This window comes from Apodemus sylvaticus, chromosome 23 (genome assembly GCF_947179515.1).
Source record: "Apodemus sylvaticus chromosome 23, mApoSyl1.1, whole genome shotgun sequence".
Taxonomy (NCBI): Eukaryota; Metazoa; Chordata; class Mammalia; order Rodentia; family Muridae; genus Apodemus; species Apodemus sylvaticus.
The window spans coordinates 9622930-9695018 of record NC_067494.1 but is presented as its reverse complement, the minus strand read 5'-3'; the positions used below and the strand labels follow the sequence as shown (position 1 = coordinate 9695018).

At 40.6% G+C, this 72089-nt stretch overlaps 2 long non-coding RNA genes across 3 annotated transcripts; both read right to left on the bottom strand.

Annotated features, from left to right (window-relative positions):
- Positions 1-34256: 34256 nt before the first annotated feature.
- LOC127674015 (uncharacterized) lies at positions 34257-47619 on the bottom strand. The gene is made up of 3 exons (XR_007975261.1): positions 47406-47619; positions 46521-46586; positions 34257-34493 (listed from the first exon to the last, which is right to left on the bottom strand). It is a non-coding gene; the product is annotated as an uncharacterized LOC127674015 (long non-coding RNA).
- Positions 47620-49733: 2114 nt separating this feature from the next.
- On the bottom strand, positions 49734-70911 carry LOC127674031 (uncharacterized). 2 transcript variants are annotated; one of them, XR_007975268.1, is made up of 4 exons: positions 65936-70911; positions 53916-54058; positions 49929-50040; positions 49734-49846 (listed from the first exon to the last, which is right to left on the bottom strand). It is a non-coding gene; the product is annotated as an uncharacterized LOC127674031 (long non-coding RNA). The 2 variants fall into 2 exon arrangements; XR_007975267.1 differs by having other exon boundaries at positions 49734-49833.
- Positions 70912-72089: the final 1178 nt, after the last annotated feature.

The following is a 72089-nucleotide window of genomic DNA, read 5'->3' as shown; positions in this document are numbered from 1 at the left end:
AGTGTGCCTGAGGTTATGGCCTCTACCATGATTAACTTGAAAATGAAATCAATTTTATGAACTTAAATCTGGCTTTTTGCTCACTTCAGTTCCAAGTATCTTTCTTAGATTCTGACCTTGAAGACCAAAGCATCCCCATGATGCTTTGGGCGAGGAGAGACAGAAAAGCATTGCTTTCTACTGCTTGCATTTTACTAATCCCTCTCTCGCTCCAAGGGTCTGGAGAAAAGACTGTTCTCTGCTGTGCACTGCATACAAACTATTCCCAGTTGACCACATCCGCTGGCCAAACCTCACTTACCAGTCCCAAGGAATGTACAAACTCAGGTTCCAGAACACTGCCCGACTGATCAGTCTGGCTGTCTAAATTGGGAACTAATTAAATGTTTTTAATGTTGGCAGTCTTCTCTAGAAAAGTCTCTCCTCGTTTAAGCAGAACAGGCAGCCATTCTTAAGCAGACATGCCAATGAAATCCTTTGGGGGCAGGAGGCACCCAGTCAGACAACAAGAAACAATTGCTTTTTACAAGGCCATGGTTCCTTGCTTCCTCTGTGCATATGCACAGACTGATACAGGATATGTGTCTACCCATATGCAAATAGATGTAACCACACGGAAAGAATTAGATTACATTTTCTTTGATGTAAAGTAATCAAAAGTATTTTTTTTCTTCCCTCTATGTAGGATTTCAGTTCAGTCCACCAATACTGATAAAATACTGTATTTCTAGGCTACATGATTTCAAGTGGTATACAAAGCATTCAGCATGCCATTTAGATGTGGGAAGAGGTAGAGGCCTGTGATCCAATTGCCTAAGAGTCTGAGGCTAGAAGGAGGAGGGTAAGTGCCAGCCTGGGCTCTATAGCAAGACTCTATCTAAAACAAACAAACAACAACAAAAAAACAAACACCCTATCTGATGATATGGAAGATCTGGAGTCAGAGAGATTGGCTCCATGATTAAGAGCACTTGCTGCTATTCCAGAGGATCTAGTTCAATCTTCAACATCCATACTGGGCATCTCACAATTCCCTGTAACTCCTGCTCCTGGAACTCCCTGTCCTAACATCCACAGACACCTGTACTCCTGTCCATACACCCACACAGATACACAGGCATAAATATTAAAACTCAGAGAACTATTTAAAGAATCTCCCCTGCATACAGAAATATTCAAAGCAACAAAGCCCCAATGCTCTTCTAAGGAAAGTTTCTGCTTGTACCAAGAGCCCCATGCTGCCTTGGAAGGGAGCCTGACTTAGATTGGGTTTTGTGGAACTGCAACCGAAATCCCATGAGAAGACTAAAAAGGAGGAAATCTCTTCCAAAGGAGATGACTCCACCTGGATTTCTGCAGGTCTTCAAAAGCCCAGGGATGTTTAGCACAAAATCGATGTCACTGATCACCGAATACTGGATTTTCCCTGGTCCCTGTCATTGAAGAGTGGCGACATCCGCATCTTCAAACCTTCTAACGGGGACAGGAGATGAACTGGGCTAAAGGACAGCTGGGCTTAGGTTAGCTTATGCACAGTGAATCAAGAAAGACCTATCAGAAGCAGTGGGGGTGAAGGAAAAGGAAATCATTAAGTTTTGACTTCAGGAAAAGACTCACCCACCCACCAGAGTCACCACCAAGCCCCAAGCATGGTGACAGACCCACACCAAGGGCTTGAAACCAGACTCTGGGCTTGTTTAGAGTCACCAGTGTGGCCTGGGCTCTCTCCTTCTGTGCTGGCATTGACTGCAAGCTATTGTCCCTTTCACTAAAACCAGAATTTGAGACACTGAAGTACCACAGAAGCCAGTGTTTCCTTAGCTTCTCAGGAATGTTTACTGAGGTGTGGTGTTTTGCAAAACCTTTAATAAGTAGTACGCCATGTTCTCCGAACCTTTATTTTTTTCTAAATGTGTGGGGAGGACACTGTTTTCTGCTCCTTTGCCAGCATTCCAGAACATTCCTACTGCTGGGAATTCAATGCCATTCTCTGAAAGTAGACACTGTGACCAGAGCTTTGTACTGTAATAATATACTCCCATTTTCAAAATAAGAGGGACCTGACTTGGTAGGCAATCCCAGATGAAAGGCCATCAAGTGTAAAGCAGAAATCTTTTTCTAACATAAATGGGAAAGACCACCATTCCTGTTTGCCTTCAGTATGTTATGAACCCCCCCCAAAAAAAGGTAAATAAATAAATCTTTCTTTAATATCTTTCATGCCCTTTTGATCCATTCTGGAAGTAATTATCATAATGACAGACCAAAAGTACTGTATGAGAGAGTTGCATCTTGGCTAGATGATGTAAATATCTATTTCCCATATCTGGACATAGGACTCTTTCTAATTTACCACTGTGGGCCAATGTCCACAGAACCTGTCTCTGCTGGCAGAGAGTTTTTCCTGGTTGCCTTTGCCTGGGGAAAACGTGGAGATTTGCATCCAGTTGAGAAGTAAACTCGAGGGACAGGCTCATGAAGGGAAACCATTATTTTTGTCTTTCAGCTTAGAAATGGAGGCTTACCAAGAATGCACCCGGAAGACATTTTCCGCCTAACCAGAGAACAGTTTTAGACTTCACCAAGATGCTTGCCAACCATGAAGGATGTGACCAGTTCCCAACTCCATGAACTGAAGGTGCCCTGTCTTGGGATGGATTTGTTTGGGTTTCTTTTTATTTGTAGTATTATTTCTCTTCAGAGTAGACTGCAATTACTTGATGTGTCATTTCCCAGTGCATGGACCATGCGACTTACTCTACTGCGTTGTTTGGAGCATCGTTGTGCCACAAAATGATTTGAAAACTAAACTGGGCCTTGGTATTTGACAGGAGTGATCTGAAGGAAAGTGACCAATGAACTATAAACTATAGAAATCGCCTCTCAACATGGAGGTCTTAGCCTTAACCTTGAAATAGCAAATGTGAAAGTAAAGGAGTCATCTACAAAGAAAGATCATGGAACTATTTTGTTTTCCCAAAAATTAAGGAGTTACAATAGTGATAGAAAATTTAGAAAAGCGTTTGAGGACACACACAAAAATCATGTATTGACCAGAAAGGCAATTCATTTAAAATGTCTCCAATTTTAAGGAGTGTAAAAATGCACACTTAAAGTATTGTCAAGGCCTTTTTTATGCATTAGTCATTAAAGTACAGTGCCTATGAACTCTGAGATTATTTAAGGTCTACAAAAATTATTTAAATGAGTGTGTGTTTGGGGGCGGGCAGAATAGTGCCTCCAAACTACAGAATAAAGGTTCAAAGTGGAAATCAGTACATGCTTAATTAGAAATGTTAGGAAATAATCTTAGATCAGCTAATCAATAGCAACTCTATTTTCACAATTATATTTGGTACGGGTTAAGGGTGGATTTTTAATTTATAGATTATCCATGTTGTATGGCCAAAACTTAAGACTAGAGGGTCCTGAAAACTGCCCTTAATAAGATCAATAGAATCAATACAGAAATCTGTGCTTTCCTAGAGTCACTGGAAATTAGACAATGGCAAAGTAAGAATCAGGGAGGGCAGTAATAAACAGCAAAGCATTGGGCTTGGGGAAAATAATTATGGCATCTCCTTGGAACAAGCAACGCTGGCTAAAACCAACCCCATTCTTCTGGATTAGGACATGCTATGTAATCATGTCTTTTGGTTCTTTTTTTAATGACAATTTTATTTGATAACAGGCAAGTTTAATTTAGCATAGGTAAATATGGTAATCACATCTCATTCAGGATCTGATTATGTCCCCTACGAGCACTCCCTTGAAGAGTGACATCATTGGTCAGGGTATTGGGTGTTGAGGTAACAGCATGAATTTTAAAGGTAAAGGAAGACCTGGTTCAGAATGAGCCTGGTCAAGGGCTTGCATGAATTAGGTGGAGAAGTTTAGTTGAGGACCAGGCTTGGACTTAGATATAGTTGCCTAATCTCCTCTATTTCTCAGACAACAAATAAAACAATAGAGAAGATAGGACCCTGATCACAGTATAATCTCCATTCTATGGGTGTGATGAATGGAGAAAGCTCAAATGGCTTTCTGAAGACTATTTTCTGTATTTGCCCTCTCTCTCTCTCTCTCTCTCTCTCTCTCTCTCTCTCTCTCTCTCTCTCTCTCTCTCCCCATCTCTTTTCTCTCACTTCTCTCTCTCTCTTGTCTCTCTCTCCCTCTCTGTTTCCTAGTCTTTTTGTGTCTGTTCTCTCTTTCTCTCTCTCCCTCTACCTCCCCTTCTGTCTCACACCAAAACTTAATATTCCCTAATTATTATGTTAATTAACAATGCTTATTTATAATAAGGAGGCAAATGATCATCATCTTATAAGTAAGACCTGTGTGATTGGCGGCGTGTAACACTGTTCAAATTGTCAGGGAACAGATGTTTAGACCTTTATTCATTATTCATGAAACTGCTTCTGAACCTCTTACTCAGAAAGGTTAAAAAAAAAAAAAAAACATCAGGCGAGGAGGGAAGGGCGCTGCACATACAAAGCAGAAGGAAGAACTGAGAAGGAAGTTACTAAATTAACCAAACTAAGATTGACTCTCAATAACTTCTTGTTCAGCTTCTCATGTAACTACCCTAACTTGTAATAAGTTGGAACTGAGTCAAGACTGAAGTCGAGAGGCAATTTCTTTTTTCATTTTTGTTTGTTTGGTGTCTTGGTTGGGTCTTACCCCATGCCCCACAGTTTTCAGAATCAGCTGCCTCATTGGCTGCCATTTTTGTTCCTGCTTTCAGCTTTCTGAGGTAGGTTTGTGCTCTGTAGCCCAGGCTAGACAGCTGTCTGAGATAGGCTTACACTCTGCAGAGCAGGTCGGACAGCTTTCCAAGATAGGTTTGTTTGCACTCTGTAGCCCAGGGTAGCTCTGAGCTTACAACAATCCTCTCACCTCAGCTTCTACCTCACCTGGCTGGAACTTTAGTTTAAATGCACCAGCATTCTCATTCTTAATGAATGAAGCCTTACGTTTTTTACTAAGAAAATACTAAAAAAACATTACTTCCCTTGTGTATTAATTTTTTAAATCTAATTTAAAATAGATGTGCATCTATCTACTGCAGATGTTTAAATGGTACCTAAGGGAAGTTATTATTCTGTCTAACTTTCTCATCCTTTGTCAGTCTTAACTTCCAGAGCAGTGGTTCTCAACATGTGGGTCACAACCACCACAAGTTCATATATCAAATAGCCTGCATATCAGATAGTTACATTACGGATTCATTACAGTAGCAAAGTTACAGTTATGAAGTTGCAACAAAATTATTTGACGGTTGTGGGTCACCACTCTATTAGACAGTCACAGCATTAGGAAGGTTGAGAACCACTGCCTAATGAATACAGTCACTTCTTTGTTCTGAAACTTGTTTTCTGTTGTTATGGTAACAACACCAACTTCCACCATGACAAAGGGTAACATAACAGAGTCACAGCCAGAGCATGGAGGAGTGTTTTCTCACTACTTGATTCTTTTCCTCGGAGCTGAGGGAAGAATCTTTTTCTCAGGATGCTGAAGCGCATTCTATAATAAGCAGTGTTTGTCTCTAGGTAATGCAACTCTCTTGTTGACTTCACAACTGAGAATCTTTCCCAGAAGAATTCTTCATCTGTGAAAGACTTGTGTGAGCCGGGGCATCATTGTCTGAAACCCTGATATGAGGTGCAGACTTGAACATTTTGTGCACAGATGGGGACAAGGTTGCAGCTATGCTAAGGAATCATTGAAAGAATGCAGATGGGGCTGGTGAGATGGCTCAGTGGTTAAGAGCACTGACTGTTTTTCCAAAGGTCCTGAGTTCAAATCCCAGCAACCACATGACGGCTCACAACCATCCATAATAAGATATGATGCCCTCTTCTGGTGTGTCTAAAGACAGCCACAGTGTACTTACATATAATAATAAATAAATCTTAAAAAAAAGAAAGAATGCAAATAATTTACATATGTAGATATGGAAATATATTTTAATGACAGAAACAAGGAAACTACAATCTTGTAAGTGCCTAATTAATATATATGTATACATATATACATATATATCTTACTACTTAATATATATAGCATATGTATATACAAGTGGTTTTATTTTATTATTGTTACTTTGAAACGCTGTATACACTTGCATACGTATGTAATATAAGTGCAAATATACTATAAAATGAATTCCAGAGAATGACTTACATGTGTTTAACATTAGTACAGAAACTTCAATAGACACATAGATATAGATTGCATTTCTGATAAACCCAGAGAAGGCTTTTCTCTTCTAGGATTCATTTAATTTTTAAAAATTATTTACTCACTTATTTATGTTGTATGCACATGCATGTATATGTGAGCAGGTGACTAAGTGGTCTGGCCCTCAAGGCCTCAGGATCTGCCTGTCTCTGCCCTTCAGCGACTATGCTTAGAAAGCCATCTCTGAGTTGGAAGAACATTGTCAAGATTGTCAACAATAAAGTCACCCAGGGAAGCACACCCTGTAGGGCTCAGAGTCGAGTTTAATAGTAGAACAGGCAGGAGACCCTGGGCTCATCACCAGCGCCCCAAACTAAACACACAAACAAGCCCCTTACTCTCAGTGATGATGCAGGGTGCCTGTCCTCAGTTCCTGTGCAAAGCTCCTGCTCTTGAAAAACCGAATGGCTCAAAGCTTAAATCGTCTTAAGTCAGACAAATAGGGAAAGGGCCAAGGTAGAGATGAGTTAGATTCACCATAAATTATTCCTTCATCCCTTCACAGTTAGTGACTTATGGCTTAATTGGTTATTTGTAAACAGTAAGAGTGTCATGGTGTATGAGGTACTGGGTTTCTTACAGGTCACTGTCCCCTGGAACTAACCCCACCTTGAAACACACAGGATCTCTATGTGTGATCCTAGGACTCTTTAGTCATTTATTTCACAGTTACAGAGTGTCACTCGTTTCTTTGAAATCATGAACTTTTGTTTCTGATAAGACGACCGGTATTGGATCTATGGACCATCAATATTAATATCTCACAAGCACACAATGCAAGAGAATGCATGTTCTGCAGAGTTAAACTATACTTTTGTTATATGTACCTACAGATTACATTTAGAAACTGAAGAACTACACTGTATTAAATTTGGAAATCTTATCCTTAGTCTAAGCTGGGATACTCCTGCTAACTCTTGTTATCTTGCCATAATTTTGAGTGGAAGACAATCCAAAATCTATCCAGAGTAGAAAATTAGTTATACACCTGCGTCTATTGAGGAGGAATAGCTACTGAAGAGGAATTTTTATTTTTTTATACTTCACTCTATCCCACAGTCTTAGACACCAATATTAACGGGTGCTGATTGCATATTCATTAAAGATATTGACATCCAAGCTTAGACCACAGTGTTGAAAACCACACAGCACTTTGGATTATAAGAAGTTCTGGGTGTGCACAGTGAAAGTTCAAAAGAACTCTTGGAGACTGAAGATTTGCAATTCGAGAGAGCAGTTACATATGGACACACTCTCTGTCTCTGCCTCTTATTAATTCCCCTGGCTATGACCCAGGCATTTTCAGCAGCCTGAGGGTGACCTATGCCCTATTGTTCTAACAGACGTAGCAAAATTCCAGTGCCACCAAAATGATTTAGTGAGCTAGATATCAACCTAACAACAAAAAATCTGATCAATACTTTGATAAATGTTGGAAAGTTTACACAAAACAAACAAAAACTAAACATTTTTCAGTCATTCTATTGAGTTTCCTGAGCTTATCACCCTACACTTTTTTATCATTAAGTGATCTCACTAACTTTAAATGCCTTTGACTTCCCCAGGATCTTATTTTTCTTTCATAACCCCTTTCTAGGTCAAGTATTTTACACTAGAATTTAACTGTCAAACACACTTTAGATTGGAAGCAGGTATCTTAAAGGGGGGGTAACTAAATTAGAGTACCCCTAAGTCAATTGTGCACTTTGGGAAAAATGAAACAAGCATGTTGACTTTTGTTGTCTATTTGTCTTTACCTTTTGGTCATTATCATAGCTCTGACATGGCATTTTGGAAAACAACCCCTTTTGTTTCAACAGCATTTTACTAAGTTGTCAACATTGCTATGGAAATACTAAAAACTAATTGTTCTCTCTCTGTGTGTCTTTGTCCGTCCGTCCGTCCGTCCGTACATCTGTCTCTCTCTCTCTCTCTCTCTCTCTCTCTCTTTCTCTCTCTCTCTCTCTCTCTCTCTCTGTGTGTGTGTGTGTGTGATGTATATGGTACTTGTACTGTGTGCCTAAGTGTGTGTACACAGAGACCAGAGAAGAGCATTTGATATTCTACTCTCTCTCTCTCCATCTTACTGCTTTAAAACAGGGTCTCTCCAAGAATGGAGCAAAGGCTGCAGCTAGCAAGCGGCAGTATCCTTCTGTTTCTACCCGCTATAGGATTGGGGGGGGGGGGGGATCTATGTGTGCATGATGCACACCCAGCCTTTTTTTCTTTACAGGAGCACTAAGGGTTTGAAGCAATGTGTTCATGTAGATGCAGCAATAATCCATACTTACTGAAGCCACCTCTCCTGCTTCAAGCTAAACATTTTTTTATTTTGGGTTATAATGGCCCTGGTGCATTGAATGTATGTATAGAATGTTTACATTGTTTCTTTTTTAAGATCTAATCCTTAATAGTAGGAAAATGACTCTTACTTTGTCTTCTCAAATGTTGTACATCTCACTTTATCATAATTCTAACTTCAAAGAAACTAATGTCTCTCCTTGGCAAGAGCCTTGCGGCTGACCATTAGTATCTTGCTTCTTCAGTTTTCACAAGGTCATCTTCACAAATCTCACGGCACAGCAAGCTTAGGTTCCACTGGAAGGGGGGGACTGCAGTGAAGAATCACACAAGACATGAGTCCAGTCACCCCAAACTCCTGAGTAAATGTGGCTGGTGTCTTCCTCCCAGGTGTAGCAGCAAGGCTCCCAACATAACCCAGCTTGAGTGAGAACACTGTTTTAATGTGCTGTCTTCTCAGAGCAGCTGTCCATGTTTGCCCTGATGAGAAAAGGCACCCTGGCTGAGTGTGGGAGACACTGGCCTCCTGGGGGCTGAATTCAGAGTCCATGAAGCTTCCTTCTGTTTGCCTTGCCTACTCCGTCTGTCCCTTGGGATTGTTCATTTCTGCTCAAGTAACAGTGCTTTGAGAAAATCAGTTATCAACGGATGCACAGTGGCGAGAGATATAAACAGATTTTATATTGAGGGTGGATTGCGGAAGGTAGTTTGGGGTGGGAAATGATTCAGTGGGTCTAGAACATGACCAGCATTCACCCTGCAAAATAGGAAAGCATTTCAGGAAAACGAAGCAGAAAGAAATCAAGGCCTAATACAAAGTCAGTTGGGAGAATGATCTCGGCCATTCTGTTTGAGATGTAGGGTATCTTGACACGGGGGAAAGTTTAAGATGAGGGTCTGTAACAACAAAGGTGGAGGCTGGCTCAAAATACTTGTAAAGAATCTCTTCTTACTAGAGAAGGCAACTGCCTTATCTTTTGTGGGAAAGCCATCAAAGATTAAACAGAGAAAGGACAAACGAGAACTCCAGCACCATTGTTCCCCACGTTTGGGTTTTAGGACTGCTATGACGGTTGCTATGTACAACTGCCTTAAACAGAACAGTTGAGATATAAAGGAACCGACAATGGCTGTGAGATGGAGCCTGGTCTCAAAACAAAGAATGCTTTTTTCATTGGAGTCTGGGGATGTGTTCATCCCTTCCAGTTACAGTTTCCTGCTGATATAAAAAGAAGCCATGAACATCAGAATGAGGCCCGGGGGCTGTGTCTCAGGATCCAGACTGAGTATATGAGACCAAACAAGCTCCATTGGTCAGAGAGTCTGTTTTCTACAAACCACCACATTCAGGGATCCATTCCCGACATGAAGGGTTTGGTGAGTGTGCAGTTCTGTCCATAGCAGCACATCTTCACGCTTGCATATTAAGAAAGCTTTCTTTCATGATACGTGGGGTAAGCTTACAGTGCACAGCTGGCATTCTCCCTGAGGATAAAACACATTCCTGCTTTCCCCAGCCATTCTCTGCTCACACTCAAAGCGAAAGACTCATCAGATAACACTCACCTGCTAATTCTGTGACTCATGCCTACTAATTCTATCAGGCAAGAGGTAAAAATTAGCCTTTAATTCAAAATGAGATATGCATTTTAAAAGGAGAGAGAGAGAGAGAGAGAGAGAGAGAGAGAGAGAGAGAGAGAGAGAGAGAGAGTGTGTCTTGGGAAGAAAGCACCCCACAGAGATGTCTGTAGAGGTGGTGCAAAACCTTTGACAACCTTGTAGCTTGCAAGTATTTATAAAGGAGGGAATTACTCCAAGATTCTGGGCATTCACAGAGCCTCTGCGTCTGCATCATTTGGGCTCTGATAAGGTCCATCTACTGGCATCAGGAACCTGCAGAGGCTAGCTAGATGTCCCAAGAAAATCATCAGTGTGGGGAAAAAAAAAAAACAAATCATGGCCATTTGGGCTCTGATAAGGTCCATCTACTGGCATCAGGAACCTGCAGAGGCTAGCTAGATGTCCCAAGAAAATCATCAGTGTGGAAAAAAAAAACAAACAAAACACGGCACTGTCAGATTCTAAATCGGAAACTGGATCACATTTAGACACTAAGCCATAAATAAATAGAAATGTATGCAGAATTCTTGGAGAGTGGTATTCATTTCACATATATAAAATATTGTCATGACTTGCAAACCTAAGCTGTTTTTGTTGTACAAATGCTGTTGTCTCATTAAAGTAGGGCTGCTTCTGGGTGAACAGGAAGGCCTCTCTGAAGGTGATATGACCCCTGACAACAGAATTGCACATGGCATTAGTCCTAGGCAAACAGCACCCTACCTCAGAAATGAATATTTATTTTGCAAAAGTAGCTAGGCTTCCCTAACTCATTTGGCCTTTACTCTAGCAAACTGTGGTCTAAAAACATAAGTCACTACTCTATTAAAGTAAGATATAGCAAAGTAAAGGGTTATCTCTAAGAAATAATTTTCATTATCCAGATTGACTGTACTGTTTTCGATGATAAACTCTATGTTTTTATCATAACAGCATTTAGTGACTATGTGTGCACCTAGAGTCCACTATCAGTTCTGATTCTGAGGGACCAGAGAGAGATTGTCTTAGTCAGGTTTTCTATTCCTGCACAAACATCATGACCAAGAAGCAAATTGGTGAGAAAAGGGTTTATTGAGCTTATACTTCCACATAGCTATTCATCATCAAAGGAAGTCAGGACTGGAGCTCAAGCAGGTCAGGAAGCAGGAGCTGATGCAGAGGCCATGGAGGGATGTTCCTTACTGGCTTGCTTCCCCTGGCTTGCTCAGCCTCCTCTCTTATAGAACCCAAGACTACCAGCCCAGAGGTGGTACCACCCACAAGGGGCCCTCCCCCTTGATCACTAATTGAGAAAATGCCCACAGCTGGATCTCATGGAGGCACTTCTGCAACTGAAGCTCCTTTCTCTGTGATAACTCTAGCCTATGTCAAGTTGACACACAAAACCAGCCAGTAAAGAGATGATTTATTCCTGTAGACTTGGTACCTGTGTAAGTAAAATGGGAGGAAGATGACAAGAAGGGAAGGTGAAGGAATTGGAGACAGAACAGTCAGAGTTTTTTCAATGAGAGTCCCAGTGTATGCTCTGAACAAATCCCATGCTCTGAGCTTCATGCTACAGGTGCCTTGAAGGGACAAACATGGTAGAAAAATTCACAGATGTTCTACTGCAAACCCATACCACAGGAGCCTGATAAATCCAGAATTTTTTGCTTCATTTTCTGGGTTTGGTTTGGAGATGGAATCCAGTCAAGAAACCAAAGATGACCTTGACATCTTTGTCCCCTGTGTCTGACTTCTGACTTCGAGTGTGCGTGGCCTTAACTGGCTGGTATACACACTCCTCACAGTGATCCGAGTAGTTCATGTTGAATAGAGCCCATAGCTTAATATTTTCCTTTAGTCATATTGCTGCACATTTGCCTCTTCTGCTTCTCTGCAAAATGTTTCAGTGGAATACGGTTCTCTTAAAAATGAACTCTTAGTTGCATATGCATAACCAAGTTTATATGAATTGTTAAGGGTTGAATCTGGAATGTCCCCACAGGCTTATGTTTTGAATATTTGTTTCCCATTCTGTGGGAATATTTTAGAAGTCTCAGTTTTAGTCATTTTTTTATGCTGTGGTAAAATCATAACTGAGGTATCTTATGGGGGAATGGATTGGTTTGAACTGTGATTCTAGGGAGGTGACTCCATTACCACTGGAGGGGGAGAGGGTAGGGCAGGCGGGAACGGGGACTGGAGCTGCAAGCCGAGAGCTCATGTCTCAGATCTCAAGCAGAAAGCAGAGAGAATAAACTAGGAATGAAGTGTGGCTATAAAACTTCAAATCCCACATCTAGTAGCGAAGTCTCCCCAACAAGGTCATGATACACAAGACTTCCCAAATATTACCACCAATCAGCAGCTAAGCATCCAAATGACAAGAGTACAGGGAACATCTTATCCAAACCACCACACTCTGGAACCCTGAGGAGATAGGTCACTAAAGGCAGAGCCTGGAGACTCATGCCAGCCTCCACAGCTTATGCAGCTCCATGCATTCTGGTCTTCCTGTTGTGAAGTCTCTTCCAGAGACTTAAATTGTTAGGCATTATAACAATAGGTTCACACAAGTAACTAAAGTACATTTTTTCAACATTTCGAGTTTTTAAATATATGTAAGCTTAATTTGGTCTTAATTTGATTCATACAGTGTAGAACTCACCCTTCTAAGAAATTCCACCAAATTCCTTTTAGTATTGTCAGAGTTGTGCAATCGGCAACCCTAACCAATCACAGCATAATATAATTTCCCTGTGATTTTATCTGTACTTGCCTTTTAAGTAATACTAAATCTTTAAAGAAGCCTCTTTAAGTGAAGAATGGAATTTCATGGCCAGAAGCAAACTGTCACCTATACAGTCTAAGAATATGAGTTGTATAAATCCTGAGGCCAGGGTATAGCAGATTCATAATTCTAGGCCCTGAGACCAATACCAAAGATAACGGTCATCCACATGACTCGATGAAAGCCGATTTGTACTAGATCCCTTCATAAGCAACACAGACCCATTTAAGTCTTCCAAGACTTCATTATGAAATACAGATGCAGGAGCAGTGCCTCAGTCAGTATACCACTTGACTCAGAGGAATGAAGACCTGAGTTTCAGACTCTCAGGACCTATGTAAAAAGGCAGAGCTTAAAACCCCAGGCATGGTTATTGAAAAGGGGGGCAGAGACAGGCAAGTCCTGGAGTTCACTAGCCAGCCAGTCTAGCCTATCTGGCAAAGTTCAGACCAACGAAAAACACTGCTTCAAACCAAGGGCAGAAGGAACCCTAGGAATGGTGTGTGAATTTCTGCCTTTACACACTCACACAGCTGCACCGGCAAGTATAACACACACACACACACACACACACACACAGAGAGAGAGAGAGAGAGAGAGAGAGAGAGAGAGAGAGAGAGAGAGCAAGACCTAATGAGCTCAGCATGTGACCAGTGGAGTTATAAAGTCATGTGTTAAAGTTTTTTATTAGCACAATGACAGAAATCAGCCTTATTTCAGGTAATAGAAGCCAGTGCTCATCTTTTAGATTTGTATAGGTCTTTTAAAAGACTTACTTTTCACTTTTAAAATGGAAGTAATAGTATTTGCACCTCTTATAGGGTAGAGGGGAACCTCAAGCTAGTCTATGCCTATTGTGCACTCAATTTCCAGATGATGTAATACATTATGCAATTCATAATGTGAAGCATCATTAGGCAAGTTCATTTACAACCCTATTGTAAAAAATGAGGATGCTCATTTTTAACCCTATTGAACATCCTCCACTTAGTGTTAGGGTTTCTTGCTTGCTTCTGGCAAGATCTTTCTACATAGACCCAGCCAGCTTGGCATTAACTATACATTCTAGATCTGAAACTCATTTAAGTCTCTAAAGTAATATCTAATTCTATGACATTTGGAAGTACATCAAAACACGTCCATGCACATCATTTTGTTTGATCTATTCTAGCATGCAGAAGAACCCCAAGTTTGATGGAGATTTCCCTTCCCCTCTCCTCCCCTTGATTCCCTTCCCCTTCCTTCTCTTGCTAAGCCAAAGACCTGACAAATGAGAATAAAGAAAAAAATCAGAGGCCTCAACTTTATAACAAGATGATATGAATTCAGGGGCTATCAGCTTTCTAATGTAGATCTTTTTCTCATGTGCATGGTGTAGACAGAGCTAGTTATGAGCACTACCCTGTACATCAGTGTACAATCACACAGAGAACTGCTGGGATTTGGTTTCTTTTAAAGGAGAGCTCAACATGTCAGTGGAAATAAAGACTTTTATAGAAAGTAAAAAGTATATTCCGTCTTAGTCAGGGTTTCTATTCCTGCACAAACATCATGACCAAGAAACAAGTTGGGGAGCAAAGGGTTTAATTCAGTTTACAGTTCCAAATTGCTGTTCATCACCAAAGGAAGTCAGGACTGGAACTCAAGCAGGTCAGGAAGCAGGAGCTGATGCAGAAGCTATGGAGAGATGTTTCTTACTGGCTTGCTTCCCCTGGTTTGTTCAGCTTGGTTTCTTATGGAACCCAAGACCACCAGCCCAGGGATGGCACCACCCACAAGGGCCCTCTCCCTTGATTGCTAATTGAGAAAATTCCCCACAGCTGGATCTCATGGAGGCATTTTCTCAACTGAAGTTCCTCTCTGTGCGACAACTCCAGCTTGAGTCACGCTAACACAATTCCATATATTTTATTTCTGATAACAAGTCAAGTTCCAGGTTTGTAAGAACAGGCTACTCTAATTAGGCCAGGTATCGTAGTATCAAATGTTTACAAAATTCAAGAAAAAAGTTCAATGCTAGTAAAAATAATTGGAGCCAACTTTGTGAACAAAAGATTGCTGTAGTCAACATTGTGCCTAAGACAATATTTTTGCCTGTTTTATGCAGCAGCACCATCATCCTTTTAAATTAAGTGAACCTTTTCTTTATTCTATGAAGGGGCCACTAAACTACCTAGCTCTCTCTAGCTTCTGCAGGGAACCCAGATCCAGCAGATGGAAGGACCAAGGTATTGACACCACCGCACCAATACCATACCAACATTTCCCTTGTCATCTTTGCTTTTAATTGACATTCCTCAATGAAAGTTACCCTTGGTCTAGGAGACAGGAAGCCAGAAGAAACTGTTGTGGTGCTAGAATAGGTATCTGTGGTATTAAACAAGGTAATTGCATTCTGTCTGTGATATTAGACAAGGTAATTTGATTCTGTGCCTCACTCTTGCCTTGTCCTAAAGACTTTAAGTTGTGGACTTAGCTCTCTTATGGTTGTTTCGTTGAGACTGTTGCTCTGAAGCCAAGACAGGCTTCCAACTCAAACTGATCCTGTTCTTTAAGCCTTCTGAGCTCTGCAATGACCTGCCTCTGTGTTCTGATCCTAGCCCTCTGAAGAAACACCATGTTAAGCACGAACTCTCTTCCATCCTTTGAGCAAGCAGAGCAGTCTATCTGCACTCACACAAGGCTCGGATGCTACTATGCCTCAGTGATGATTTCTGAAGTCGGAGGCGTGGTCGTGGGCTCAGAGATAGCACTCGAGAGCATCCCGAGTCCCACAGGCACCTTTCCATTAACCCACAGCATGTTTCCAGCGCTGTTTACTCCTGGGGCACTGAACTAACCCTGCCAAGTTCAGCAGCGGCGCAAGAAAGACCATCGTTTTCACTTCACCATGTATGGTTTCCATCCCGCTCCTTCCACCTCTCTGCCACATGCTATTCCTGAGATAGGTTCTCCCACGGTTGCCACGGGGTCACCTCTACCCTGAAAGGGAATGCACGCTTGTTGGGAAGAGGCACGTAGACATGCTACCCAATCGTTCTCTAGCAGCTTCGATTCTGAACACAGCTCTGAAAGGTTGAATATCTCCTCTTGCTGTTATAAATAGGGTCTGATGTCTGCCCCCGGGCAGCTCACTGGGAAAGAATGTGAACAGTCCCAGGAATGAGCTCTCAGGAAGGCTGCTCAGCCTGGTAAAGAACTATTTTTCTTTAATGACAACATCATCTTCCAGATACGGCGAAGACCTTACATTTTTAGCCTGTGAGTTTCTCACCCTTAGTAATGACGTTCCACATGAGGTGGGGGTTTGGGGGTGGGATGGAGGCGGGAAAGGAAGAATAAAAAATGTGCTGAACAACGCCTCTCTTCCTCGGTTGGTCTTTAAAGGAACACTCACTATTTTAATGAGATACACTTTCTCGCTACGTTCTCTAGCAACACATAACATTCATGTAAAGTCTATTTTCACATAAAGGTTATTATTCAAATAAATATCTACCATGTAAAGGATATCCAGGACCTTAACAGCACAAAGCATAATTCTGCTGGAGATGCAGCGCTGAATCCAAAGAATCAAAAAGACTCTCTTCGTTTTCATGAACTTGTTCCTCTTCTCCCATGCAAGGGAGTCAGGGAGGAGGTCTACATGACTATGTAGACATTGTTACTTTGAGTTGCAACAAGACAACTTGGTACATAAATCATGAAGATGACTGCAACTAGAGAATTTGCAGCTTCCCGTAAGCTGTCAATACTTACAGAGGGGATTTTGAGATTTGGATTTCAGAACGCAAACATATTTATCTTTCCTGCTACCAGATCAGAAGGTACAGGATCAAACATTAAGCTTCTTCATTGTGGTATCGAAATATGGTTCTTCAGGGTTCCACCATCTTCAAAGTGGAGACAGCTTGTCAAATTCAATGGCTTATGACTGTGACTTCCATCTTTTGAGTGGCTACAGTCTGTTTACTCAACTGAATTCCTAGTGCTAGAGTTGGAAAGCTGGATGCTGTGTGATTTCTGGATTAATTGGTTTAGTGATTCTAAATTCTTTGAATGATAAAACAAAATCTATGTTTAGAGATGATAATCTCTGGGCAAGGAGAGTGTCATAATAGATACATCGTGCATAATGCAAGTATGAGGACCTGAGTTCAGATTCCCCATCCATCTGTGTGGAAAATCCAGGTGTGATAGCACTAGCTGCTGGCGTGGAAGTGAGAGGAGCAGATGTGGTGTTCACAGCAGTGTAGACAAAACAACAAGCTCCACATTTGGAAAGAGGCCCTATCTAACCACCCCCCCCCAAATGAAGTAGAATGATTGGCTCAGGGAGATATCTGACATCAATTTCTGTCTTCCATATCTAGATGCATAGGTCACACACACACACACACACATACACACACACACACACACACACACACACAGAGAGAGAGAGAGAGAGAGAGAGAGAGAGAGAACACGGTCTATAAAAAAATGTCTATACATACAAAAATGTTGTTAGATGCTGTCTGATTTAAGATTATACTGCGGGGAACATTGAATTATACTCTGGACCATATCGGTAATTAGAACAAGAGTTTTATATAGAGTAATAGAGTAGTAACAACGATTTTTCTAAACTCATGATAAGAAATGAGTGGAAGAGTGGGTGGTGGCGGCTCACGCCTGTAATCCCAGCACTCTGGGAGACAGAGGCAGGCAGATTTTTGAGTTTGAGGACAACCTGGTCTACAGAGTGAGTTCCAGGACAGTCAGGGCTACACAGAGAAACCCTGTCTCGGAAAAAAAAAAACAAATCAGAAGAAGAAGAAGAAGAAGAAGAAGAAGAAGAAGAAGAAGAAGAAGAAGAAGAAGAAGAAGAAGAAGAAGAAGAAGAAGAAGAAGAAGAAGAAGAAGAAGAAGAAGAAGAAGAAGAAGAAGAAGAAGAAGAAGAAGAAGAAGAAGAAGAAGAAGAAGAAGAAGGAACGATTGGAACCGAGGATAGCTCTGGAGTCAGAAGACTTTCCAAGTGTTCTCACCAACCTAATCCTTGGCTGTGTCAATCAAACCATAGCTACTTGCACACAGTTATTTAACGCGCATAGAGTATCTATATATGTTTATTGTAAACTGAATCTTCTAAGCAACTTTTTCTTTTTCATGAGAGCATCCATATTCATGCTTAACTTTACTTATTGAGTTCAGTGGCTGTCCAATGCAGTGGTTAAATGCCTTTTAAGATCTAATTGATCTTGCTCCTGTAAGAAATATATGTGAGTGACTAGCTATGCATCTTTAATCTCGATGTATTCTTCAAAGAATTCAGGGCTGATTTATTTCAACCCTTTAGCATTTTCCCTGATGTTTATTGATCCTGCCTTGGTCACCTTTCTTCTGGTCAGTCAGCTGCTCATCCAGGATATGTCATCAACCACCAAAAACGTAGATAAAATAGAAACATGCTTTGTGTTTCTCAAGGGCTTGTATAAACTGGGCAAATGTTGGTCCATTGCCCTACAGCTCTTCTGTAGACAGATTCTGATAATTATCTAAATATCATGGCATCCATGGTGCCAACCTATCTGCCTAGCAAGTCTAAATGCAAGAGAATTTGAAACCAAACGATCTTGATACATTTTCCTTTGAAAAAGAACAAGACAGCTCAAATTGCAGAGTGTTGAAAAGAGAACCTCAAGTTGGAGTTTCAAGTGGCCCAGAAACACTCCAGATTTAATCTGCCTTTCACCATGCTTTTGAAAAAATATAGAAATATTTTTTTAACATAGGTTTTCTTGTCAAAGGTAGGCAGGGATCATTTAAACCTAAATAATGAGTCTTCTAAAATTCTTAATCAGAGAACTAAATACCCTCCAGATGGTACTCTCCTTGCAGGTGACTGGTGTGATGTGTCCCATCAGAAGGTGCAGTTTGAGGGCACACAGGGTCTCAAGACTACACTGACTTTTCCAGTCATTACATTACTACAAGACATTTCCAGAACAGTATTACAGCTAAGCAGATTGGTCTCAGTTCTAACACCCATGTCACCAAGTTAAGAAGAAATTGTGAAATTCTGATCTCTGCCACAGATACAGACTTTTCAAATCACATAACCACATACAGGGGCGTGTGCCAATAAAATGTGGTCAAAAATTAGAAAATTGTCTTATAATTAGAGTAATTCCGGCAGCTCAACTTACTTCATAGTTGAAAACGATGAGCTTTGATCTTAGCTTCAGTTAAAAACCACCTTTCTGGGTAGTATTTCCTTTTTTTCTATAATTTAAGCCATTAAAAATATCCATGTCAGCAGTTTTACATCCTCTCTTTGCACCTGGCAAATTGCTGCTTCAGACTCACAAGTTACCCTGAGCTGTAGGCTCCCCTCAGCTCTCAGTGCTCTGTCATCTTTTTTGGACAATAGTCTGTGATGAAGAATGTCTTCGGAACACACGTTGATTATGTATTTTGCGTGGCTTTAGTTACCCCGGGGCTGTTAGAATTTGGAAGGTCACGAACTAAAGTCCGACTTTCACATGATGAGAAGGGAAAGCTACAAGAGATGGTTTCAAAAGAAACACCTATGTCCTGGCCAAAATGGACGGTAAGGTCCCTACTGGGAGAGGAAGGTGGAGTCTGGACAGGACTGGATGCCCTATGATAAATACAGTTTTAAGATGCTGATGGATCTTAAAAAAACTCAACATAAGAATTCAAGTTTGGAGATCATGAAATAAGAGGAAATGAGCAATAAAGATTCTGTAAGCGCGAAGCGTGCCCCTCTATTCAGCTAGCACAGGAGTCACTGCGCTGAGTTTCATACGCATGGCATTTTATTTGGTGTTTCAGGTGATTCCAAAACATTGCTGACAAGATCATTTGTCATCGTGGGAGAGTTTATACATCTAGGGCGAAATTCATGAAGACAGAGAAATGAATGAACTACGGTTGTATCGGTGTTTGAGCTACCTCCTCAGGAAAGCCGGAGATAAAGAGTAGGCAGGCAGTTGAGGGTTGTCGGGGAACAGTCTGCGATGGAGGAAAGGGGATGGATGTCTGAAGCATGCAGGTTTGGGGGCAGGGTGGGGTGCTTGCTGTGCAGTACTGAGGTGGATGGGGAGGGATCTGATGGAGAGGACTGTAATGAGAAAAGGCCAGTGTGAGATGACAGATGCTGCAGGTCGACAGAAAGGCCACGTGTTAGGAAGTGTAAGCATAGATAGGCTATGATGGAGTTATACAACGTCCAAACAGTCTAAAGGAGAACAAGCTCATAGTCTACATAATGAAGGCCACATGCTTCCTTCTATCTAATTAAAGCACAAATAAGAAAAAGCCTATTTGAAAATGTTTGTGGGAATCTTAAAAATATCGCTTAAGTTTGAGCCTTAATTCTAAAAAAAACTTTTGTAAAGTGGTACAGGTTCTACCTATCTCTATTAATTGAATAAATGCTGCTGCTAATACTGTATGGATATGACATTATCTAGCATTTCACATAATCTATTGGATGGTTATTTTACAAATGTTTCAGTAGAGATTGCAGTTATTGGCTCAATACAATGTTATTCTGTCCTTGTTTGCCCACGTTCTCTGAGCATTCTCTGCACGCCAGATACTCAACAGAGCACTCAGGAGACCAAGAGAGACTTTCCGTGTCCAGTGGGAGGCAAGCATATGAATGGATGGTGGATCCAGCTCCGGCAGAAATCCGGGCAATGTTCCTTTAATAAGGACGATGGTTTCATTTTTAGCAACTTCTCATCAGAGATCAAGGTGATACAAGACACATCAGTACTCCGGGATACGCAATTCACAAATCCCCCATGATTTGTTCATCCAGATCTCATGGGGTGTGGCTGCATAGGTGGTCTGACCTGTTAAGAGCTTCGGAACTATATGCTAATAAGGAGAAAATAAAGCTTTTCCAGAAGTTCCTAGAACTTAAAAACATCTACTGCAACAACTAATGGATTGCTGGGAGCCTTGGTTTCATCTGTCTGTGTTTGTATGTGTGTCTGTCTGTCTGTCTCTCTCTCTCTCTCTTTCTCCCTCCTCCCCCTTCCACTCCCCATTCATTAGATGAAGTAATTTAAGGAGACACAGAGCCATTTCAAGGGCCTCCCACCTTCCCTCTACCTTACAGCATAGTTACTAAAGGATGACATTTGAATGCGCTGGAATCTTCCATTAGAGATACAATGAAAGGTCTGAATGAAAATGCTTCTCAGACAACCGAGTCAGACTGAAAGTCATTCTCCCCTGACTTATAGTGGAACCATCAACAGCCACAGTAAATCAGCCTAGCATCCTCTGTTTACAGAAAAGGGCAAGGCTAGAAAGCAGGGTCACGATTGTGGAAGCCAAGGGCTGTGAAGAGGAATCCAGATGCTAGCTAGCCATCGCGCAAGAACTCTGTGCACGTAGAAAGGATCTTTTTAGTAAGAGGTACACTGTGGGCAGGCAGATGGAGCTGAACAGACGGGGTCAATCGCGTCATGTGACAGGAGTCAACCTCACTGTTCGTAGTTATATATATCTTATTCAACTTTTTACCAAAGCTGAGTTGTCCCCTCAAAACTCTTTCCGGATGAAGAACAGCATAAAATGGTCGGAAAGTGCAAGAAGAACTGGTTGGATTCAAAGCCTGGCTCATCCTCTTTTAGACACCAGGCTCTTCAGGATGGAGCCTTACCGCCACGTATTTAAGTTCTCATCTGGAGTGAGCTGATACTGTAGCACCTCTTATGTGATGCTTGTCGTAGACAATACAGTCCGAAGAACTCCTTATGCCTAGAAAGTTCCTAGTTTCTATCTGTTAAAATTATTTTGTGTGGGATTGAAAACTTCATACAAAGCCCCTGGCTTGGCCTATCTTAGACAAAATTAGACATGTTCTGGTAAATGAGAGACTTAAGGGGATAATTACTTCTTTACATTGTGCACTGTGATCTATTGAAAAGTATTTTACACTTTTGGCAAGAGCCACATATTATGACATCATTAGCACCTACCCCTGGGAAGATCACTGTCGATGTTTTCTTGTAATCCCAAGAACATTTCTTGACAATATCGAGAGGGAGTATAAGAGTGAAAGTTAACCCGTAAGCCCTACTTGCCCAAGGACATGGCAACTTCCTGGAAAATAACAAGTCATGTGTTTTCACTCCCCTAAACGAGTTTGCTTGAACCAACTACATCACGTGCGTGTGCTTGATCACATGTGGGTGGGAGGTACGGAGGCAGGAAATACATCAGGATGTACGCTTGCCCCTGCTTGGGCCTAATGGGAAATGAAATGTCTTCTTAAGGCCTACAAAATGTAACTCATGGCCACTCCATGGGAACCTGAGGGTTTTTTCCTGGCCAGTATTTAATTAGCGCTTGCTTCTAATTTGGCACAAAGTTGTAGAATTGGTCTTTTGCAAATTCAGGATTAACAGTAGTCTTTTAAACATTTGCATCAAGATGCCTGAATGATAGAGGCAATGGTACTGAACAGGTGTCATAGCATCCTTGTGTCTGTTTGGTGCACGCTTCAGTTTCCAACATAAACTGTATATAGACTGTCTCCATAAAAGATATTTTAACAAAACAGAAGTATCAGGAAGAAGCTTCACACTGCTCAGCCTGCTCAATGAACCACTAACAAGATGACCAGTTCCCAGAGACTGACAATGACCTTGATTGCCCTAATTTGCAAGACCCAGGGCATGAGCAGAAGCCCATTGCTCTGGTCACTGAAACAGTCACACAGCTCTTTTGGGAAGTCAGCCAGGGGCAGAATGGATAAACTCTGGCTCTCTGGCAGTCTTCATGTGCATTAGCAGTCCAAAAAGAATTGTACTTTCCATTTACAGAACTCGGTTTTTAAATTTTATCCTCAAGGTATAAAATGGCTTCTCGGCACGATGCCATTGTGTTGATCTTTAACTATTGTCTCTGAATGCCCACGCAGTTCTTGTTAAACTTATGCCTTTGGATAAGTATCATTTCACAGAATGCAGTTTTTAAAATGTTTATTTCTCCCATACTATCTTAAATGATCATTTGAGGACGTGTTAATATGGTGAGACATGAGGAATACCCAAAAGAAATAAATTCAGTTCAGATGTAACATTCTTATACCAAAATCGTGACATCATTCTCCGAAAAGAAAAACATGTTGTTTACAAGCTTAAGGGTTTGCTAGTATGTTCAAACAATCCTTCTCATGCCTCCCAGTGAGAAGCTTTGAGGATCTGCTGCAATTCATTAGCTGTTGCCCAATTCCTGGTGGAATTGTGCCGGGTATGCAGTATCTTTCTTTGGGCACATAAATATCCCTGGACACTTATCATCGGTCATGCCAAGATACAAAATTGGACTAGCTTAATTACAGAGAAGTTAATTCATGCACATCATGTTGGCAGTGGCACAAGTCTAAAAACAAATAATCTCTCTCTATGGAAACCAAGTACAACAAGGAAATTCTAATTCAATCACATGTGGCGAATGGATTATGAGCCGCAGTATCTTGAAGTGGGCATTCATTTTCCATCACTTGGTATGAATAAGGCATTGAATAACAGGGACATTCTAAAGACATTTGCCTTCAAATTAAGTAAATTGAATTATTCAAGAATGCAAATTTTATTTTTTATAAGTGAAAATTTTATTTTTAGAACCGAAAATTAATTTTATCAGGAAACTGCTTGACCTTCTGGACAAAGGTGTTGGGATGGAGAGTTTCAACTCCTTGTTCATCAGCCATCCCCATCACTCTGTCATTGAAGGAATATAATAGAAAAAGAAATGAGGGTTTTTTTTTAAGAGGTGATAAGGTTAAGAGAATGAGAAATGTTGTAGACTGCAGTAACTCACATTTTTTTAAAAAGCCTTAGGGCTATGTATAACTCTACTAAATATGAATACCATATCAGGAAATCCTGTTAGCGCTGTCACTTATATGTATACACATTAATTTGTGTTTATACACATTGGTAAATACATGCATTTGTGTATACACATATGCATTTACAGAGCATAACCATTGGTCACCCTTCCAAAGCTGTCTGGAGTCAAAGTCACCATCATCTCCTGCCCCTGTGGCCCAAAATGTCCTCTGTGGTCTCACTCAGCCTAAGCACAGAGAGTGCATTGTCTCTACTCGTCAACGTTAGCCAAGTTCAAGTAATTCTTTGGTCTCCTGACTCACGCAGAGGAGCCTCATCTTCGCAACCTTTTCTGGACCCCACTTTGCAGCCTGGTCTTCTCTTGCCCCCTTGCCCTTGCTACTCTCCCTAGGCCACTGACTGTACCCCTGCATGGGTCTTGGTTTACTCCTGGCCTCTGGCTACACCACCTCCTTCTGCCTAAAACATGCCTCACCCTCAAATGTATCCAACACAAGTGGTCTCGTTTCATCATTTCATTTCTCTCCTTACATCCCTCCCAACACATCTGAAGTGAAGCCTCATCTTATATACATCTTACTCCTGTTAACACGTTACTTTTCTATCACATTTATCAGAATGACAGATAGATAGATAGATAGATAAATAGATAGATAGATAGATAGATAGATGCACATACACACACACACACATATATATATATACACATACATTCTTTATTATGTGTAATTTGTTCTTATAGAAGATACTAGTATGGTACTTTAAAAAATGCCATTGTTCATCTGAAATTTAAATTTAACTGGTATTATTCTTACATAATTTTATTTGCTAAATCTGGCAATCCAGATATAAAACAAAACAAAACCACTTGTCAAATGATGGAATACTTTGGAGGCTGAAAAACACAAACAATGATAACTAATTGAGAACATTTAACCTTAGCAAAATTAAATGTTAAGTATGAGCAGATCTGGGATGTAGGAGACAGCTGGGAAAGACTTATGTCTTGAGAGGAACTGATTCCTGTTGCTGGGCACTGTGAGGACATTGGGCACTCCTGCTGAAGGGTAGGGATGAAAGCATAAAACACATCGCTATAAAACAGGGCAGTTAGAACAATACGTTTAGTACAGGTCTTTAAAAGAAATAGACGCTGAAATAATCCACGTGCGCACTAGACATATCGTTGTCCCACTGATGGTGACAATACTGAAAGGTTGTCCTTTAGAGAAAATGAATAACAAAGGTACACCATTCTATTTATCTAAAATATAAAAGCAAACAAGATGAGTCCTGAAAGATAACAGTCAATCAGGTGAGAGACTGTGTGGTGGAGCTAGGAAATGCCTTTTAGGGAACAGGAGGAAGTCTGAGGACTCTGACAATGTTCTTGAGTTAATTCAATCAGAAGTAACATGCACATGCTTAATTTGTGGGGACTTGAGCTGGATGCTTATAATATATAAGCATCAATTTTTCCATGCATATATTGTATTAAATAAATATTTTCCAAATGAAAAGGCATGGCTGGCCAAGAATGGAAATGGGGACGTCTCCAGTGTCCGAGAAGAAAGGGTAATTACAGTCAAGTGGGGGAGAAAGGAGGCTGAATCACAGCTGCCCTAAGGATGTTGGCTGGTTCCAGGGATGGGCAATAGCTAAGCTCTAACTTAAATAGCTGCAAGTTGCTGTGCGTAATGAAGATTCTGGGCTTAAGGAAGAACCTGCCCAGCAGGCTATGGGGGAGATGGCTAGATAATATCACTGCCACCATTTGGAAAAAAGAAGCACAGTGGAAGTCAGTTGTCTTTATTTTAACTTTGGGCACAGACACTCACCAAAGTGCAGGTTTGGGTTCACACTTAAAGCTGCATGTGGAATAAATGGCCACAAGAAGCTCAAGAAGGAGGACCGAAGTGGGGGTGCTTTGGTTTCTCTAAGAAAGGGAACAAAATGCTCACAGAAGCAATTATGGAAACAAAGTGTGGAGCAGAGACTGAAGTAAAGGCCATACAGAGACTGTCCTAGCTGGGGATTCATCCTATAAACAGTCACCAAACCCTGACACTACTATGGACAACAAGAAGTGCATATCGAAAGGAGCCTGTTATGGTTGTCTCTGGAGGGGCCCTGCCAGAACCTTACACATACAGAGGCAGATGCTAGCAGCCAACCTTTGGACTGAGTGTGGTGTCCTCAATGGAGGAGTTAGAGGGTGGTCCGGAGGAGCTGAAGGGTTTTGCAGCTCCATGGGAAGAACAATGATGTCAGCCACCCAGATACCCCAGGACTCCCAGGGACTAAATCATCAACCAAGGGGTACAGCCAAAAGTGTGGCAGAGGAAGGCCTTGTTGGGCATCAGTGGGAGGAAAGATCCTTGGTCAGGTAAAGGCTCATTAGATGCCCCAACAAAGGGAAATCAAGGTGGGAGAGGGAAGGGGAGGGGCATATACTTGGAGGCAGGGGATGGGAGGAGGGGTTGGGGATTTTGAGGGAATGGGGAAACACGGAAAGGTTTTAGCATATGAAATTTAAATGAAGATTATATTCAGTAAAAAAAAAAAAAAGAAAGAAAGTCTGAAATGGGGAATAAAAGGGTTACTAGAAGCATCCCAGGATATCTTTAAAGCAAATACATGTCTATGTAGAGAAATGTACTCCTAGTTCAGGGCTCATCATCATCATCATCATAGGCTGAGTTCTGAGGGTGAGCTCAAAATACAAGTTACACAAAGGATCTCACACTGTACCACCCTTCCATTTGGATAAAGTTGAAATGAAAAGGGAAAAAGAAGTCTACTCTTGGCAACTAAATTCTATTTCTGATTAATAAATCTTTAGCTGGTGTGGATGCTAACTTCTCCTCGCCATTTTAACATGTGCGTTAGTTGCCTTTCTGCTGTGTCAAAAAACACTAAGACCAAGATGACAGCACAGCAGCAGTGTTTCCCATGGTTGCCGGAGCAACCAGTTTAGAAGTCACATCTTAAGTCATAAGTTCAAACACACACACACACACACACACACACACACACAGACACAGAAGAACACTGTACCTGGATACATACACACACGCACACACACACACACACACAGGAGCACTGTACCTGGAATGGTACAAGACTTTGAAACTTCAGAGGTTTCAAAAACCATCAAGGCCACATCTCCTAGACCTCTCTAAATGGTGCCACCAACAGTGTTCAAATGCCTGAGACTATATGGACTCTCTGAATTTAGCATGTCTCAAAACACCATTGTATGATGCTTTGGAAGCTGGTTTATTTTCAGCTCTAAAAATCTGAGTCAAATATAGAGTAAAGATTCATAGCTGAAAGTTTTCAATCATATAGATCCTTTCTAGTAAGATCATAGAGTTTGGGGAAACTTCTTGATACTATAAAATTGTATCAAGGTCTGGGAAGACAAATGGCTAAAAGAAAAGTCTAGTTGATTTAAAAAGGAGCCATTCAATAAAACCTAAAATCACGCAGTCTTAGTTTCTCTATTTTGGTAGCACATATAACTTCTCCACACAAACCTACTAAAGATCTGTGAATGAGTGTGCAATGTCTCCCATTAACACAGATCCCTACTCTGTGCCTTCCCTCTGTCTAATACAAATGACCTTGCTGACATCCGACCTAACAGAAAGTAGGGGAAAAATAGTTCCAGTGAAGTTGCTTAGATGCTAGCAATAAACATTCATAAACTGTTCCCTTTTCAGCCTGAATAACCATAGATACGCACAATGCAACACAAGAGTCTAAAAACGTGCATCACAAAGATAGCAAGACTTATTAAAAGCACAAACAGCTGTGAAGTGAAGGACTCAGCTGCTGGGTCAGGGCTATTTGAACCTGTGAGGTCTTCATGATTTTGTTCTGTTGCTAATGATCTGCGCTTGCTTGCCCAGTGTCTATAACTTTCGCTATCTTAATTACATATACAATGTAACTACAGAAAAAAAAAATCACTCGAAATAAGAAATCATCTTTTATTTTTCCCGGTATGGAAAGGTTTGGTGATAAGGCTTTCAACATTTCAACATTTCTATCTTAAGTCAAAATTACTCTTGAACATTCTTATTTCCTAGTGTTTTCAATTGTTTAAAAAGTTTTACAATACCTTTAAATCTATTCCAAAATATTTTACATAGGAAAACTAAGAAATTTTTTAAAATTGGTATTTAATGAAATGAAAATTTTTTAGGATGACTGAAATTCACTTAAAATCTCAAGTTATTAAAAACTCAAGCTGAAAGTTCATTAGAAAATCAGTTTGGGAACTATAAAACCCAGATCAATTTTCAAATATTATTAGTCATCTGTGAATCACAACATTGTCTGCTTTGGTGCAACACTAAATTGAAGTTGCTAAACTTTCAGATTAGGTGACCTCTACAAGGTTCATATCAAATGACCTCTGACAGTTTTAAATCCATGGCTTTACAATTTAATGTTAATTTCATAAAGTCATGATGATCTATGTCCCCAGGACTGACCACAGCAAGACCCCACAGTTCTGTCCCAAACAAATATATTGCAGAGACAGCAGGCCTCTCAGTATAAAAAATTGCTCTCAATTTAATTTTAAGAAATCACTGTGCTCAGAATCACGTTAAGAAATAAGACATCATCCCCTAGCAATCTCCCAAAACTCTGTTCCTGCTAATGGTTGAATTAACAGCATTGAATTCTCTTTTAAAATACATAATTAAATATATATTTCTAATCATCCCTAAAGTATTTTTAGAATTCTTAAAAGGAGATTCTGTTTCTTCAAATATATATGTCTTCATATATAATATATATGTATTATATTCCTTCTAATCTTCCTTCTCATTTCACTTAGATCTGTGGCTATCTGATAAATTTTCAGATGCAAATAATTTTAAATAGCATTAAGAAATAAAGTCGTTGATCGTAGAAGTCATGAGATAAACCAATCAGCAAGCATATTTACTTGTTACTAACAGTTGCTATCAGTTTTATCACGATGAGGTTTCTAATGATTAACTTTTCAAGTTGTATGGTTCCTATCATCCTTGCACGAACCATAGTGTGAAAACAGTTATTTCGTTTGCGGTGGCTGGAGAGATGGCTTTCTAGTTAAGAGAATTTGTTACTCTCAGGGAGGACCCTAGTGCAGTCTTAGGCACCCACAGGGTGGCTCACGGAGTTCTATAACTCCACTTCCAAAGGAGAAGATGCTCTTCTCTGGCCTTCCTAAGCACCAGGCACATATATGGTGCAAAAATACATAGATAGAGGAACATTTACATATAACATAAAAATGAATATATTTTTAAATATTCAGTTTTTAAAAAAAAATAGTCCAAGGGAGAAGATTGAAAAAATATATGGCAGGTTATGTCATACACTATTCTTTAAGTGTCAAGAATCAACTAGAGGAAGGACAGAGACACATCTAGATGAACCACAAAGAAGACATTGTTATGGTCACTTCAGATCTAATCATCTGACTGGAGAGGTGTCTTTTCCTCAATGACAACTCCTATCAAAGGAGGTCAGGAGCAAAGAAAGAGTGACCAGAGTTGAGTTACCTTCCCAAGTCTGCAGCAAGGCTTCATGGGTAATGAAATAACTCCACTGATCTCATGTTTCACCAAACTTAAGTTCCACGGAGAATAACTAAAAAATGTTCCCTCCCAACTTTATGTGTTTTAGTGTGTAAATAAAATGCCTTTGTGAATGAGGAACTCTGTACCTGAACGTAACATGAAGCACAGGCAAGTACGAGAATGAAATAGACAGGTTCACGTGGACTTTAAACTATGGAGTTGTCGAAATAGCCAAATGGCTGAGCAACCGCTAATGTCACCATAAACTAACATGCCTCTAGTCCAGCGTTGTGCTGGCTACACTTATGTCTATGTCAACCTGACACAAGCTAGAGCTCCCTGAAAGAGGAGAAGCTCCACTGAGAAGATGCCTCCACAGCATCCAGCTGTAAGGCACTTTCAGGATGTAACGCACGCTATTAATTACTGACTGATGGAGGATGGTGGTCCTGGGTTCTGTAAGAAAGCAAACTGAGTAACCTCCCAAGAGAGTAAGCAGCACCCCTCCATGACCTCATCAGCTCCCACCTCCAGGTTTCTGCCCCGTTGGAGTTCTTGTCCTGAGTTCCTTCTGTGATGAACAATGATATGGAAACCTAAGCTAAATAAACCCTTTCCTCCCCAACTTGCTTTTTGGTTATGGTGTTTAGTCACAGCAGTAGAAACCCTAATTAAGGCAGGGGTGATAAATGCTGAACCATGAAGACAACAGTGGATGTTATCTATAATTTGTCTTCATTGCTTTTCTTATTATGAATGTGGAACTAAGAAAAAATCCAAAAACTGAAAACTCTACATATACTGACTCATGTCTGATGTCCCTCTGACTTTGATTTAACATACATACACATACATACATACATACATAAATGTGTGTATATATACTAAATAATATTAGTAATGTCTTTATAAAATAGAAAACATTCAACAAATTACTTCTAAAATATAACTAGAAGATATGGAAAACAATGGTTTACAAAGCCAAAGAGTATTCAACTTAACAATGTTTTAAGCCAATATACTGGAGTTTTTTAATTCATTTTTACATGATCTCTCATGCCTCCCAGGCCTACTTTAGAAGATCTTCCAATTAAAATGTGGTCCAGGCCAGTGTCCCCTCTAGATTCAGGAAAAGCATGTAAGCTTTGATAGTAGCTGTGCCTTCATCAAATGGTTCCATGTCTGTGGTCTGGCCCCTGTCAGAGCCCTTTGTAGAACTTGAGAATGTGTAATAAACTCAGGGCCTCTGCCCACTCTGTTTCCCACGTATAAATAATTCCTCTCATAAACCAGATCCTTCCCTCAAGGCCTAGTCAAGATTTGACACTTCAAGAAGTATTTTCTTGATCTCTGCCCCCAGCTCTCCAACATTAAGCCTGAGGTAATTGTTGTGTCTCAAAGTTCCCAGGCCCTTTGGTTCTTACTTCTGCTTCGATTTCCAACGAATGAAGAATAGAGTTAGTCAGAAAATACTGCACCTCACAAAAGATGCGCAAGAATATGGACCATAGATACAACTCTCACATAGTAATACGCACTATTACTGTGTAATACACACTATTACTGCATAATAGCACTGTGCTCTGGGCTAGCCACAATGTGAAGATTCATGTGATGGGATTTATAAGGAAGCCTGTCACAATAGATAATGAATGAGGTTCTGTCTTGTGTTTTCCTACTAAAATCACTGTGGCATTAAGATTGGATTTTTTTTTCTGAATATGATCAGTTCTATTTAAAAAATGCAACCAGAAATGGTGATGATAATGAGTTCCGCCATCGTTTTTATGCATCTCCTTTATTAAGTCAACCCTTTGCTATCCTCCCACTACAGCCAGAGACTCTCCTTGGGTGGCTCTTGCAGTCTCTACAGTTTCTCCTTCCGAGTCCCTGCTCTTCTCTGAGCCCTCTCATCCCCCATAGCATGACTGTTGCTCATTCAATGAAGTAACTTCTGATCATTCCTCCATCCTGTCACGGCAGCGTAGCACCGATACTTCCAAGACTTAACACGCCCTATGGAGGCTTTAAGTTACAGTCAGAACACCACGTGGTTCTATGCATGTGTGGCAGTTACAACCAAGTGGTCTGACCTAGAGTTTGTATATTTTAGTCACTTTAAAGGAAAGGGAATAAATGTCATAGGTGTGAGTCATGCCTGACTCAGAACAGGAGCATGTCCTGTACAGGGAGACCCGTGGAAGCTCTGTCTTCTTGGGGTGTGAGAGAAAAACTGGAAACAGGAAGAATGGCTCCCAAAGATGTCTTAACACATAAAGAAACAGTTAAGTGGGTGCAGAAAACAGTTGCTTCCCAAATAGGTAAGTTCCAAAAGCTTTAAGATCTGCTTGTAAAATGCAGAATGCGTGGGGAATTCATTTCCAACAGATTTCAGGACAGTTAGGGACAGTCAGGAAAATAATTAATTACCTATTGGAACAGTTTTATATATATATATAACCAGTATTTGAGCTTGTTTTCAAGTGGACGTCATGAGACATGAGATCTTCCTGTTTATATAACCAACATATATTCTGTTCCTGCTTTCCACACAATCCTCCATTAGCTTTGGGCCTTTAGTCTTAACATTCACAGCTTTACACAGCACAGTCCTTTTTCACCAAGCACACCACTCAAGAGTTATGAAAAATGACTCTGCCTCCAGGAAGGTTTATATCTGAGCCCCACCAGATCAGACACCTAGTGATAAGAAATTACTATTGCTTCTAAACGTGATTTGAGAACATGAAAACATGCTCTCAATTAGCCTGCTACCCTGCCTGGTTTATGGCAAAATTATAAACCCTTGACTCCACCTTCCTCCGATGTGTTTTCTGCTTGTTTCTCTGCAGGAGAGTTCCCTGTAACACCAGGATAGCAGAAAAGAACTAATTGTTTTCTGATCAGCGTATAGTATAGTTCTAGCTGCTATTTCTAAAATATATATATATATACATATATATATATGTATATATATATATATATATATATATACCATATTTATCAATGGTATTGATATCAATGGTATATCAATGACATTGCATTTCTTTTAGATAGTGGAAAATCTGCTGTGGTTATTTATTGATAAGTTTTTATTTATATAATTTATTGATACGTTTTCAAGCAGAGCAGGTAAGAAAGGAAATGTACCATCTAGAGCCAACCACAATGTATCTCAGTTCTTTTCACCCTCCTAACAACACAGCTATTGTATTCAATATACAAGAAACCTAATCCCCAAAGGACTCAAGCGTCTTAGATGATGAACACAATATTTAGAGGAAATGAGACTTCGACATGAACCTGCATCATCCTGCAATCCTGCAGTCTTCCCTTTAAATCTTCATTCCTTTCTCCAGGGTGGTCTTGGGCAAGTTCTGCCCAAATTCAATCTAAGCCCATCATTATTTAAAGGTCAAAGCCTGTCTCTGTTCAGGCAGTAAATCCCAGACAAAGCCCATGCGTGGCCAGCCCCAGTTGCTTGTTTAACCTGGAGATTCGCTATCATAACAGCCCCTCTGGAAACTGGCCAGGTCTTTAACCTCCCTGGCACACAGCGCAGTGACTCAGGTCAGACTACAGCCGCTCAAAACAAGCCCTTCTAAACAGGACCTCAAAAATGTCAATGACTAAGGTACTATTGTTCTCAATGACCTTGGTTAGAGGCCAAGACCACTCACATTCACAACATAAAAAGCAATGTAAGATGGGAAAGCTATGCTAATTGACTTCAATGTTTTCAGGATTGAAAAATAACATTTTTTTGAAATTGTTTTGTTTTTGTTTTTTGTTTTAATAGCCTTATCAGCTGATTATGGGATAGTCTGATAAGTGGAAGTACTCCTTCAAATCTTGTTTCTTCCTCTTCTGAAGGACAATAAAAGCTAAGCCTTCAGTGAAGTTGCCCTCTGAAGGCCAACGGGAAGTGTTTGTTTTGTCTTATGTGTAAAACCGGAGTTAGCATCCAAAAGAACGTGATGTCCCCATGGGGAAAAAAAAATGAAAAAGATCATGGCAAACAGCTGGAGAGAGCTGATAGCATGCTGCCCGGTGTGCATTCCTCACAGGCCCCTCACACGGCTCACTTCAGAAGGAGAAAACATTTCCTGCCTCGGTGCATAGCAGAGGAAGACAAGCGGCCGCAATGACCTCAGAAGGCTCTGGCGGTTTTCCAAAGACCTTGAGCAGAATTTTCTCAAAGCTTCCATCAGTTCGATGAGCCTCTTCGGTATGGTGGGGAACACTTCTGCATTCAACAGGATGCATGATGGTTGCTGGAGATATTCCTCCTTACAACCACTGGAAAAATGCTCATCAGGGATGCAGAAAAGGGCAATATAATTTATAAGATGTTTCTCCAAACTTCTTCACTCCTTTTTGGAAGGCAGACAGTAATTTTTTAATGCCCATAAAATGCTATAGAATTTAATATATCCTGTTAATAGTAGTTGACATTACTCAAGCGCTTGCTGTGTCTCTGTCACTAAGCTTGGTAACGGAGTGACTATGAAGCAGGCAAGTCAACCTTCCTTCATGGAGCCGCTGGTCCAGTCCTTATTTTGTGAGCCAGAACTTCCAGGGCAGCTTTAACACGCATCACGACTTAAACCTCCTCCCTCAGTGTTTATAAGTTGCCTGATTTAGATGCATGCAGTAGGCCAACCAGCTATAGATGGTGCACACACAGTAAAAGTCAGAAATACAAGAGAGTATGATAAAAGTTATAAATGTTGGGAAAGTAGGGACTTTTAAAGGATGTGCAAGGCACACACAACCAAGACACAGCTAAATCATGTGTTTTAAATGACAGCGAAAGGAGTATGGAACTCAGAAGTAGAGAGAGCCAGCTTCGAAGCCAGTCAGTGATGGTTCCTGTGAGGCGTGGCTTGCTTGCCGCTCAAGGAAAGGAAAGTATCTCGGAAGACTGGATACGAGAATAGGGATGACAGCCAGGAAGCACACCAGCCATGCTGAGCAGTGTGCATTTATTCCTGCACCCACGAGAGTGTTGTTGTTAGAAGTCTACACAGAGTCCACGTGTGCCATTAACCATTAGGTCATCTTTCGTTTGCTTGACTGCCAAGTTATTTCCTAAAGAAGGGCAAAGAGAAGAGGCCACATGCGTTACAAAATAATGAGAAAGGAGCAAAAGGAAGAGAAAATTAACAGGTACAGAAAATTAACCCTGAAATGCACGCATGATGATACAATTACCCAAACCTACAGGGGACTAGTCTCCTGAAACTTGGGAAAGAGAAAGGGAGCTTTCTAGCAGCAAATGTGGGGCTACCTTTGTCTGTCTACAGCTGATCCTCCCGTGGCATTTTGGTCTAAGTCTCTGGCTCCACAGTGACTTGAATTTATATTTATAGTCCCTATTCTGGTCTCTGGGCTCTACATGGGAAACCCATTCTTTTTCTTTTGCCTCTACTCTACACATACACACACTCATACACATACACACACACACACACACATACACACACACATACACACACTCATACACATACACACACACACACACACAGATTCACATACACATACTCACACACAGATACACATGCAGACACACACACTCACATACACACAAACAGGTGTGTGCCATTAACCATTTGGTTATCTATCATTCGTGTGACTACTAAGTTACTTCCTGAAGAAGGGCAAAGAGAAGAAAGAGGCCACACGTGTTACATACTTTAGATCTACACACTTTGTAGATCCTTAAGCAACAATATGAGAATCTCCTCCAATTATACCATCTCTTAATTCATGAGAAAAGGGTCAATATTTGATCTTCCAAGCTATTGGTTATCATTCTACTTAAATTTGTACTTAATTGCCTTGTTCTATTCCAGGAAAGCCAGTCGCTAGCACCCTTCCTGAGCCCTGATCCGGAGCCCCGACTGATACCAAAGGCACTTAAGGCCTTGTTCCCAGGAAGACGGAAAAGCTCTCGGGTTGTAGAAGGATAATTTGAGCTTTGTACACCACACTCCAATGGGAAAAGGAACTGCAGATTCCAAAACTGACTTTATACATGCTGTCAGCTTCCTTACCTGATAAGGCAAGAAGGATAGTTATTTTTCTGGGAACTGATGGTAATTTAAATCTTTTTTTTCCCAACTGTCCTATAATTACCTCCCAGTTTTCATGAATTCTGAAACATGTTTTTGTTACTTATAACCTATTTTTCCCTCACTATTCATAAACCGGTGAAAACACAGCTCTTACAAACGAGTGAAAAAAAAACCCCAAAGACAGGACCTACTTGTTTGACTCAATATTTTGATTTGATTTAAAAATCAATGATTTATTTTAACTAAACGACAGACATTTCGTTCCTATGTACAAAGAACTCAGAAATTCCACCCTCCCTCCCACATCCCGTTTTGGTCACAAAGATAATGGCTGCATTGACGGGAACTGTTTCCAGCTCCTGTCAAGGGTCACTTCAGAAAGAGCTCAAGAAGAAAAAGAAAAGCCTCACGCTTACTTTTAATTTAAAACATTTGAAAATGAATAATTAGCTGTTGGCCTCAAGGGTCTTTTTTTTTCCTTTTTTTTCCCTTTATTTTTTTTCTTTTTTGCAAAAGGAAACCTTTGGAGGAAGGAGTTTATGCCAGTGTTGCAACAGTTGAGGCAGATACACAAAGACCAAGGATAAGAATCCCAACCTAGTCCAGTCCTCAAGAGCTCTAAGCTACATGGTGGCCTGCGTGCTCTTCCTTTCTCAACTGCATATGTCTGTAAAGCCCCTTACACTGAGATGGTCTGTGCCTATCATTACCGTGCCCGATACACAGATCGATGGGACGATGTCCCAGCAGATAGAGTGACGTCATGGTGGAGTGGCCGTGACAGGTGCTTTGGGACCACCCTTGACTTTGAATTTAGGCTCTGACACACAATGCAGTCTCATCTTTCTGAATCATTTCCTTAGTCTTAACTGCACATTCAGCGTCCCCCATTGTCAGCGCTACATGCAACAAAGACAACAGAGGTATGTATACAACATGTCTGCTAAAGAATGCATCTCCTTGTCCCATCTCACCATTCATCCACGTAACTAACATTTGCCCCTCGTTTGGATTAATTAAATCCAACCAATATTGTCTTCATATATGAGGAACACTTTGCACGACCCAGTAGGTCCACTGAAGTATCTATAAGAAGATACTTCCCTTTCTCACCTTCTTCCCCTAAGAGTCTTGGAGTACAGATTAACCGGCGCATACTCACTCTGACTCTAGGCAGGGACAGCAAGCAGAGCCAGGCACTACGGGTCCAAACACAGCTTCATCTAGAGCAGTGGTTCTCAACCTTCCCAACTCCACAACCCTTTAATATGGCTCCTTGTGTTATAATGACACCCAACCATAAAATTGTTTATGCTGCTACTTCATACCTGCAATGTTGCTACTGTTATGAATCAGAATATGAATATTCAATATGAAGATTATGGGACCCCTGTGAAAGGATCATCTCACACACATACCCACACACAACACACAGATTGAGAATCACTGGTCTAGAGCTTCCCAATAGCATGTTTTCTGCTTTAATCACCAGGGAAGAAGCAACAAAGCTGTGTTCAGTCTTCCAGTTCTCCAGTGAGCTTATGATTAGCAGAAGAGGCCCCGACCCAGTGTGGAGACCTAAACTCACTGTGACGGCTTCCTGAGGCCAATGTCTGTCAAGGACACTCAACAGGAAGTTGATGGTGAGATCAAGGAAAGGAAGTACCTCTGTGTTTAGCCCAACGTTCAAAGCTCCACAGTTTCAAAGCTCACTCTAGGCTCATTCATACACTATTCATAGTCTAGACTCTCCAACAAAAAAAAAAGGAAAATTCTTTTCTATCCTGTGATAGATTTCAGGATAATCCCAGGAAAGATGCAAACTAAAATAAAAGTAAAATATATATATATAAATACTTCAACCTACTTCTCCCCTAAACACAATTCATTAATCTACTATAGGGCTTAGGGTTCCAATGGTTTCAAATACGTGAACCTTCTTGGATTTCCAGCTAATTGCCTTTATGTATGTATGCATGTATGTATGTATGTATATATGTATTTTTCTAATTTTATTCATTTACATTTCAAATGATATCCTCCTTCCTGCTTACTCCTCTACAAACCCCATCCCATCCCCCTCCTCCCCCTCCCCTTTGCCTCTATGAGGGTGCTCCTCCACCCACTCACCCACTCCTGGCTCACCACCCTACCATCCCCCTACACTGGGGCATCAAGCCTCCATAAGACCAAGGGCCTCCCCTCCCACTAATGTCAGATAAGGCCATCCTCAGCTGCATATGTATCTGGAGCCATGGCTCCTTCCATGAATACTCCTTGGTTGGTGATTTAGCCTCTGTGAATTCTTGGTGGTCATTAGTTGATAATGTTCTTTGTATGGGGTTGCAATCCCCTTCAGTTCCTTCATTGCTTCCACTAGCTCCTCCCCGGGGGGTGGGGGGTGGGGGGGTGAGGGTGGGGGTCTGATGGTTGGCTATGAGTATCTGCATCTGTATTGGTCAGGCTCTGGCAGAGCCTTTCCAGGGACAGTTATAGCAGGCTCCTGTCAGCAAGTACTTCTTGGCATCAGCAATACTGTGGGTGTTTAGTGTCTGCAGATGGGATGGATCCCTAGGTAGAGTAATCTCTGGATGGCCTTTCCTTCAGTCTCTGTTCTATTTTTGTCCCTGTCTTTCCTTTGGACAGGAACATTTCACCTTTATTTATTAACTTTCAATTTTTATATGCTTCCAAGAAATTCTTAGGAAAAACCCCTTTATTAACTTTCACTATTCATATGCGTCTAAGAAATTTTTAGGAAGAACCCCTAAAAACACACACACACACACATGCACACACGTACATGCACACAGATACAGACACCCCATACCTAGTGAAATTTCTACAGTAGAACACTATAACCAGGTAAATGGAGCCTGTTTTATGAGACTGTGTCACCAGGTCACAAGATGTCAAGTCTTGGCTCTCTCATATGACATTAGCAAAGACCTGAAATGGAAATCCCGAGATCATCTGTGAAACATGTACATGTGAAAACACTACAAGGTACAAGTTTCATGTGCCTCAGTGAAGAAATTATTCCCCTTGGTTCATAGTTTCCATTTATAACATTTTAAAAGTCTCAGGTTCTCTAAGGTTGTGCTGTAGGTACTAAAAATTTATGTCTACTAGAAAACTGCTTTACTTTTTTTTTAATTCCCCTGCCTTTTACTATTGAAGCAGAGAATTTATATCAAGAGCTGTATCAAATGAATTTAAAAGCCACAGACTCTCCAGGGGCTGGCCTTGAACTCTGGAGCACAGTGAGAATCCTAAGCAAATTAACACACATTAAACCCACTTAAAGGAGAACTAAAATACACTTAGCAGCTCAGAGGTTGTTAAATAAAGCATCCTTTTTTTTTTTACCAATGGAAATTTAGCCCAGGTCACAAGTCATTATTCTAAAGAAGAAGCACCAAAGGTTAAGTCTCCCCTAGAAGTGACAAATATGACCTAAGAGCAAAGTTTCAGATGTTGAAAAAGAAGGAGCATCGATCTGTAGGTACCATGATTTCCTGTGCTGAAACAATTCAGAAGACAATTTATCTGACAGTATCATATTTCCTCTTTAAAAAAAATGCTACTAATGAACCATTAAATAAAAAACAAGTGCCTCAAAGTATTAGAGTTACTTTAGAAATTCTATCTTCATGCACTCTACACAAGAGGGAAGATCTTATTTGTTGGTCTTCTTAAAGGCTGACACAGCTGTCTTCTTCACAAGGAACCACGCAACCTTTTTTTGAAGTATTTAACCAACGTTGTTTAGCTCACTGACTTATGTATAGCAATGGGAGATGAACTGAGCGGATAGCTCTGCCGGAGACAGGATCACTCAGGTACTTGCGGTCCGTGCCCGAGGTGGTCAGATAGGGAGCACACGGCATCCTTCCGAGAAACGTCTACAGCCAACTCTCTGGAAGCAGCAAACATGTTATCTTACATGACAAAGAGGAGAAAGATTGGAGCTGGGGTCATGGATGTGCATTGCCTTCTTTTAAAAATAAGACCACTGAGAATTATTGGAGTGGCCCAGTGTAATCTCAAAGGTCCGTAGATTGTAAAAGGTGATGGAAGCCCTTGGGGATACAATAACAGAAGGATTTCTCTGCCTGCTGCGGTTTAAAAGAGAAGGGGCGGGGTGGGTGGGGATACAGACAGACTGTAGAAGCTAGCAAAGCTTCAGAAAGGATTGTCCTCCCAAAATGAATGTTGACTTTAGTTTTTGAGGATAAAGTGGTATTGTGTTAAGTTATAAACTTGTAGTCTATCATGACCAGACCTAAGTCCTGTGCATTTCAATTTCATAAGTTTTAATAGCTACGTTTATAGGTTTTAGCAATGGGGGCAAGCAAGACATATCAGTAAGCAAAAGCACGTGTCACCATGCTTTATAAACTGAGTTCAATCTCCAAGGCCCCTGCGGTGGAAGGAGAGAATTCATGCTGCAAGTCGTTGTCTGTGACATGTGAACCCCACTGCTCAGGTCATGCTTGGAACATGTGATCTCTATGGGATCTTTTACATGTGAAATATTCAGAGAGGGGAGTGGTTAGGTTATGTCAAAAAAAAATCTCTAGAAAAGCCCTGGTGCAATTGCCAGATGATAGAATCCTGCCTTTCAAGTCCTTTCTCTAGCTTTGCTCCATAGAGGAAACCCCCTGCCTTGCTTTCCGCTTCAAGGCCAATATGGAACTCCATTCCAGTCAGACAGCCCTACACGGGAGTTCTCACGGCGGCACTAGCCAGAGCTTGCGACCTCACACCCTCCATGCTTCAGGCTCCTCTTCATCACCTCCCTTTCACCTCAGCCCTGAGATTTCACAAAGTTCAAATACAGTGATGTGTTAAGACATTATACAATGCTCTGCACAGGAAAGACATCACTTAAAGTGTTAGCTTTGAAAACAAACGGTATGTCCACCAAGAGAAAGTGGTGTTCCATATTTAAAAACAGATTCTTTTTAGATTTCCAAACACCAGGTGCTCACTGGAGACCTTTCCTCCAAAGAGAGTAAATGAGGTATACAAAGAGGTCGAGGGAAAGCGAGGCAGACAGGAAGACTTCCCAAGAGATTCCTGAGACTTCTAGAATCTTCTCATTTAATGTGATAAAAGAGAATAAAAATCCTATCTTAAGTATCCAGTCAAGCAAATGTATAGTTACTTCCTTTCTGAGAAGGAAAATGGGAAAATTTTCTTGTGTGAAAAATAGATTTTTAACTAAATTCTATATTATACTTTGTGTTAAAGTCAGGCAGCATAGTAATCTCCTAAAGTTGGACAAACTACAATCAAAACTAAATACAAAAATGAGAATTGGCAAAAAAGGAAATAATTCATGGATAATTGACTGATGTTATAAGGGCTGATAGTTTTCCCTATCATGGTAGACAAATGTAAATATAGTTACATGATACCAGCATAGCTCATGCTAAGTGAATCACTGCCTTCCCAAAAGGAACAAAAATATACGATAATTAGCTTCCCAGAAACTGGATACAATGTTAGCAAATTTGATAAAAATATTACTTTGTAGGGGCGTTACTTGATATGTCAAATACAGAAGCAATTGCAAACATTGTCTTTGGCTGTCAGCCCATGGGGCTGGATACCATCTACACATCTCGCAAATTAACGAGAAACAGAAATGATTGAGTACATGGGGTGGGCTCCTGGGCTTCCTGGGTACCCAGTCAGACTTTCAATGCTGGAATTCCTTGCTGTACGGATCTCTGACGACTGCTGCAACCAAGTACCACAGACCTTAAAACAACAGAAGTGTATTGTCACAGCTCTGTGTGCTTGGAAGCTCATCCCTACAGCTTGAGCAGAACTATGTTCCCTCTAAAGTCTACCAGGGAGACTGTCCTCGCTTCTTCCAGCTTCTAGAAACACGGGGTGGCAGAAGCCCAGTGTGCCTGCTGGGCACCCTACACGGTGGTCTTCTCCCCCCACTTCCACACCTGCAAATGGCCATCTTCTTAAGGGGACTTCAGTCACATGGGACAAGAAGCCTAGTCTATTGAGTATCACCTCTTGCTGAGGAAGTGCATTTGTGAGGACCTCATTTACACATTCAGCCGTAGTTTCACTAGTCATATGTGGCTCATAGACTTCACAAAGAACAATGAAAATCTACAGTGTCTCTTATTATTCCTCTGTCCTTTCTTTCAAGCCTATATCTTGGTCACCCCTCAGAATGTACACATCACCTGGGATACTAGTTCTTCTCCCCTTTTTTTTTTATTATTATTATTTTACCCACTCTCAGGATATGGCCAACCTAAAGAGTAATGGAGACGCGAAGTGACGCTGACTGAACATGTCTTATCCAAAATGCTTGGGACGGGAAAGGTTTGTGATTTCAGTCATTTCTCAGATTTTGGAATATTTAATTTACATATACATAATGAGGCTATCTTGGAGTTAAGACTCAATAGAAAACACAAGATTCCCTTACTTTCATATGCACCTTATTCATATAGCTTGAGGGTAATTTCAGGTTGATTTCTACAGTACCTACGTTTCCATGGTAACTCGCCATATCCATACAAAGGAAATGTGGAATTTTTTCCAATTGTGGCATCACATCGATATGTAAAATGATTTAGACTTTGAAGCATTTCAGATATTTGTACACACATGCATGTATATGTGCTTGTGTGTGTGCATGTGTATATAAGCATATGTGTGTATGTATATATGCATGTGTGTTATAAATATGTATATGTGTATATGTGTCACACATAGTCAAGAAGAGGATATCAAGTGTCCCAATCTGTAACTGCCTTATTTCTTTGAGACTGGTTCTCTCATTGAACCTGGAGCTGAGCTGGTAACCAGAAATCCTCAGTGACAGTCCAGACTCTGCCCACTGTAGTACTGGGGTTAAAGGTATGCATTAAGTACCCCAGACTTTCCACATGGGTTCTAGGATCTAAATAAGTTCTTTATACTTGCAGTGCAAGAGCTTTTATGAACTGTGCCATCTCTCCAGCCCCAAATTTTGTATTCTTCAGGTTAGGAATATTCAACTCATACTTGCTTATAAGTATTAGGAATTTTGCCAAATTTTGTCGTTATTAAAGTTTCCTTAGGATTTTAATATATCAAAGAGACTATGAAGGCAGTAAACAAAGCTGTTTTTGAGAGGTCTGTGAGGCCTTCCATACACACATCTCGGCACATTGCTGAGGACAAGCCCTTAACTGAGCACAGTGAGGTACTGCGGCATTGGGCTGAGCTCCTTAATAAGTTCCAATAGTTCTATTATCGATCCTTCAGGAATTTCTATAGGATGATGTCAGCTCTCTATATGGACAGTTCGACTTCAGTATTCCAACTTGTGTATGTTGGTATCTCTTGAGTAGTATCTCACTACTCTGTAAGATTCCCAAACTCTAGCCCACGGTAGAAATGACACTTCTACCCTGTTTGAGATTATTTTTTAATGAGCCAAGTTTCAAGTGTTTTTCATTATTGAATTTCAGGCCCATAAATTTGCCAAAAGGCTGCAAAATGATCATCTTTACAAGATGCTATCTTGCTAGCTGCTTGTTGTTTAAAAACAACAACAACAACAAAGAAAAAATCCGTAAATGCCAGTTACTCTGCTGAGAAAGTTCTCTCACAGCCATATTTTCCTGAGAGAATTCATAATAAGAGTGTTGGTCCAGGTCAAGCTGAACTACTTCCAGGTCATTAGCAGCTGTTAACAGCCACTAGCATTGAGCTTTGCACAGTCAATCGTTTAATATGTGTTTGCTGAGTTAAACTTACCTGAAAATAACAAACACTGAAAACCTAGAGTCACATGTCAAGGGACATTCTTTGAATAAATTACCCATAGATATTTATTTTGAAAGGTTGGCTTCCCTTCCCCACCTCTACCCAAGCCATATAATTCATAAAATAATATAAATAATCAGGTACACTAAATAAAATTTAAATTTGGAAGAGACCGACTCTGACACCTGGGACTATTAGTAAATAGAGTTGTCTAAGATCATTCCGGAACTTTAAGAGGCTTCATCAAAGGGAAGGCTGGGAACTCGAGGCCCCCACCCATGACCTCCTCTACAGATAGATCTGCAACCTCAGCAGCCTAGACGGAACATGAAGGTTTCCTCGACAGTTGGTTTTGAATTTGAATATCACAGAATTTCCCCTCATTAGGCCACTTGATATACATTTTTTTTAAGTCTATCAACATCAGAGTAACATTTTGCAGTGGGGCTCTGTGGCTTCCACCAGAGGTCTATATTTTCCTCCTGGGCACATCTGCGGTCGCTCTTGCCAGGTCTCATGGCCCCAGGTATGTTATTTTCCTCTCAGGCATCTTAATTGGACCTTGCTGATGAAGAAAAAAAAAAACGGTCCACAAGGAACATGCAGTACAAAATAATATTTGTCTCTGATGTGGTAGAAATAGAAAATCACACAAACAATTTGGGAATTATAGGTTCGTCGCCACTGGCGTAGAGTTATAGACCGTTTCTCACCCCCACTTATCGACTGCTTCCCCATTGTGCTTGAGCCAAATACTTGGTTTCTTTGCATATTTCTCTGACCTCCACTGCCCAAAACTGAATGCTCAGGAATGCCAGCTGGGAGCGACCCTGGCCAGGTTTGTGGTGAATACCTTTGAGGGCAATAATATATGTTTACATGTAACTCATAATTAATCGCTAAACTTCCTTTTGGAAAATAAAAACACATTTCAGGGTATATTTTACCGTCTGGGGGCAAGAAATGACAGGAAAAGAGAAGAAGCAAGCGAAGTGGTGGGGGGGGAGAATGATTGAAAACATTTGACTTGGCTTGAAATGAAAGTACATATTTCACACATATTTTTAAAGCAACCCCAGAAGACAGCCTGACTTCGAACACACTGAACAGGAAGGCGTTTACTGTTGGAATGCTTGCCGAGCCCTTCCAAGACACACATTCCTAATACCCCTGGGCTATTGAAAAAAGGTTAGGGTGAAAATATTTAATTTATATGTGCAATCTTGCTTCCCGTCTTATCCGCCACACACACACACACACACACACACACACATGCATGCATGTTTGCACACGCAGCCAACTGTGTTTTTCAAACCTTGTGAAAAATGGTAGGAAATGGTTTCGTTCCTGTCCCTACTTTGTTGACCCAGGTGTATGTTTTACTTCAAGTTATAGCTCACCTGGCTTGAAGACCAAAGGGGGAGGAAAAGGTAAAGATGGGTGTTAAACACTCTTGGTTGCTGTGGAAAAGGCGAAAAAAAACTGGGTGGAGGAAAAGCCAAGCGTGGTGTGGCTATCAAGGGCATGAGGGTGTGGAGCAGGGCTGCCTTGACTTCAAAATGTGTGCATTCAGTAGCAGGCATTCAAAACAGGTACAGGGAGGGGTAAAAAGAGCTAGAAAGAATTCTCTAATATCAGATGAGTGGCTGAAAACACCTGAATCCTATAAAATTTCCAAAGAACAGTGCTAGTTCTCTTAAGAGGAATTCTAAAGTATCTTGAAAATGAGAGGGAAATGATTTAAATAATTAAGATTCTAATCCAAGCAAAAATTTTCCCCCAACCCTTAACTATGTTAGAATGCTTTCTAACTTGGCTTGACATGGAAGATACACCCTCCATGGGAAACGAGTTCCAGGTGCACTGCTTTCCATAGTACACCTTGTCTCCTTGTGGATGTGTTTTGATTTCTTGAGAAAAGGAGTCAGTGATCGATAAGAGGACATTTGAAAGACAACTTGAAGCCAAATGGAAATCCAGCAAGTTTGAAGTTCAGGATTTCAAAACTCTTAAATCCAATCTAATTTTGCCAGAAAGCTTACCACACCCTATGGAAATGCACCCCGGGAAAGGCTTTGCAGTTAAGTGGTTTGTTTTTAAAACTTAAGGAGAAAATCGGTAAATACCTCAACTCCAGTATTTCAACACTGAGCCTACAGCTACAAAGCTGTGTTTCAAGCTTTCCTCCCACATCAGAACAACACTCTGAGCAGAAAGCTATCCTTGGGCACTCTCTCTGCCAGCAGGGGCTTTAATGTCTGGGCAACTCTTCTGGATTGAACTTCAAGCGAGACAACAAGCCACTGCGACCCTGCTATGCAATCACTACCATGCTTCAGAATGTGGGCCTCAGCGTCTTTTGTTAAACTAGCTCTCCCTCACATCAATTGTTACATTTCTGTTGGGAAGTCTTCAAGCGCTGTGCAGATGCAGATGGACAGCATGTTGATCCTGGGAAATCTTGCAGGAGTACACATTATTAATTTTTATCCTTGCAACACATTATCACTAGGGACAGGAGATTCCATGGGAAAGTAGATGAATGATACATTTTAAGGTTAAACTAAGGAAATCATCTGTTCTGCAGCACAGTCCAAATTCTACTCTGGCCACCTGCAATCATGACTAAGACTGTTGTCTGCCTCTTTGTCACTGTGCAATGAGTCTGCTGTTCCGACCCTGCATCTCAGCCTAATAAGATGCTGGCACCATATTCTTCCATGTTCAAATACATGTGCACACACCCACACGAATACATATAACACTGATAGACACACATACACCAATACATACATGTATAAAAGAATGTCTAGCCATTCTATCGAACTGCTTTTGCTGAAACAACTTCCTGTAAAAGGCAAGTTCCTCCCGGTGCTCAGTGTATAATTGGCAAGAAGAAAACACATGAGAACAAATAATATCATAAAATTTTTTTCATAATAAATGAGAATTATCCAACTGAAGTTCGACTACTACAGACATCAAATGACTGTCAGACAGTGACAATAGAGACTGAGAATTTGGCAGTGGTGACCAAGCCATGTGGGCTGGCAAGAGAGAAACTGAATGGAGATGGGAATAAAAGAAAGGACACAAATGGAAAGAGAGCACCAAGAGGCAGCACTTGTGTGCCCTTTCCTTGACTGTACGTTTCCCCAAAAAATGGACAACCAACTGTAGAAATAGTCATATTTTTCTCTTGTTGCACTTCATTATCTTGAAGAGAGGAGCAGAAGGCTGCACATACCTGTGTACCTGTGTAAGTCACCAGGCAACTCACAGGAGTTAGTTGATTCTCCTCACCACGTGAGTCCTGTGGGTCAAACCAAGAGCGTCAGGCCCGGTAGCAGGTGTCTTTACCCACTGAACCACCCTGCCAGCCCGTGATTACACTTCGTGTTTGCAGTCTCCGTATGTGTGGAGACTGTGTTTGGAACTAAAGTGTCTGAGAGTTGGTGCAACCTTTTAGGAGATGGGGTCAGGGAGTAGGAAGTGGGGCTACTACAGCCGAGCCTGTGACTGGTCTATCTCCATGACACACTTCCCTCTCTTCCTCTTGCCTGCTCCTCAGCTGACAGGGAGTGAGAGCAGCTTTGTCCCGTCACGTGTTCCCGCCATGATGTTGTGCTTCACCTCAGCTCCAAATGAACAAAACTAAACGATGCCCCGGAATCCAAAAGAGAAGGAACGTGTGTCTCCCACAGATTTAAAAAGATCAGTTCACCTCGTATTTGAGACTGGATTGAGACCACGGCAGGCAGAAGAACCTAGCATGGCTTAATCATGACTATCTCTTCAACTGAAACCTTAGGTCTAAATGAAACCTCAAGGCAAAAATGATGATTTTTGTCAAATATTTTTGTCCCAGCAAGGAACTCTAATGGCAGGGAACTGAACACAGCCCATCCCACACATGTGCGACTCTTAACCAGGTACTCCGGTTCTCAAAAATGAAAGTAAAAAGTACATCTTTTGGAAGTATTGAAGGGGATCGTTTGAATCCAACAAGATGCCTCTTGTATCATTTTGAGCCACTTATGCAATTAAATAAAATAGTTAACAATCCTAAGAAGTAGGCTTTCTCACACAGCACACATAAGGCACATAGAAAATAAAAGGAGGGAGAGCATACTTGTATGCCCATTTCAGCGTTGAGTCTGCTGGCTTAAACAATGTCAAAGTTTCTAGTGTTATTCTTCCACAAGCTACTGCACGGGCTATATCTCGTAGTGTACAGGAAGCCACTTCTGCATGCCCAGCAATTCCTCTCTGTGCCTCTCAAGGTTTGAGGAATACCATATGAGTACATCGCCACAGGAAATGGAACATTTAAATCTCCCGCTTGTGATCTGTTAGGAGAAAAGGTTGACAATGGGGTTGTAAGTCACCTCCCTATCAGAGGGTACAGTCTACGACAAAAACTAGACTATGACATCTCAGCAAGCTTCCCCAGAATAAGCTTTGTTTCCAGTCACGCCTTAACAGCTTGAACTGGAACACAAGGCCAGACGCAAAAGGATGCTGAGGGCGAAAATTTGGGTTCCCAAATGTGCAGGAGAGACTCGCAGAAAAGGGAGGTTAGAAAAGATCTGAGGACATCTCAGCCTTAATTCCTGACACAAAACAGAGTAGTCTGAGTTATGTGAAGAAACACAGGAGTGTACAGTGACAATACTGAAGTGGCAGGTATGGGCGGAAACCAAGCACTCCGGAAACAGTGCATTTTACATGCTTCCAAAATAAAAGGATATTTTTATACACTTAACGAATAGTTGAGAAGAGTTCCTAAGTTTATAAAGAAAAGAAGATGGATGCCTTGGTGTGCTTTGTCTCCCTGTGATAGAGATCATGACCAAAATGATCAAGGGGTTTCTTTCAGCGTCTTCTACATCACAACCCATCGCTGAAGGAAGCCATGGCGGGAACTCAAGGAGCCTTGTTAGTGGTTTACAATAAGTGTTACAATATTCTTCTTAACCTAACTAGCTCCCAAATAATTGACACAGGACTATTATATTTATTTAACAAGCTGCAGGGACACAACAATTGAGCACTATTACCCTGTTTTAATCCTCTAAACAAATCTAGCTACTTCCCAGTCAAAATCCCAGTGATACTTGCATTTTAGTACTGATCTGGCTCTCTGGACTCCAAGTGTTTTCTCATGTGTCTCCTGGAGTCGCTCCATGAAGTGAATCCCTGCTTGCCCTCTCTCCCCTTCCCCTGGCTGGGAGGAAGTCCAGCCCTATTCTCGCTCCTACACAGTCATTGGCTGATCTACACAGTCATTGGCTGATCTACACAGTCATTGGCTGATCGGTTTCTTTATTGACTAATCAGGGAATAATTGGGGAATAATGTTTATGTAACATTAAGACAAGATTCTTAGAATAAGGATTGCAAGATACGGGTGGGAGGGTTGGGGGGGTGGGCACAGAAATCATCATTTGGATAATACAAAGATAATCTATACACAATGCACAATAGCGTTCCTGCAGAGCCGGGATCAGGCACCAGAGATGAGGTGGGGGGGGGGGGGTGCTGCTTCCTGGCTTGCTGCTCTCTTCCTGGTTTGCTCTTCCTGGCTTGCTCAGTTTACTTCATTTTGTTCTGTTGCTTGTTTTTCTGAGTAGTTTTTTTTGTGTGTGTGTGCATTTAGGGGAGGGGATTGTTTGTTGTTTGTTTGTTTGTTTGTTTGAGACAGGATCTCACTATGGAACTTGCTATGTAGGTCAGGCTGACTTCAAATCATACACATTCACCTTTCTCTGTCTCCCAAACTCTGGGATTTAAGGCATGCTACTGGTGCCTACAGCCTGTTCTCTGAGCTTTTTATGCACCTAAGGACCACCTTCCCTGGGTTGGTGCATTGGAACCCTTCCACACTTATCATCAATCAAGGGAGTGACCCACAGGCTGACTTACATGCCGACTTCATTGGGCACATTCTTAGCTGTGTTACCCTTGTCTCAGAAGACTCTAGGTTGAATCCTGTTGGCAAAAAGAAAAGAAAGAAAGAAAGAAAGAAAGAAAGAAAGAAAGAAAGAAAGAAAGAAAGAAAGAAAGAAAGAAAGAAAGAAAGAAAGAAAGAAAGAAAGAAAGAAAGAAAGAAAGAAAGAAAGAAAGAGAAAAAGAGAAAAAGAAAGAAAGAAAAAGAAAATCAGAGTCTTAACAAATAAATGTTTCTAATTTTCACTCATGACTCTTCCCGTGTAACCACTCATTTCTGCAACCCAGATGTCTAGGCATCTAAAGGCTTACCTATAGGGGTTTTCTTCCTTGTGAATTGGTTACCCTAATAAAAAGCAAACATGTAGGCTTAAAGTCAGAGAATCTGCACTTCTCAGTTGGGGGGGGGTGTCGTTTGGGAAGATTTAGTAAATGCCATCCTGCTGGAGGAGACATGTCACTGGGGCTGGGCTTTGAGAGTTTAAATCCTCACACCACTTCCAGTTCCTACCATCTCCTTCATGCTTCAGGTCGAAGAGGTGAACTTCCCACTCTGGCTGCCATGGCTGACACGTGTTGCCCTGCCTCTTTGATGATGATCCCATATCCCTCTGGAATGATAAGCTAAATTAAAGTTTTTTGATAAACTGCAAAAATAAAATAAAATAAAATAAACCTAATAAATGTTTCTATGAAAGTTGCCTACTTTGGTGTGGTGGCATCTGACTGTGATCCCAGAACTTGGGAGGCAGAGAAAAAAGAATTGTGAGTCTGAAGACACTTTGGAGTATATAAGTTAGACTCTATCCTCAATATACCTAGGGAAAAAGAAAAAACATACAGTCTTAGTCTTTGTCTCAAACCATTGTCGCCATGTACATAAATATACTAGAGTTTAGTAAAAACTTAGATGAAAACAGGGTGAAGAGGTGACATCATTTGATTTCTGTCACATAAAAGCTACAGAAAAAAATAGTGCGAAGAAAGAGACCAGCAAACATAGCTTTAAAAAGTAAATACGTAGACCACAAAAGCACCTTTTTTTTTTTTTTTTTTGATTTAAGGAAAATAGCTGCCCGAATCACAGGTTGACATCCCAATATACCAAGAAATTCTACAAAGCAAAAGAAATAAGTGGACAATTTACTAAGGGGAAAATGGATAAAATGTATTTAAAAAGAATTTTTAAATAGGGCTGCTATGAACATAGTAGAGCATGTATCCTTATTACATGGTGGGGAATCCTCTGGGTATATGCCCAGGAGTGGTATAGCAGGATCTTCTGGAAGTGAGGTGCCCAGTTTTCTGAGGAACTGCCAGACTGATTTCCAGAGTGGTTGTACCAATTTGCAACCGAAAGAACCCAGGTATCCCTCAACAGAAGAGTGGATGCAAAAAATGTGGTATATCTACACAATGGAGTACTATTCAGCCATTAGAAACAATGAATTCATGAAATTCTTAGGCAAATGGATGGAGCTAGAGAACATCATACTAAGTGAGGTAACCCAGGCTCAAAAGGTGAATCATGGTATGCACTCACTAATAAGTGGTTATTAACCTAGAAAACTGGAATACCCAAAACATAATCCACACATCAAATGAGATACAAGAAGAAAGGAGGAGTGGTCCCTGGTTCTGGAAAGACTCAGTGAAACAGTATTCAGCAAAACCAGAACGGGGAACTGGGAAGGGGTGGGAGGGAGGACAGGGGAAGAGAAGGGGGCTTACGGGACTTTCGGGGATGGGGGGCTAGAAAAGGGGAAATCATTTGAAATGTAAATAAATTATATCGAATAAAAAAATTAAAAAAAAAGAATTTTTAAAATAGAATTCCAAGAAATGCAAACTGAAGTTAGGATTTCTTGTAATTTTATTATTAAACGTTGAACTACGTATTCCAAGTCCTGTGAGTAGCACTGTGAAGTAGGTAAGCCTGCAGCCTGAAACGGAACGGGGGACTCTCACACCCTTTCTACTTTGTCCTGTAGTTATATACTAAATTCCTTTGACTCTGTAGTTCCACGGCTAAGGACATTATCCTAAGAGCACAGACTGGAAGACAAAAGAGTCAGAGGGCTGAGGGTGTAACTAACTAGCTTACTAACTAGGATGTGCAAAACACTGAGGTCAATTTCCAGTGTCGCATGGATATGAACCAGTTGAGTTTTATTGATCAAAATGACAAACAGCCTACCACTGCATGAGCTATGCATAAGGAAAAGTGGTTACTTTGCAACAGGGAGAGTTCTAAAGGCTTTGATGAATAGACACCAACACGTTTCACCTTCATGACATTCCTATCAACTCTATCTTCAATCTCATTTTAGCAGTGAGGTACAAAGATTAAGCAAAAACAAAAAGTCAGACCAAGACTTAACTGGAGAGCCACAGAGCCCAATTTAAATTCTGGCAGTCAGACTGTGTCCTTTCTCTGAAGCTCTCACACGCCTGACTGGACAGTGGAATGCCAGTAGCGTTAGAATAATCTTAAACACTAATGATGGTGATAATGGGTTTGTGCCTTAATTAGGGAAATATTACTGATATAAAAATGTACACGTGACGTTATTCTGACGTTTCTAACCAGCAAAATACAGATGAATAGAAAGTAAAATCAGTAGGAAAAAATGTACAAGGCCAGCCTGGTCTACTTGGAAGCTAAGCTTTCTTTTCCATATTTTTATGGACTTTATAAAGTTCTAATGAAGATATGTCACTTTTACAATCATAAGAGAATGATGTGTCCTCATTTTTTAAAAGGCAGTTAAAATACTTTGGAGCTATATGTACCAAAGCATAATCTAGGTAGAAAACTCCAGATTTATTTTAATGACTAGAGTCATCTATACCGCTGCCTTGATAAACTTTGCTACGCCCTGGCTTTCTAAATGCTTTCCTTGGTGCTTCTGGTTGATATGCTCACTGAGCAGTGTGAAGGCTGAAGACTTAGGTACCTGCTGAGGTTATCAGGAGTCCTTCCTTGCTCAGATACCCAACGTGTTACCTCCAGCAGGATGTGCAGAGCCCAGCTGAGACAGCCTTCAGGAGCACCATGCTATATTACTGCAACTAAAGTCTTACCAGCCCCATCTATTGAGAGAAAGATTTATGAGAAGAAAATTAGTCTTCTCTTCCTTTTAAGCTTTATTCTTGGCAAAGGAATAAAGCACTCCTTTCTATACCCTGTTTCTTTTAACCAGAACCTATTACCATCCTAAGGAGGCAAACTGGCCCTTCAGATGCTTCCATGGAATTTAGATATAGTTTGAGCCTTGGAACCAGTTGGAAAATGTCGTTGTGTAGATGTGTGTTCCTTTGAAGTCTGAAACCATTAATGGCAGATGAAACATCTGTACTTGTATACACACACCATCTCTCTTTACATAAAACTGAGTGAATTTTTACATACGCTATCCCATTCCATCCAACAAGCATCCCTTGACGCTACAAAAGATTCAAGTCCTTAGGACATGGAGAGAGCTTCAAAACAAAGTTAATTATGACTTGCCTTTAAACAAGGAGAGTCTGAAGTATTAAAGCTGTTCACATATCACAGAGCTTCAAAGGCTACCAGCTGACCACAAGGAACAAGAGCAGTGTATGAGTGTAGGAATGCAGGGATCAGGGTTAGGAGGACTGCTATTTGGGATCAGGCTGGAAGATCTACCATTAAGACACTGGCAAGGTCGCATAATCCTCTCAGCCTACTAGGGGACACTGCATATGTTCTAAATCCAAACTATTCTGTCTTTTCCCAGGATCTCTACATGTATGTTCTTGCTGAAAACAGCACTCTAGCTAGGTGTGGTGGGTCATCCCTGTGACCACCACAGATTCGATAGGTGGATTGCCTGTATCACTGCATGAAGACCAGACCCATTCTATAAAATGAGACCTTATCTCAAGTCTTTGGAGACTCCAGGTGACTTTACCATCTAGAAGGCCCTTAAACCAAAACCAACATAAGAATATTAATTTTAGCTTCACACTGGATTATGAATAAAAAGAAATGACTCTAAAGAAGGCAGGTAGGAAGGTCCAAGAGATAAAAATAACAGAGTTCTCTCACCTTACTCGGAATACAGAGGGCAGGGGTGGGGCTGTACTCTGATCTCATAAAGTTTCTATTTGATGGAGTATAAAGTCCTGTCTACCCCAAGGCCCTCCACAACCTGGCTCTTCACTTCTTTCCCAAATCAAGCTACTACTGACACAATTCCCAGAATGCATTCTGCTAGCCTTTGATCATGGCTCTGGAGGGGCAATTTCCTCCGCTCCAAACAATCATTGAGAACTAACCAGCTGAGCCAGGAGAGTCACTCCCAGCACCTGGTAGCTTCACTGAGCAGCTACTATGAGCTGCCAGGTGTTCTAAGTGCTTACCATGTGACCTTATGAAAGAGAGTCTAAAAACCTTCCTGTTCCCTTCTTATTATCACCATTCTTGTCACTGAAAAAAAAAAATGACAGCAACAACAGAAGTTGAAAATGACCATTTTCTCCAACATCCATTTCACATTAATTTGGGGTGTGGTTTTGTTTGGTCCTCGGTCATATTCATTTCATAATTGTTAGTGGTTACTATTATACTATGTCCTGAAATGTCCTTGAAAGGGCAAAAATATTCTTTGGAATAGACAATAAGATCAGGGAAGAGGAGATGAAATAAACATTCAAATAAAATGCTGACCTGGCCTCCCTAGTCACAGAAATTGGAACAAAGTGTCATGCAGGGTAACCTTCAGGCCATCAACCTTCTAAACATAGCAGAGTGTCGGCGCAGACTCCTCATGAACAGCCCAGCTGATCCAAGTTGGTTTCTTGAGCCTGATCCTAAAGAGTTTAATGGAACATTTCGTAGAAAATAAATAAAATTCTAATAATTTGACAAGTACATTGAGTTTAACCCAACTTAAATGTGTTTTTTAAGTGTGTGTGTGTGTGTGTGTGTGTGTGTGTGTGTGTGTACCGCTGTAGAGGTACCTGGAGGTACCTGTTGAGGTCAAAGGTCAGCACCCTTAAAGCTGGAGTTACAGGAAATTGTGAACTATCTGATGTGGTTTCTGGGAACCAAAGCTGGGTCCTCTGGAAAAGCAGAGAGTTCTCTTAACTGCTGAACCATCATTCTGCTCCTTAAATGTGGTCTTTTCTTTCTTTTTAACCAATAAACTTACACAGCTTTGATTATCATTTTAAAAATATATTCATGGCGTATATAAACAGTAAAGATTTATACATTCATGAAAATAATAGGTTTTGTTGTTGGAAATAGATGCAAATAGAGTTCATATATTAAGTAAGATAAGCCAGACTCAGGAAGACAAATACTGCAAGATTTCTCTCATATGTGGACACCGACTCATAAAGCATTTACATGAATTGTATGAAAGCAAAAAAGAAACTAGTAAGAGGAGGGAGGGAGGAGGAGGAAGAAGAAAAAGGAGGAAGAGGGAGAAGGAGGGAAAAGAAGGAGAGGGGGAAGAGGAGGAGAAGGAAGAGAAGGGAGAAGGGAAGGAGTGGGCAGAAAGGAAGGCTTGGGAGATAAATATAGGCAAGCTACATGATGTGCTTGAAAATAAAAGTTTTTTAGGATGAATAGACACCAGCCGAAGATCTGGTTAAACCGAATTGAAATTTCTTAAGGAAAAAAAAAAAAGAAATTTCTTAAGGAATACCCAAAACAACTGAGCTAATCTGCATTAATTATTTATTATCAATTAATTATTTTATGAATTAATTTACCTTGAAAGTGCCTGTTTAAACACATGTATTGTGCTTAAAGTAGAAAAAAGTTGAAGTCGTGGTCATTGATGTTATCTCAGAACAAGTGGTTGACTGCTATGGTTCTGTGTGAAATAGTATTATGAACCTCTCAGAGATTACAGGGTGTCTTGCTGTTTTCTGACAAGTTGGGCTTGATTCTCATTTGCCAAGGCTAGCCCCCACTCAGGGCTGTAATAGATAATTGTAGCAGGGGCTAACACCTCCTATTCAAGCTACATACAGCCATGCGTTCCACACTAAGACTGTTCTCCAAGCTTTCCTTTGTATCTCAGCCCATTCTGTCCACAAGTTCTCATCTAAGTTCTCACCTATAGGTGGGAACGCATCACAGGCTCCTATAAAATCCTCATGCCTAGAACGTGTCAAGTTTTTATCTCATTCCTACCTTCTCTCCAAAGAAAATGTGGCAAGCCAAGGATTGCATGACCTCTACTACCACCAACAACATCAACAGCAGCAGCAGCAGCAGCAGCAGCAGGGTCACCACCACCAACAACAACAACCACATCATCATCATCAACAACAACAGCAAAACAAAACAAACAAAAAAATGCAGAGAGCTAGTGAATATAAAAACGTTTTTCTGGGTTTTATTGTTATATATTTCCTTTAGGAGTCATGAGTGTCCAAAGAGAAATTCATACAATGAGTTAGCAGAGAAGATGCTCTTCCCGAGAGCTCTCTAAGTCCTATATCTGACAATGATTACTAAAATAATTTTTTGAGATATACTAAGTTTTATGATCAGGTTGAACTTTTCAAATTGTTGTTGGATTTTTTTAGTCTGTTTGTTTGGGGGTTTTGTTTGCTTTGTTTTTGGTGGTTTGTTTGTTTTATTTTGTTTGTTTAAGCCTTCAGAGTCTGCCCTGATCTAGGTAGAAAAAAAACAAACAAACAATGCAAAAGTAGACATTAGCTGGGAAGTGCCTGGCGAAATGTGCTGAGACTATTGTTACCAAGGCCCCAGCCACCTTCTGAAATGTACTGAGAAAGTTTGCACAGCTAGTAGTGGAAAATCCCAGTTGAGAGCATAGTAGGTGTCCCTTAGAGCCAGGCAGACAACATAAGGAACAAGCTCTGTTAGTGTTACCTTCATCTGTTCTCAGGCCAACCTCCCTCCCATGCTTGACTTGCCAAATACTAATCCAAGTGACCTTGGAAAAGTTCATTAATCTCTATTATTAAATGAGCTGTGGGAAATCCTATTCACTTGGTTTGGTTGTTGGAAAGGAACACACAAGAGAATCCAGGAAGAACTTGGAAGTGTGCATCTCCACCGGGATGGAGAGTGTACAAAAAATATTAGCATTGAATTTCTATGCGACTTCCGAATTTCCAAATGTCCATATAAACTACAACCTGTATGCAAAGATGGGGACTCCTGTAAAATCTGTGACTAGAAACTTTTGGAATGTGTATCAAATAGAATGGGTTGTGTTCATTCACAGTTAGAAAGTAGGAAAGAAAGAAAGAAAGAAAGAAAGAAAGAAAGAAAGAAAGAAAGAAAGAAAGAAAGAAAGAAAGAAAGAAAGAAAGAAAGAAAGAAGAAAGAAAGAAAGAAAGAAAGAAAGAAAGAAAGAAAGAAAGAAAGAAAGAAAGAAAGAAAGAAAGAGAGAGAAAGAAAGAGAGAAAGAGAGAGAAAGAGAGAGAGAGAGAAAGAAAAAGAAAGAAAGAATGAAAGAAAGAAAGAAAGAAAAGAAAAGAAAAGAAAAGAAAAGGAAAAAAAAGATCTAGCATTTTTAGCACAAAATACAGTGAGGACAGTAAGGTGGATTCATTTTTAGGGTTACACATGTTAATTCCTTGCAGATATCTTAAGAAAAGAACAACAAATTCTTTTCCTGGATGTCTTAAAGGCAAACTAATCGCTGAGTGAGTGACTCTTCGGAGCTTTGAGCCTTACTATCTGGTTGGAATACGGCTATTGCACCAGTGTCACACTTAATTGGTTTCTTAATACAAAGTCATTGTAGACCTCCTGCTTGAGACTTCAAGAATGAAGTCCTGACTTTACCTCACACCACCATCTGCCTAACAAGATGCCTTTTTCAGGGAAAAAGATGAATAGGTAGCATTTCAATCCAAGAAATGATCATTTCCAGGGCTGCCTGAGGCTAACATTCTATCCTATAGTGGCCTGAGCCAGAGACTATCGCTAGACTGCAGACAGAGACCATTGGATGATGTTAACTTAGGTGCAGGCAAGAATCACTTACATAGCAAGGGACCCTTCTTCCAACTGGTTTGTCCAAAAGGAAGGAATCAGTTCATCTCATTAAAGGAGTAATGAAATAGGCCCCATGGGTTTCTGGGAGCTGCAAGGATCCCTCAGTTGGCCTGTTCTGTGCCATTTCAGAGACCATCACAGGACCATCTTTGTATCATTGTCGTTCAGCCTACAGATCACTTACGCTGAGGTCAAATTACAGAGAATGAAGTTGAGAAGTGGGCATTCTAACTCCGACCCTCCTGGTTGTCCTTGGCATTTTGTATTAAAACTGCCTTGGCCATCTCAGTCTAGCCAAATGTGTTCATTTAGGTTTAGAAAACAACTCTATAACATCTAAACAAAACAAAACAAAACAAAACAAAATCCACAAAATGACAGCTAGGAAGAGCAAGCAACCTTTGGAGACTCTCACATCCAAACTTCTCTTGTGATGGGGAGTAACTCAGTTTCTCCACTAACACCACACAAAGAACAATCAGTTATCAGAAACCATGGTCTTCTTTGAATCTGAGAACATCTCTAAATTTCAAAGCTATATTCTGCAACCATGGGAAAAAAAGCCTTCCTCCACTAGGTCAGGTAAGAAGTGTCAAGAACATGCCAAATTCTCGGCAGGGCATAATACCCTTCTATATTCGCTTCTGAGCTCACAAGCCAACTGTGGCTGGCTGCAAGAGCTAGACACTGTCACCTGAGCTTTCTTCTGTACTTGGAGAGGAGCCAATGAGGAAACCTTTGCCAGCTTCAGGAACAATGCCAATGGCTCCTTGGAACCACATTACCATGCCAGTGATAGAGTGAAGGGGATACAATACAGAAAAGGAAAAGAAAGAAAGAAAATGGCAGTCCCCAGGACGTGACAAATTCTAAGAAACTCAATCCATTGACACTGTCTCTCTGGCCCTGATCAGATGTTTGGAAGTATTGAGGACCTTTGGTCATATATGTCTCAGGAATGAACCTATAAAAGGAGCATTTTGTTTACAGTGCACAGGAAGACCTCAATTAAACTTCTTCCTATTGAGGCCCCACGTACAGAACCCTAAGTCCTCACCCTGTTCCACGCACCAATCTCTTCTTTAAGCTGTGAGGACAGGAACAACAACAAAATGTCTTTCCTGGCATTGTTCCATGTTCCCTCTCCCCAGCCTTCAAGTCTCAAAATGCTGGGGAACTCTGCCCTCAAAAGGTGCTAAGCTGTTTCGTTAGATACTGTTTCTTTATGAGGCAGTGGGTGGCAGAGGGCATGCCCATGATGCACACCTTGGCAACCATGCATCTCTCCCTCTCCCTTTCATGAACGCAAGCCTCTCCCTGCCATCTGGTCGTGCCCACAGGTATAAACATTTTTTTTCTTGAGAACCGGGGGATACGCACTGCATCAATAAACCTCTTGAATGCCATACAAAGCTGTCCCAGATGCTGGGACAACAGCAGTCCATTAGAGCTGACATAACATGCATCTGTCTCTGAAAGACTCAATTTATGTATCTTTGGGCTTTCTCAGACAGATGCATGAATGAGGCTGGTGGTGGGGAGGGGGTGCAGGAGTGAGGGGTGGAGAGTTAGGAGATCGGATCCCCAGAGGACAGCATTGTATGGGAGACCACCGAGCCTGATCCAGGAATAAACTGCTGGCCCGGGGACTGAAGGAGAGCCTGTGTGCTCCTCCTCCGCCTTTCCACACCGAAACCCCAGGTACAGATTCTTCCCCCTTGGTTTGAAAACTGGCACTCACCCGCTCAAAGGTATTTTTATGTTCTTCATAGACAAACATTACAGATGAAATTCTTAACATATTTACAAGAACACGGTCTTTGTACTTCACTGGTGGTGCAAAGGGGAGGATATGACAAGGGCTTTACTGTGTTTTCCTCTAAACAAGGTTGCTATGAACTTGGAAATCAGTCATCTCCGGCTTTAAACTCAGTCTCGCAATATACTTATTATGCTTTTATGGAGATGGTATCATACTTTGTTATAAAATACCTTAAATATGTGTCAGTTTCTTGGGTATAGTATCTTTTACGTATCTATATCACATTTGTTCTTAAACAGAAAGACAGAGAGAAAATGAAGACATTTAGTAGCATTTAAAATTATATAAATCAAGCAAAAAAAAAAATCTCCCATGAGCCAAGATTTCTCACAGGAAGAGAGAGGGGAGAGAAGTCTCAGGTGGAAAGACAGGAGATGGTGTTGGCAGGCATCAGTGTGTCTCAGTGTGACAGACACAGGCAGGGACGGGGTGTGAAAGAACAAAGGTGTGTAGGTGTCAACAGTTTCCTGATTCTAACACTTAAAACAAGACAAGGCTTCTAAAAATCTAGCTGGAAAATGAAAAGCCTAAGGCGATAGCCAGGTAAAGTTGTATAAAATCCTATCTTGGCTAAACCCTTCCTGTAGTCACTTAAACAAACCTGGTTTCCTGATGTAACCTGGGCACGAACTGGGAAAGTTTTAAACACTGAGTCTGCTCTACATAACAAGAAGTAACTTCTTCCCTCTTCTTCAAAGAGAAATCTTTCTATTTGATAAAAGTTTTTATTTACCAGTTATAGCATATTCAGTTTCAAGCTATTCAGTTGACCCTCCGAGTTCCCCCTATGCCTTTTGCCTTTAAAAGTTCAGGATGTCTCCAACAGTAACTGTTACATTCTGTCTTGCAAGCCTGGACTGTGGACAGTGATCTAACCTCTTGGAAAAAACATGGAGTGCATCCAAAAACTGAGAGAGACATTCTCTCGTCCCAGCCGCCAGCTCATGGGTTTCAAAGTCCTGGGACACACATCATGAACAGCCTAGGGCTCTAGCATGTAAGTGGACAGTGCCAACTCAAACACAGAAAGCACTTCTGCAGGTATAAACAGCAGGCCAGGCCCAGAAGGCAGGCAGCGAGGAGGCAGCCAGCCAGCCAGTCAACCAGCCAGCCAGCCAGCCAGCCGGCTTTTGCCTGCGTCATCTCCCGCAGTCCTATCCACATGGAAAAAAGAAAACTACTCAGTTGGACTGCAAACTCGGGCTCAGAGAAAATGAATATAGAAATATCCTTAAAAGGATATCTCCCTTAAAAGGAAGAAAGGTCTTCCTAATGGATAGCCATGTTACTGACGTGTGGCAATGTGTGTGGGGGTATGCTAGGACGTGCACACACACACACACACACACCACACCCCTTGGCAGTGGTGTTTCATCAGTAATCAGCATTTTAATTTCCCTAAAGCAGCACATTTGACCTTATTTTGAGTATGTAAAGAAGAGAGTCACCCACTTCTCCTGTAGAGATGCGGCCATTTTCTGTGAGGAGTCTTAGCGTTCACAGTTTCCTAAGGGTGTGCTAGTCTTTTAAACATACACTTGACTTCCAATGTCTGAACATCTATTGCCGACCTCTACTGTCAACAGGAACACAGCTACTCACATCAGTGGCTCCAGACCATGTGACTGCATAGCAGGGGAACAAAAGACTGTCCCCACCTCTGAGAGAGAGGAGACCTGCGCTTGCCACACTTAAAGATACGGAGTTTTCTCTGCCTGTGGAGTTGTAAAGGCAATCCTTACAGACACAGTACATGGACTCTTTCCCCTTAAGAGTGTGTTAGCTAATGCATCTTACTATAAATATAATTATTTATATTTTATTTTATTTAGCTGAAGTTCATTTAGTAAACTCATTGAAATATTTTTCTTCATTAATTCCTCAACTGTCATCTCATGAGCACCATTAAATGTATCATGATGAAATTGCAAACACAAGTAATCAAGTCCCTATGGTCAAGAAGTATAACTCCTACTTGGAAAAACGGACTTGGAATTTATAAAATTTATACAATGGTAGGCCCCCTAAACAACTCCAATATTATTTTCACTAACTGTGCTAAAATACTTAGAGAAGTGCACATTATGTTCTGAAACCTACCCAGAATGTGTGGGAGCATAATATACAAAAAGAATGGTCCCTGGTACAAAGTTCTCCTAGGGGTGAACTAAAAGAAGGAAGAAATATCTAAACAAACATGTTCTCAAAAGAGACACAAGCTCACAGTACCATAGGATGTTAAACAGACCCAATACTCTACGGACACATGTACTCTGTAGCCAGATCACAAAGGACCAGCGGAGACCTGACCTAATTGGAAAAATCATGTTGGACTATCCAAATCCAGCTTGAACGTTAACTCTGCTGGTAGCTCAGAAGAAATAATCTCTCTCAAGTAATTGATGCTCTAGGTTTTCTGTTAGGAAACTCCAAAGACAGATAACACACTAATATAAGAGATTTGTGGGCTTCTGTGTAAATCCTCTTGCATTGCCAGTAACTTGTCCTGTGCATATCGCCAACGCACCATGTTTCTAAGGGAAGCCACCTTCATAATTTTGAATGACTTAAATTTAGATGAAATCATTTGCTTTTCAAAACAGAAGGCTTAATGTAAAGAGATTCCTCACTAGAGCATTGGAACTAATCAATTTTATATTTATTGATATTTTGTATTTTTTCTTTAAGATAATATCTAGCCTCATGGAGCACAGACTTGATATACCCATGACTGAGTTACCCTGTGAATCAAACCTCCAGAGGCTACCGTACCATCTTAATGAAACTGAAGACATTATGAACTATATATACACTATGCAGTAGAATAATGCTAATGCTGTCAACGCTAATGAAGTTGAATACACTGGGAAACTGTATAGCACACAATCATGGCTGTGTTTTCAGTTAAGAGCAGGAGAGCAGGGTAAGTGCAGCAGTTTCTTGGCTGCTTTCAGTCTGCTGTTGTTTGAGTTCTCTGGGATACTGGGAGTGACCTAGGTTAACTGCGACCGCACCAAGTCGATAAGGCCCCTGACACATTTTACCTGGTTCACTGGTCATCTAATCAACTTTATTTTTGTATGTGTTCTATTTCAGATGCAAAAGTTTCATATTCATAGAGTAACTCCATTCTGCAGTCTACTGCGGAAGCCAGGATTCTCAATTGACTGCTCTAATATCTAGGATTTTTATAACATTGTGTGTGTGTGTGTGTGTGTGTGTGTGTGTGTGTGTATGTCAATTCTTTACCACAAACCTTTATAAACCCAGTATACTATACCTATGTTAAAGCATATATATGAATATATACAACATACATATATTTTCTTTATCCCACATTGTGCTAGGCACACAGCATTTTGTTTCCACAACAAAATACACAAGATAATCAACTCACACAAGGGCAAGGTTTGTTTGGGCTCCCGTTTCTACAGATTCCAGCCCAGGGTTGGTTAATCCAACCACTCTAAGCTTGTGGCAGAAAAACTCTTCTTGGCAGCAACATGTGGCTAAACTTATGGCTTAGATCTGAAAGGGAAAGGCAGAGACGAGGGTCCCACAGTCTTCTTTGAGAGCATGCATGAATAATAAAATATCTTAATAGGTTCTGCTACTTTGAGGTTCCACTACCTCCCAGTAGTGCCATGGACTTGGGGACAAGCTTTAACACATGGACCTTTAAGAGACATTCCAAACCCCAATCACAGATGCCAACAACAACAGAAACTTTATTATGTCAGAGGATGAAATAGGAGAGACTTCCCCCACTGAAGACGGGGAAAAAGACAGATGAACATTATCAGCCGTATTACTCAACATTAGTCAGGAGATTCAGATGAAGGACAGTAACAAAAGAAAAACAAGCCCACATATGAAAAGAAGGAACAGTTATTTCCATATTACTTGTGTACAACAAGTGTGTGAGACTCAATCACTGCATTTCAAAAGCTATTCATGATTAAGATCAATATGTTTGGATATAATTGATTTCTTTTAATATCAGCTTGATGCCATAAAATTGAAATTTTATACTCCCCAAATAAATTAAGTAGTTTAAGCTTATCATGAACAGGACAAAGTCTTTATAAAAGAATGAAATACTAATGATTCATACAAAAAACTGAAAAAATGGAGATATCATATTTTGGGATAAAGTATCATGAATTACCTTCTGTTAATGAATTCAGTGTGTTGCCAACAGAATTATAGGCAATGTCTGTCAAACTTATCCTAAAATCTATAAAGGATTAAAAAATACATTTACAATTTAAATATGTTAAAATACATTTTAAATCTAGAAAATAATTTTAAAAGAAAATAGACTTACATCCCTAGAAATAAAAACAGTACATCATCACAGAAGTAGTTTGGAAAACAACGTAAGTAGAGCCATATATGGTCACATAAAAGTCACAGGATAGATTACATAGTGGGAGCAACATGTAGGGAAGACTCTGATTATTTAGTACTAAAATGGGAGGATTCTGATTACATTTTAGATAGATAGACAGACAGACAGACAGACAGACAGATATATATATAAATTAAGATAAAGAGAAAAAATAAATTATTAGAGTAGCCTTAATATTTTCATACAAAAAAACCTTACAAGTCAGAAATTTTAAGGAAATTTAAACAGAATAAAATCACAAAGGGAAAATCTACATATAACTTTGGGATAAAAAACCTTCTTACATGAGATATATGTTAAAAAGCAATAAAAGAAGATTAGTCATTCTAGCTATAGCAACCAAAAAGTTTCTATAATGTAAAAAATAATCTGGTGACAAAGAGTCTGAAGGAAGGGATCTTTCTCAGTCATTTGCTTTGTGCATAAAATATTAGATTTCAAAATATCATGAATGTATCCTCTGTACCAAATCAATAAGAAAATAATTTGTCATAAAGACAAAAGTAGAGGCGTAAAGATTGTCCACAGATGTGAAAATACGCACGGCTAAACGAGTAAGTAAAAGCTACTCAAACATACTGTGATAACAATTACCACGAGGGGCAAATCCATTAAGAACAGTCATCTTCAGCTTGTAAAAAGACAGGCAAATATTTATTTCCTGAGTGTAAATTTGTACTGTCTTTGTGGATGATAATTTTACAGTAGCTTTGAAATTCAAATAGTAAAGTTAGATAAGAGAACAATACCCAAAATCAACAGGGAAATTTCAGTAATTGTCTATGTATGCATAGTGCATTTGCTGGAAGAGAAATAATGAAAGCAATATTATTCCCCTCCAAATAACATCGCTGTGGTGTTCAGATACAGATGCAGATAAGGCTCCAAACAGCCAAAGCAATCTTGAGCAAGAAGAACAAAGCCAGAGGCATTGTGCCCCTGACTTCATGATGTATTGCAGAGCCACAGCAACCCAAACAGAATGATACTAGTCCAACAGCAGACACACTGACCAGTGGACCAGACATGAGATACCAGGAACAAATCTGCACTTTGGTGACAATGCTGGTTAATATTTTGTCAAATTGGCACATGCTAGAGTCATCTGAGAAACGTGAACTTCAATGGAGAAAATACATCTATCAGATTATTTGTAGACAAGTTGGAAGCATTTTCTTGATCAGTGATATGAGAGGGTCCATCTCACTGTGAGTGGTTCGATCCTTGGACAGCATGTTCTTAGACTGTATACGAAAGCAAACTGAGCAAGCCACGGAGAGCAAGCCAGTAAGCAGCATCCCTTCATGGTCCCTGCTACAGTTCCTACCCTGCTGGAGTTTCTGTCATGGTTTCCCTGTAATTTGGATGGATAAGCCAGATAAAATCCTTTTTCTCACTTGTTGCTTTTGACCATTATGATTATCACAGCAATTGAAAGCAAACTTGTGACAATGACAAGTGACTCTCAGAAAAGCTATCAAAATTATACATTGTAGAAGAGATACCCTCTACATCGAGTGCTGGGGAAATTGATCTTCCACATGCAAAAGACTAGAAAAAAATTAGGTACCCAATGATGTCCAGTTATCCTACTCTCAGATGTCAGTATTCAGCAAGTGCTGTTGCCATGAACAGTTTTCACACTTGTTTGATGAAGTTTATAAAATCACTCTTCTATCTCAGCGTGCGTACAAAGCCAAGATAGGTGAAAGACTGGATTTAAGATCCGGGACCATTAGAAGAATACAGGAAAAGCGCTTCAAGATGTTGCTGTTGGCATCGATTTTCTGTGTCACACCCAAAACATCCCACAGGAAACCAAAGCAAAAAGTGACAAATGCTATTATTAAAAAAAAAAAAAAATCCAAATCAGGAAGCTACTGCACAGCAAAGGAACAGTTGAAAGGGTGCAGAGACACCCTGCATAACAGGAGACTATATTTGCTAACCACTCATCATGTCCAGAATATATGCAGATCACCTTTACTACACCTTTCTCCATGTGGAGAGCAGGAGTGTCAAGTTGCACCTGAACTGTAGATACTCCATACCTACAATTACCTCTAATTTCAACCCCCAAACTCCTGACATAACTCTGATCAGGAATTCACACTGACCCATTAAATATGCTTAGGAGCTGGAGTCACACCGAACCAAGGTGATGGCTACCATGTAATTCATGATGACAGAGTGCTCAATTTTTTTAAACTAGCAAATCAGCAAATAAAAACTAAAAAAGAGTAGTATCAGGCTGGGAAGCTAGCTAACTAGATAACCTGTTTTATGACACAAGTGTGAAGAATGGAGTTTGAATTCCTGGGACCCACTTACATCTAAACAATCCTCAATCTAAATCCATTTACATTTTTAGCTTACTACCAAAGATGCAAAGGTGAGGGTTTCTATTTCTGCACAAACATCATGACCAAGAAGCAAGTTGGGGAGGAAAGGGTTTATCCAACTTACAGTTCTGCATTGCTGTTCATCACCAAAGGAAGTCAGGACTGGAACTCAAGCAGGTCAGGAAGCAGGAGCTGATGCAGAGGCCATGGAGGGATGTTTCTTACTGGCTTGTTTCCCCTGGCTTACTCAGCCTGCTCTCTTATAGAACCCAAGAGCACCAGTCCAGGGATGGTACCACTCACAAGGGTCCCTCCCCCTTGATCACTAATTAAGAAAATGCCCACAGCTGGATCTCATAGAGGCACTTCCCCAACTGAAGCCCCTTTCTCTGTGATAACTCCAGCCTGTGTCAAGTTGACACACAAAACCAGCCAAAACAGTGTTCTTTAAATTATTTTATCCTATTATCAGCCAATACTATCTATATACACAGTGTACAGTACTGAATATTTTATTATTCTCTTTATGAGCAAATGATGTCTATACTTCTTGCTTCTTAGTAATGCTGAATGGAAACTTTAATCTGTAGAATCTGAAAATAAAAATGTTATAGAAACAAGTTAGAAAACCATTCACGGCAATAGCCCTCGCTGAATACTGACATCTGAGCTTATGATAGAATGAGCTAGACATCTTTGGTTACCTAATTTTTCTTAATGGCTATATATGGACTTCTGACAGAACTGGTTTCCAACCTTGCCTAACCAGAAGAGAATGCTTTGAAGAGCTTGATTTCAAAATTATGTGGTCTAAACTACAAGATGTAAACAGAGTATTTATTATGTGTACACAAAGGGATTTGGGGGAGTCTGAGGCTAAGAGAAATGCATTCGACCCAAAATGTCTCTCCTCTTCTTGTTCTCTTTCAATTTTGCATTTGGCAAATGTCTCATGTAGGAGATAGACTTCCCTTTAGCAGTCAAGGGTGAAAGGTCAGAAGCCTCTAGAAAAGAAGGAGGAAAAAAAAAGAAATATGGAAACAACAACAACAACAACAACAAAACCCAAAGGCCTCACTGTGAGCATCCAAAGCCGGGCACCAGCTTTGGCAACAGGTGAATTGTCTTTGGAGGGATATTAATTTTGTAAGTCAAAGCTATTAAAAATCAGGCTTCCTGTTTCAGTCTGGACTACATAATGTGCAAGTCTCCAGTTCCAGCTCTCCCTAGAGGCCGTGTTTTATCCGAGTCCCACCCCTGTGCTGGCTCATATCTTAAGTCAAAAATGCACTGGAAAGACCATTCATTTAGCTTTGCCACGTACCATGCGGAAGTTTGTGTCATTGTTAATCTGATTTTCCAAAATAAGTGGCCCTGCTCCCACTGCAAGGTCTCCTCTCTTCCTTACACTCTAGTTCCATCCCATCCTGCTCACTATAGTTCAAAAGCAAGCCTACTGTCCATCTTTTAGAACAGTTTCACTCTCCAAGCTCACGCTCTCTGTTCTCTTTCATCTCACTTCAGAGGCTCCTCCCACTACACCAAAGAAACTCTAGGGAAGAGCATCATGACTCTCTGCATAGATAAATCTAGAACCATCCCTTAATCCAACCCCCCCCCCCAATCAGTTAGCTGCTAGTACAATGAATCATCCTTGCAAGATGTTTCCTAACTCAACATGGCTGTTAGATGGAGTTGCTTCCGCCTTTCTCTTCCCTTATTTTCAGTTTGTTCTAAGTTTCCCTTTCTGGTTCCATCGCATCTTTCTACTAGTAGTTCCCTGGAACTCCGTCCATCTCTCTTTATTTGAGTTGACTCCCTCTCTGATTATCTCATTCTTGTTTAGATTTTTTTTTCAATGCTTCCTCTTTGATTAACTCTCCCAGATTTCTAGTCTGACCTGTTTCCTAGACTCTCAGGCTTATTTATTTGGCTGTATATTTGACTCTTCTAAGTGGGATACCCAAAGTGTCACAGATTTAACTACATGAACTACCCCCAAACTGTTCCTCTGTAGTCTTTTCCACTGCAATGTGTCGCTTTCATCTATTCACTGGCACAGGATGACTCTTCCTGGAATCTTCCTTTAGCCCTTTCTCCCCTTCACCCCTCCCCCACTTCATTTTGAGTTCACCAAAAGCCCCTTATAGCTCCTATTTGAAATGGTCCCAGTTCTGACTACTTGAAATAGTGCCTGAAATAGTTGATGTTTAATAAATAGGTCAGTGGGAAACAGGTGCTGGTTGCTATGATCAGTATGATTTTATTGTCTTATCTTAGTCTTTATTTCTCTGAGGTCATGGTCTGCCATTTGGATAGCTCTGAAAAATATATTCTTTCTAGAAAATATAGAAATTGCACATGAAATCTAATTCTGCAGATCACCTCATGGTGGCATTGCTGTGTCCTTACTAGAATGCCCGCCTGCCGGTACTGAGCGAACAGTTAGAGGCCATTACCACCCCCCTTGTATATGCTCTATGACAGAACTCCTCCTGGACTTCTTATTCTATGGTTTAAACTTTCATTCAGAGTCTCTCTTTTCCTTTACTTTCTGATTGGATATGGATAGGATGTAAAAGTTGTGGTTCCTGATGGACCACAAACCAAATTGCTAATATATCAAAACATCTCTTTGTGATCTGACATAAACTAGAAATACAGCTATATTATTTGAGTCCACCGAAATTTTGTTTTTGCAGTAATCACTCTTATGTACTTCATATGAAATACAACCAGAAACTGTCTCCAGGGGTAACTGATACATAATCCAACTCAATTATGTGACATAAATATATACAAAATAAACACAATAAGAAGAATTTCCTTGGTCTACTTTACCCAGAAGCTATCACAGCATCATAAGAGGTAAATGAAATCTTCCCAGAGCTAAGGGATAGACTCACAAATAGAAATCAAAATGACCTGGAATGCAGTTGTTTATTGAAAAATAACTTTTCCTCTTCAAAGCAAAACTAAGCTGTATTTTCCATTTTTACTCCAAACGGTAATAAATCTAATAAATATTTCAGAGCTTTTCTCCAATAATGATCTTCTGGAGTTCTCTGGATATCACTGTCATCAGGATATATTTCCTCTGAAAACTATAAAAATAAAACCATTTATAAATACTTTGGAATGTCCAATATATCCAAAGCAGAGATTAAAATCCTGTGGGTAGAAGAAAGGGAAAATATTAGGCACATACTGCTACCCTAGAAATTAACTCATAATTCAAACAATGTTTTTCATATTTAGATATATGTTTCTATTTCAATCAAGAAACATGGTTTGGCTGAGTGTGGTGGTGCATGGCTGTAATCCCAGAAATGGCTACAGTAAGGGGTCAGAAGTTCACAGTCATCCTCAGCTCTAGAGCAGCTCGGGGCCAGCCTGAGCTATATGAGACCCTGTCCCCAAAATGACATCAACAAAGGAAATGAAAAGAGGATTTGGTAAAGAATACCATGTATATGAGATGGGAAATGAATGACAGAGACTAAAGACCAAAGGAATGGACCAATGAAGGCAAGATGATCTTGGGAGACTTACCCTGGCTTTGAGCTATAGACATTTCTTACAGTCGTGTAGGTCCAAACACTGGAGCACATTTTTAGATGTGTCTGCAGTTGTTGAGTTATACTCCAACCTGGGGATTTCTTGAACCAAGGCTGAGCTTATAGGACTGATATCTAGAAAGAAGTGCATATGGTAGGCATACCACTGTGCTAGAGCCTGATGACTTATAGCCTAGACTGATAGCCTAGACTGATGGCCTAGAATGATGGCTTAGACTGATGGCCTAGAATGATGGCCTCAACTGGGCTATGGTTGAAGGACTGTGACCCAGGTATTCTTAGAATACTGAGCTGAAGTCGTCTCTGATTCGTTTACAGCTACAATGGCACCATAAAGCAGAGGCTTGTGTCCTACACTACAGTGGGTAGACTGTTTCCATGCCATGTCATAGTTTTAAGCTTCTGCCCTCATCTGGGCAGAACAACGACATATTTCATGGAGCTGCTGTAAGAACTGAACTGGATAATAAATGTGGAGGACTCAGCGTAGCATTGAGAATGCTGTGAGCATTCGCAAGTCGTAGTGTTTTATTATTGCCAAGCTTCTACTCCAAATATCCAAGATTCGAAGAGAAAATCCTTCTGAAGGTATTGATGAGATGAAGTCTTGTTTGTTACCAGACTGGTCTTGAACTCATGGGTTTAAAAACTCAACTCCCTGAGTGTATGGACAGACAGGTACACACTACCATATCTGAGTAACTTTTACCATCACCCAAAACTTCAAATTAACCTGAAATGAAAAATAAATACAATTCTTCTGATACATGAATAATAATGCTGCTACAAATACTATTTGAGGAATGTTCTAAAAATACTTTTTGAGAGATGTTTTAAGGACTCAATAAAAGAGCTTCTCAAAGATTTCATTAAGATAAGTGGATATTAGCCTAGAAATGTGGAATACCTAAGACATAATCCACATATTAATTGATGTCCAAGAGGAACGGAGGAGTGGCCCCTGGTTCTGGAAAGACTCAGTGCAGCAGTATAGGGGAATACCAGAACACAGAAGTGGGAAGGGTTGGATGAGGGAATAGGGGGAGGGAAGAGGGCTTATGGGACTTTCGGGGAGTGGGGAACCAGAAAAGGGGAAATCATTTGAAATGAAAATAAAAAATATATCGAATAAAAAAAAAGATTTCATTAAATGAGGCCTGGCAAGATGGCTCAGCTGGTAAAGGCGCTACCACCGAACCTAATGAGCAAGCACTCTACTCTTAACTGTTGCGCCATACACCCAGCCCCATTGAATTCTTACTATTTCTTATCGTTCAACCCCATGTTGAACTCCCCATCTCAAGTTATTAGAAGTGACTGAAGTTACAAAGGTCCCATTGCTGTACATGCACATTGATAGGTTAGAAAGTGACACAAGCTTATACTCAATCCAATTGTTTGTGTAACAACATAAAACCTCTGTGAATCATGTATGTCAGATACATGTTAATAAACATGAAACAAAAGACAGCCTTCAAAAAGCGGACTGCTTTTCTTATAGACGGATAATTATATATTTGTATGTTCTAAATAAAAACAAGATGGCAGTCTACTGGCACCCGAATTTCAAGGAGAAAAATACCATTTGATCTTCTGTGAGCTGTTTTCATTCTCTAGGGGCTGATGTTCTTCTTCTAATAAGGAAAGGCATAAAGGTGAGCAATTTTTGAAGTTCGCTCTAGATACATGCTGGGACTCTTTCTTGAAGCTGGCATCATTCCAATGTGAACTCTCAGAGAAATCCAGCCCAACCGTCTCCTATGCTGGAAACCCCAAACAATGTCTGGTAAGCCATCTTTATTGACAGGAACTGGGGCCTGTCTTACCTCTCCTAACCCAACACAGCTTCCACAGCTATTTCCAGGAGTGGTTTCTTCCTTGCCCTGAGCTGAATTATCGCAATGAACGTCTTCATAGAAATTGTGTGTGTCCTTCTGTGCTTGTGCGTGCCTGTTTGTGTGCATGTGTGTTTAGCTCACATGATCACCAAAGATTTAAAAATCCCAGTCTAGTATTGACAAGCTAAAGATTGAGCAGATCTGAGTGTGTAGGTTCCAGTCAAAGGACTGGAGACAGTGTAATATACAACAAAACAAAGACGGGACGCCAGAGAGACAAATTCTCCCATCCTCTATCTTTTTTCCATTCAGGCCCTAAAGAGATTAGATGATGCCTTCTCTAGTCTAGTATACTGAACCTCCTGGAAACAAATGAAAATCCATCATAGACATGCCAAAATTGATGGACATAACCCAGTCAAGTTAGCAAGTTAGCATATAAATTCCATGGCTTAGTTTCAGTTTCAATGTTGTGAAGAGGCATCTTGACCAAGGCGACTCAGAAAGGAAAACTCTTCATTGGTGCTAGCTTAGAGTTTCAGAGGTTCAGTTCGTTATCCTCATAGTGGGAAGCATGGAAGCAGTCAGGTAGTCATGATTCTGGAACTGCTAAAAGGTCTACATCTTGATTGCCAGACAGCAGAAGGGGGCTCAGGTCAAATGTAGCCAGGCAGAGTGTCTGGAATTCCACACTGGACAAAGCTTGAGCATGGAGACCTCAAAGCCTAGCCCACAGTGACACACTTCCTCCAACAAGACCACACCTAATAGTGCCAATTCCTAAAAGCCAAGCTTGCACACGCATGAGTCTATGGGGGCCATTCCTATGCAAACTACCACATTCTATCTCACTGAAATCTTT